Source organism: Amblyomma americanum, chromosome 1 (genome assembly GCF_052857255.1).
Source record: "Amblyomma americanum isolate KBUSLIRL-KWMA chromosome 1, ASM5285725v1, whole genome shotgun sequence".
Lineage (NCBI taxonomy): Eukaryota > Metazoa > Arthropoda > Arachnida > Ixodida > Ixodidae > Amblyomma > Amblyomma americanum.
The window spans coordinates 309848405-309920493 of record NC_135497.1 but is presented as its reverse complement, the minus strand read 5'-3'; the positions used below and the strand labels follow the sequence as shown (position 1 = coordinate 309920493).

The 72089-nt window shown below is 48.2% G+C and overlaps 1 long non-coding RNA gene and 1 pseudogene across 1 annotated transcript; one reads left to right on the top strand and one right to left on the bottom strand.

Annotated features, from left to right (window-relative positions):
• Positions 1-25404: 25404 nt before the first annotated feature.
• On the top strand, positions 25405-53620 carry LOC144120062 (uncharacterized; annotated as a pseudogene).
• LOC144115345 (uncharacterized) lies at positions 37275-46345 on the bottom strand. Its single transcript, XR_013311368.1, has 5 exons — positions 45875-46345; positions 45025-45118; positions 44433-44509; positions 42251-42380; positions 37275-37836 (listed from the first exon to the last, which is right to left on the bottom strand). It is a non-coding gene; the product is annotated as an uncharacterized LOC144115345 (long non-coding RNA).
• Positions 53621-72089: the final 18469 nt, after the last annotated feature.

Below are 72089 nucleotides of genomic sequence, written 5' to 3'. Positions count from 1 at the left end.
AAGCAACAAATGCACAGCGATACAATTGCGGAGCCAGCAGTGGGAGGCAAAGGAGATAATGGATGATAAAACTGCGCCCTCGTGTGCGGCCTGGCTGACTAACGGTAAACCGAAAAGCAAATGGTTCGGTAGTTTCGGGAAGGCGACTGCCAGCGCAAATGAGCCGGATAAATGGCGCATAATTCGTGCCCTCACCGCTCGCACCTTTTGCAACTGCACATAGCGACTCGGCCGTGCCGATCTTCCCAAGCCTGCATTGCACGCAATCACGTAGATGCTGGTGTTCTGGCGCAGCAGAGAGTGCAAGATATTCCTTTCAGGCGCTAATTAAATCTGGTGAAAGGAAAAATCATCTTTTGTATAGATGACCATCAGTTGACTAAGCAAAAGTGATGTGCAATTATGCAAAAATGTTCATATTTAAGCACATTTTATTCATGTTCACATTTGTGGACATAGCGCCTTAAACCTGATCCATGAACGTAAACACTGCTACATTTGCTTGCCTTTTCTAACTGATCGTTAGACATGAATAAATGTTTAGCTGTCAGAATATACACTTCTGGGAATTATTCTGTAGTTCATGTCTTATAAAACAGATAAAAGCAGTCATTCTGTGACGACAGGCAGAGGAAAATTCGGTATTTCGATCTCCGAACGTGGCTTTTAAATGTGCAGCCTTCACGTCGGCACCGTTGTCTAACATATTCAGAAGTTGGGGCCAAAAGTTGCTTTCATCATAAGTAGTGTTTCAAGTCCAGCTGCGTTGTTGAAGGGGCCTCGAGTGATCTGAGCACAGGTGGAAAGGGAGAGAGAGATAGCACCTTCTGGCCTGTTTTACATATGGTATTTACACAGATGAGCAGTGATCTTTGAAGGTCGTAGTTTGCTCAGTTTATGCCAGAGACCTGAAACAAACTGCCTCCTCGCTCTACCAAAGTGCTCATTGTTGTTCTGTAGCCTTGCAGCTGAGCGGCCAGTTCTGAACTGACCCTGGTGTGAGGGCGCGAGCTCCCCTTCTTCATTCCCCCTTGTGTAGTGCTGCCACGTACGGTAGGGTGCCTCGATGACCGCTCGCCTCCGCTTTCAGGGTGAGAACACTGCCCGCGACGGCAACATGTTGGGTCACACTCTCCCGTTCGGCTGCATAGAGCGCGATGCTGCGGCGGTCTGTTTGGAAGACAAAACTGCCACTACCGCGTGAAAATCCGTAAACCTGGTGTTCTAACAAGAAAGGGTGGTACCAGATATGTTTCAAACAGCGAACCTGAGTTAGTTAAACTAAAATATGTGATGTTTCGCAGCTCATCTGCTGAGAAATTCGGCCCCTTGCGAACATTCGTTACATTCTCACAGCGGTTGTAACATTTCCAGCGCTACCTGCACACCCGTATACTGTACATCTCGATTGCTTTTCCAACAGTCAGAATTGCTTATTTAGAGCTGGAGTTTCATAATCGCCAAACATTGCCACTCGGGCAGTTCTAATGAGAATATCAAGCTTTCCTGTCAACGACAGTTTCGAGGATGTTTGGGCATTAACTTCCTTCTCTGTTGCTCTGCGACAAAGCAGTGGCAGTATATAAGAGATAAATATATCAAAGCATAACAACTGTCATAAGATTTTGACATACACTGCTCACCTCGTGTTTGGGGTGTTGTTGAAACAGACCAGTGAACTGTGTAGGAGTCTCACTATTTAATGGTAGCACAAAATTGACTCACATTATTTTATAATTTGTCTTGCTTTCAAGAAATGTGTGAAAAGGTCACCTTTGTTGAATCTGCTACTGCGTGGTTTTCTTTCATAGTCTACAATTACCTTGTGCATGTGTATGATTCACTTTGCACAAGAGCATGATAGCCATAACCACTGCTTATTCGCCGTGAAATTTTGACTTCAGTTTTGGGTAGGTTCAAGGCAATGCCAGCTCGTAATGACCAGCCTGTCCACTTCAACAAAACCAAATTAAAAGATATATTTTGTGTGTCGCTACTCCAAGCCTCTGCACTTTTCGCCATCGGAATACGGCCGACATCCAATGCACTGACCATAGGAGTCGGTGTTGCTGAGTGAAACACAGCACGTAAATATCAGAACAGCAAAGAATAATCCATTTATTTACAATATACATGATACTGGAGGTACACATTCCTCTCTTTGTTCTAAAACAAAATGCAACTTGTATTCACTGAAAGCCTGCGCTTGCTACTGTTTTGGTTTCATAGGATCGATCAGGAAGTTCAGGTGTGTTCAGTCATTGTGCAAAAATATGAAGCCTAAGGGACACAAAACGGTCAACAAGTTTCTGGAAAATTTCTGAGTGCTGTGTGCACGAAACTTGTTGGAGGGCCACACTACTGATAATCATTTTTCGTAGCGTCTTCACTGGCTTTTGACACGACTAATATCTCTTGTTTCAGAAAAAAATGAAATTTCCTTTCGCACTGCCCATCAATTTTCAGATTTTAATGGCTTGCGTAAGTTAAATTTTTCCCACTTTGTAAAAATTCTTTCAGCTGAAAGAGTTTTTAATTTTTAATTCTTTCCAAGAAAAACCAATAAAAACGACAGATGTCTTGCAGAATAATCAGCAATTTGTCGCATAGTACTATCAATCAACGTCTATTCAGCACTATTCAGAGGGAAACTGACCATGTGCATAATTGTTTTGCGGAACAAGCCTTTAGCAAACGAGAAAATATGAACGTATTGTTTCAGGCATGTCCTCAGTTGTCCGCCCCAGAAGAGTGTGGCGACGGATCGTTTGGAACAGAAATTTCCTATTACTGCTTGGAATCCTTTACATATGGTGGTGTAATGAGACAAAGTCATCCCAGTTAATGTTGGACAAGCGGGTGTTAACCACGCAAAAAATAGTTATGTTCGGCAGATCATCCTCCACGCTGCTGGCGTACCTGAGAAACTTGGGATCTACTAAACAGTTTTTACGTTAGAACAGCAAATGTAGCATAATCCAACAGCATTCGGCGACCCTGATACTGTAAATTCTGACTACGAAGGAGGCGCCAATAACCACGGGCTCTTTTTCAGTGTAGCCAGTGAGTGGGGAACGCAGTGGCCAGTTATAACTTTTCGATCGGCGTGCATTCGCAGCGACAGCTTCATGTAAAAAAACGTTCAAAACTGGCAGAACATTGCTGCCACGAGCGAAACAACCATGCAGCGTGAATTTACAGTTTATTTGCATCATTGCAGTCGCCAGACAACCGCACAAAAACAACGCCACATGCATAGCGCGCAGTATACACGACCGGCGCGTGTGACCCAACATGCCGCCATGCCATCCCAATAAGAGTGGTAGAGGCGGAAGGAAAAAAATATTGTATGAAAATAATTAGAACCTGGAGAAGCAAAATAAATACATAAAAGTCTCAGCAAGCGAGACAAGCCATCTGCCCTCTGTCCTTTCACACCGTCGTGCTGCTTTTCTTTTTGACTCGGGCGTGATCTTTGATTTTCAGCTCGTCGGGCGAGTTTCTTGAAATTCGCTCAAGCAACTTGGTCAGATGGTGCACTTGCACGCCAGCTGAGCATGTAGTGCACATGCTAGTTAGTGTGCAAGGAATAGTTTCAGCTTTAAACGAAAATGAAAACGGACATCAGAATTGTTATTTTAAGACAGGCTCATTAAACGTATTCCGAGTTTGAACATGACCCTGACCTACACAGTGTTTTTCTATGGTAGAATTATTTCATTCGACGAATGAATCTTAGTTAATGTTGAGATGTATTTATATGTAATTGTGCTGTTATAATATATAGGGTGTTTCACCTAAGACTTTACGCAGTTTTTGAAAATGTTCTTTTTTGGTTAGAAAAGCGCTTTGGGGGGGAGGGGTGGATAACGTGGTCAGGGGTGTAGTACATCAGAGTGCAGCTAATACACGCTAACTAGCAAACTGGTGAACTAATTTTGAATAGTTAACTTTTCAACCATTACTGCTGGCTCTTTAATTATTGAGAGGCGTGTAGCGCACCGTAACTAATATTGCTACGTGACGGGTTGACTGTTGGCAGTGGGATGATTTAATGGCCGCTGGCCTAGCGCGAGCGCTCCGTCACATGCCACTGCCAGCTTCGTCTTCTCCGTCAAAATATATATATCAATTTTTAGAATTTGGAGAACGCGGTTATTCTCGGCGCTGTAGCCCAACAAATTTTGGCCATTTCGACGAGTTACTATCTTGGCGCACTGTAGCCAAAATTTGTTGACCACAGCGGCCGAGTAATTGGTTTTTGGGGAAAGGAAATGGCACAGTATCTCTCTCTCTCTCTCTATCTCTCTCTCTCTCTCTCATATATCGTTGGACACCTGAAGGGCTTTAAGGGAAGGGATAAAGGAGGGAGCGAAAGAAGAAAGGAAGAAAGAGGTGCCGTAGTGGAGGGCTGTAGTGGAGGGCTCCGGAATAATTTCGACCACCTGGGGATCTTTAACATGCACTGACACGGGCAGCACACGGGCACGGGCGCAGCACACGGGCAAACCACCACCTTAGTGGTTTGCCTCCATAAAAACGCAGCCACCGCAGTCGGGATCGAACCCGGGAACTCCGGATCAGTAGCCGAGAGCCCTAACCAGTGAGCCACCGCGGTGGGTATAGTGCCGAGGGTAACCACGTTTTGGAAATCCTAAAAAGCGATATGGATATTACCATAGTCCTTCGAAGGACTATCATATTACTTACGGCGGGCTACTCGCCTCTCAATAGTTAAGGGGCCTGACAGTAATAATTAAAAAGCTAACTGTTCAATATTAGTTAACTAGCCTGCTAGATAGCACATCTTAGCTGCATTCGGATGTACTACACCGCTGACAGTGTTATGCTGAAAAAAGCGCTGTTCTGAACTCAAAAAGCCTAATTTTTTTTAAATTGGGCAAAATCTTAGGTGAAACACCCTGTATTGTGTAGCTACAATCGCGTCATTGTGGAGTCTTATAGCCAACTGATATGGGGTAAGGGGAAGCTATTCGCTCTCATTGACTTACCAAGCACCTTAGACAATGTCGTGTGCGCAGCGGTACCTTTTTTCTGTCGCCAAAAACTGCTGGTAAAGCGCAACTTATAGCGCGTAAACGGACTCATGAAATAATCAGTGCGGAGTGCCTATAGCTGAGCATAGTACTAAAATTTAAATAATAGTGGCATACCTGTTAGGATTAACAGGTTTATTTTCGAGGGCGACGACTGCCAGTACTGCCGAAAAACATCATAGTTTAAGGAAGAGTAACAAATCAGGCATGATAAGGATGGCTTGGCATTAAATAAATAGGATCCTATTTGACTTACCAGTGCATGTCCGGCGCCTTCTGCATTGGCGGCTGGTGACTAGAACCTTGTGGCGCAATCTGGTCTGTGTACTACAAAAGGAAGTGACTATATGCTTGGGAACTTGACTGATGTTTGAGCCTGGTATGCGGTGTTGAGGATAAGCAACCTTCTGATGGTGGCGACCGGTTTTTGCGACATACTCACCGCTCCAAGGCGCAGAAGAGGGCAAAGGATGCTGGGAGTTGGCTACAGCACGACGCCAGCTCTGTCGGAGCTATGGCCGTGCTTGTGGCGAGGCGAACATGATGATTATATACTATCGGCGGCAATTGCAGCTTTGAATTGGGCGGTGAGAATGAGTTCGAAACGAATGCGAGTAACCGACACCGTGGAGTGCTGGCTTCCGTGATGCCATCTCACCAGCGCCAAAGTCAGCGCATCAAGTGTACGAGTCCCTGAGTAGGTAACCAGGGAAGCAGACGTTGACGACATCCATGCAGATTACAGGAGTGGCAAGAGTTTTCCGTGCGCCCTATTACCAGGTGTGACCATGTGGTCTAGAATTGTATTAACACGAGTAGTGATGTTAAGGTGGCAAAGTTTCCGACCGGTAGTCTCGAGCCGACACGCTACCGATCTGCCGCATTGGCTTTTAAAGCAGCTCTTGTGTAAATTTCCGGTATGTCGCCGCATCTCGAAGCCGGTTAGCATCGAGGCCTGTAGTCTGCCCCGTTGCGTAAATAAGGGAGGCACGCAAATGCAACCACGCGCTGAAGCTGTCCGTCCTATCGGGTGCTCACTCTCTGTGGACTGATCACTGTCAACACTTCACGCAAAGCTCCACACACGAAGGGATCTGAACTGTAGCAGAGCAGTTAAACTAGAATTGGAAGTAGAAGTTTTTACTCCATGTTTCCTCTTTTAGCAGAGGCTCTACTTGGCAATGGTGACACACATCTCATACGCGAGAAAATTGAAGGAACCGTATCGTGGTCCAGCCGTGCCTTTTTTACAGAAGCCCTAGAGATGGCATTAGGAACAAGCTCTGCATGCAGAGTGGCTGCCTCGAAGAAAGTGCCTCGGGCAGAGTGCGCTTGACTTGGTCGGCTTGAAATTCTCCCTGTTCACAGCAGCTACCCTCTGTGCTGCGAGCTTTTGATCTTGCGGGAAACAGTGGAAGACGACACAGTCGAGGTCGCAGTTGTTCGTGCACCCGAACGCAGAGCAGTACCTCGCGTTGAACCTGGTGCTCTAAACTCAGATGACGCGTTGTGTACAGTCCTGGCCATATTATTACAGATCACGCCAACCAAACCATTGTCATGTTTTACCTAAGAAAAGTTGGGAAGTACTTTATTTTCATGTTAGCACATGCCACTCGTGCACTCCCTCGTGAACCCAAGAAACCATCATATCTTCACTAAGGAACGCGTGAGAAATTTTCAAACGCTGAAGCGTGCTCTGTAATTCTTTGGTCACACCTGGACGTTTACAACGCACGCAGCACGGGAAACAACGCTTGCTGAAAGCTCGCTCTGGCGGCTGGAAGCATCCCCGGCTCTTCAACGTGATGTCACGTGGGCCGACAAGGACGAGGTTTCCCTCTCCGCTGTTGTCCTCCGCTGCGCTCACGCGGGACACGGGAGACTTAAACACTGCACTTTCAATTGGTGATTACGCCAGGTTTTAGCCAAAATCGTAAAAACAACTTCACAGAGGTGATCAGCAGAGTCTACTTCAAAACCCGAGGAGGTTAGCAGATTTAATAGCCTCCTCAGTATCTGTTAAGTCTAACGGACTGGGTTCCAAGAGGAGGCAAGCGTAGCAGTGGGGGGCAGAAAGTTAAGTGGACAGATGAAATTTAGAAGTTTGCGCGGATAGGGTGGCCGCAGCTGGCACAGGGGAAGGTTAATTGGAGATATGTGGGCAACGCCTTAGCCCTGCAGTGGGTGTGGTCAGGATGATGATGATGTTGACGAAGATGGTTATGATGATACTTCGTATTTCATGCGCAACCTCTGGAGGGTTCTCTGCTTATTTCTTTTCTTTCACCTCGCTAGTCGCTAGACCGACTGACAAGCTGGTCAGCTCTGGTCGCTCAGGGTTGCTTCTTGCTTCCGGTGCCTGCACTTCTACCAATTGCCGCCGTCTTCGAATGGATAGCTCGTGTCCCAATCTTTTCGTGTGATTTCGTCATGTGTTGTACGTGGGTCTCACTGTTAAAGTCAATTCTAGTCAATGACCACTTTATTAAAATTGAAAAAAAAACAAATTAAATTAGTGTACAGAGGAGTGTCACGAAGTTCTTATCGGTACCCTTGATTAAAGGTAACAAAAATTGTAGGTGATGGAGGTAAAAATTAAAATTGCTGGGATGAGATAAACGTAAGAGAATTAAACCATTAATTTAATGTACCTAAACGATAAAAAGTACAAACATTGAACATCACAGCAAACGTGTAGAGCACTTTAATGAACAGATGCAAACCCAAAAACCTTTCCCTACAAATTTGCGCCATCTCGCTCTGTTTAAAAGAAGGCTGTTAAAACAAGCTTTAAATGAAATTAACAACGCAAAAGGTCTAAAAGTATATCGCACGTTATTCCTGGGTTAAATCGCCTTGAAAGATGTCATTTTTTTATAATCGGCGCGGACAGTCGTTAAGAACAAACTGTTTTTAGTTGCAAAGCTGACACGATTGTCATTTTTCAAGTAAAAAGAACCTGTAATGGGACCCACAGGCGCAGCGCAGCGAAGAAGCGGACGAGTTCAAGCGGGACAACGAAGAAGCAGACGAAGTGCAGCTGGGTTTTTTTCGAACGACGCCTGTGAGTGTGCCCGTCGTGTCGCCGGTCAACCAAGACCAACCGACCTGTGCTTCAAATAAACGCCTTGACACTTGGTGGAGGTGCCTCGGTTCCCGTCCCGGTCCTCATCCTGGAACTTCGAAGTGGAACGCTCCTCGTCTCCGCCACCATGCCGGAAGGTCCGAGTGAACCATCGCAGCCCATCCCTGCCACCGTATTCTGTCACGGGGTGCAGCGCCAGCGTGACCCTGCTCCGTTTAGTGGCACCGATGACCAAGACGTCGACGATTGGCTGGCCTCCTATGAGCGCATCAGCACTTACAATCGGTGGGACGATTCCGTGAAACTTAGTAACGTCCTCTTCTATCTAACGGACGTTGCCAACCTATGGTTTCGCAACCATGAGGCCGATCTACCCACCTGGTCGTCCTTTAAAACGAGCTTCGCCGAAGTTTTCGGCCGCCCCGCCGTCCGGAAGCTTCGCGCCGAGCAACGTCTTCGTGCTCGATCTCAGCTCCCTTCCGAGACGTTCACAAGCTACATCGAGGACATTGTTGACCTGTGCAAGCGTGTCAACCCCTCCATGTCCGAAGGGGATAAAGTCAACCACATACTTAAAGGCATAGCCGATGACGCTTTCCAGATGCTGCTGGCGAAGAACCCCACCTCCGTCGCTACCGTCATCCAGCTGTGCCAAAGCTTCGACGAACTCCGCAAGCAACGCGCATCTACGCGGCAGTCCGGCGCGCCTGCGGGGGGTCTTGCTGGCTTGGCCCTTGGTGGCTCGTCTGCTGAGCAGTCCCTGTTCATGCAGCAGGTTAAAGACTTCATCCGCGAAGAGGTCGCTCGCCAGCTTTCTCTCCTGCATCACATTCCCGACCCCGTCTGCCCTCCGCACGACCTGGCGCCATCTCTCACGCCCACTATCCGTCGTGCTATTCAGGAGCAGGTCGCTGCAGTTCTGCCATCCTGTCCCCCACCTCCTCCAGTGGCAGCGCCGCTCACCTATGCTGAAGCAGTCACCGGTACACGGCGCTCGCCCACCTCTGCCGCCTACCCTAGCAGCCCGGCCTTTTATGCTCCACCGCCGTCTATACCCCCGCCGCAGGTCCCGGTTCGTCGTCCCCGCCGAAACCCTACGAACCCCTGGCGTACCGAGGACAATCGACCGATATGCTATTCCTGCGGTCTTCCGGGCCATGTCGCACGCTTTTGCCGTCAGCGATCTCCTCGTTCTGGCGATTTCATGCGCAATTTCCGCTACGATTCCGGGCCGCCCTTGCCTAATGTCTCTTCTGCCTCCTCTACACATCGCTCCCAGTACCCTACTCGCCGCTCGCCTTCCCCTCGTCGACGTTCCATTTCTCCGATGCTCCGCCGCCCGGACCCTCTCCCAGAGGAAAACTAACTGCCGCAGTTCAGGAGGCAAGAACTGCGTGTTTTGCCAACTTTTTAAGTCCTCCGTGTTCTCCTGCTAACGTGATTGAGGTGTCTGTTGAAGGCGTCCCCGTTCTCGCGCTCGTCGACACGGGTGCTGCAGTGTCAGTAATTAGTGATGCTCTTCGCCGCAAACTTCGTAAGGTGACAACGCCGCTGTCTGACTTTTCACTACGTACGGCCACCTCTCAGCGCATCCACCCCATCGCAGCCTGCACGGTCCGCGTTTCTATCAACGACGTCGCCTATACCATCGAGTTTGTTGTGCTGACCGCCTGCTCTCACGATGTCATCCTCGGCTGCGATTTCCTCTCGACCCACCGTGCAGTGATTGATTGTGCCCGTGCGGAACTTGAGCTTTCTCCCCTGTGTGATGTTTCGTTGTGTGACCTACCTGTGCGCTCCGCTAAGCTTCTTGTAGCTGCCGACACCGACATACCTCCCTCCTCTTCAGCCCTCGTTCCGCTCCGCCCCGACTCTTTCCTCAGCGGCCCTGTTCTTTTCACACCTACCGCAACAGCCACTCGCCATCAGCGCCTCCTCATTCCATTCGCCGTTGTCTCGATTTCCGATGGACACTGCGCCATCTATGTCACCAACCCATTTTCTTGCCCGTCGTTTGTTCTTCGCGGCGAATGCCTCGGCTCTATTGAAGAACTGGACCCTGCTCTAGCTTCCGAGTTCTCCGATACCCGTGCCTGCTCCCCAGTTACTGCCTTAGCCTGTTGTGCCACAGCGCCCGATCCGATTTCCATCGACGTCTTTCGTCGTAACATCGCTCCCGACCTTCCGTCCGCTTACCGTGACCAAATCTTGGAACTTCTCTGCCGCTTCCGCAACTCTTTCGACCTTTCCCAGCCCTCCTTGGGGCGCGCATTGGCCGTCTCTCACACAATTGACACTGGTACCCACGCTCCCTTGCGTCAGCGACCGTACCGAGTCTCGCCGAGCGAGCGCCGCGTCATCCGTGACAATGTTGACGACATGCTTCGGCGCGGCATAATACAGCCTTCTCACAGCCCTTGGGCCTCTCCTGTTGTCTTGGTGACGAAAAAAGATGGCTCCATCAGGTTCTGTGTGGACTACCGCCGTCTCAACAAGATCACACGCAAGGATGTTTATCCTCTACCCCGAATCGACGACGCACTGGATTGCTTGCAGGGAGCGGAGTATTTTTCATCCCTCGACTTACGCTCCGGCTACTGGCAGGTCCCGATGGCAGCGAACGACAGGCCGAAAACCGCTTTCGTCACCCCAGACGGCTTGTATGAGTTCAATGTGATGCCATTCCGCCTCTGCAATGCTCCAGCCACATTCGAAAGGATGATGGACACTATTCTCAGTGGCCTCAAATGGGAAACTTGTCTGTGTTACCTAGATGACATTGTCGTTTTTTCCAAAGATTTTCCTTCCCATCTGCACCGCCTTCAGCGCGTACTCACTTGCCTTACTGACGCCGGCCTCCAACTAAACTTGAAAAAATGTTACTTCGGTGCAACGCAGCTCAGAATATTAGGCCATGTCATCTCCAAAGAAGGCGTTCTTCCTGACCCTGCCAAACTTCGCGCCGTCGCTGACTTCCCCAAACCATCCACCTTAAAAGAACTTCGCAGTTTTATAGGCTTATGCTCATATTTTCGCCGCTTCATCCGAAATTTCGCCAGTATCATCGCCCCTTTAACGCAGCTTCTTGCCGGCAGCCCGAACCTTTCGTCTTGGTCCCCCGCCTGCGATACCGCGTTCAGCACTTTACGCTGCCTGCTGGTCTCTCCCCCCATCCTTCGCCATTTTGATCCCGCCTGTCCGACAGAAGTTCACACTGACGCGAGCGGTGTGGGCTTGGGCGCAGTTCTTGCCCAGCGAAAGCCTGGGTATCCGGAATACGTCGTCGCTTACGCCAGCCGCGCCCTCACCAAGGCGGAATCAAACTATTCTGTCACAGAAAAAGAATGTCTCGCCATCATTTGGGCAATTGCCAAGTTCCGCCCTTACATTTACGGCCGGCCCTTCTATGTCGTCACAGACCACCACGCCCTATGCTGGCTATCCTCCCTCAAAGATCCTTCTGGCCGACTCGCCCGCTGGGCTTTACGTCTCCAGGAGTTTGATATACACGTCATTTATCGCTCCGGCCGCAAGCACTTGGACGCCGACGCCCTTTCTCGTTCACCACTCCCATGCGAGTCAACCTCTGCCCTCGTCTGTGCCTACGAATTCTCTTCGTTCAACATTCCTGATATGCTCTCCGAACAACTGAAGGATCCTTGGATCACCTCGCTGCTAAACTTCCTGAACACGCCCTCGCCGCATCATTCGACCCGGACCCTTCGACGCCAATCCCACCACTTCGCCGTTCGTGATGGCCTCTTATACAGCCGTAATTACCTCCCCGACGGCCGGAAGTGGCTGTTGGTCATCCCTCGACACCTCCGTGCTACAATCTGTGCATCTTTTCACGCCGCTCCACAATGCGGCCACGCCGGTGTACTGAAAACATATACTCGCCTTCGTCAGCGATTCTACTGGCGAGGTATGTACCGCTACATACGTCAGCACATTCGGTCCTGCACCGCCTGCCAACGTCGCAAGAAACCCCCCCGCTCCGCCACCGCTCCTTTGCAGCCGTTACCTTGCCCTGGCCGTCCCTTTGACCGCGTCGGCATTGATCTTTATGGCCCGCTTCCAACTACTTCGGCTAATAATCGGTGGATCATCGTTGCCGTTGACCATCTCACCCGTTACGTCGAAACGTCGGCTCTCAAATCTGCTACCGCAAACGATGTCGCTCCCTTCATTTTACACAGTCTTGTTCTTCGTCACGGCGCCCCGAAAGAACTTCTAAGTGACCGCGGCCGTGTTTTTCTCTCGGACGCCGTCGAGGCCCTGCTCAAGCAATGCCAAATCGTTCATCGCTACACCAGCGCCTATCACCCCCAGACCAACGGCATGACTGAGCGGTTCAACCGCACTCTGAGTGACATGCTCGCCATGTACGTTGACACCGCCCACTCCAACTGGGATCAAGTGCTCCCGTTCGTCACGTACGCGTATAACACAGCTACTCAGACAACAACGGGGTTTTCTCCTTTCTTCCTCTTATATGGCCGCGAGCCTACATCTACCATGGACACCATCCTTCCTTATCACCCTGACCCTTCCGAGACCACCTTACTCTCCGAGGCTCACCGGTATGCCGAAGAATGCCGGCAACTTGCCCGCTCTTTCACCCCACAGCAACAGTGGGATCAGAAGCACCGTCGGGATTCCCCGGACACTCCAGCGTCATACCAATCTGGCGCCCTCGTTTGGCTCTGGGTGCCTTCCTCCACTCTCGGCCTCGCCACGAAACTACTGTCTCGCTTTCACGGACCTTACCGGGTTGTCCTCCAAACTTCTCCGGTGACTTATATCGTTGAGCCGCTCGTTCCCTCTTCGGACCACCGTCGCCGGGGGCGCGAAACTGTGCACGTTGAGCGCCTCAAGCCTTACTATGACCCGCCCATCCTCTCCTCTCCGTAAGTCGCCAGGATGGCTCCTTTTTCGGAGGGAGAGTAATTGTAATGGGACCGACAGGCGCAGCGCAGCGAAGAAGCGGACGAGTTCAAGCGGGACAACGAAGAAGCAGACGAAGTGCAGCTGGGTTTTTTTCGAACGACGCCTGTGAGTGTGCCCGTCGTGTCGCCGGTCAACCAAGACCAACCGACCTGTACTTCAAATAAACGCCTTGACAAACCAATAAAATTAAACTGAAGCTGATTTGTGAGCTGCCTAATCAGCATTTTACGTGATGATAAGCCTGATAAGTGCGATTTTCACAGATACTTTGCGGTCCATTTATCTAGATAATATAGGCTCGGTAAGTGCGATCAGCTGTGCTTTATAAAGCAAAGCTGATCACACATCTGCCCTATAGGGCAGATTCGTGTGCTGTCCAAGAAGAGTAGGCACTGCTTGCGCAAAGAGTTTCGGGACGATGACACGGGCGTGCTTTCCAGCATTTCTAGTCTTCGATTAGAGAACGCGCCGCGGCATAACCGGACACAGACTTTAGATCACTCGCTGAATTTGACGCATCGATACGTAATCAATCCACTTTAATCATACAGTCCTGAGGGGTGTCAGTATTTAGACAACGCTCTTCAGTCATACACATCGATGCACACGGGGATATAATCGTCCACGCACTGCTCTCGCATGCAGTATCATTTGTCAAGACGGAAATGATCCTCAAAGTTAGCTTTTCGGTCAGTCCCCGAACCATGCAAGGTAGCTGGCAGCTCCGTGTTGATATCCGTACACAGACCGATAACACACTTTCCCTGCATGTCGAGAGAATTCAGATGCGCTAATTATCCGATTTGCACGTTCACTACATGTCAGTCATATTGCTCGGACGGTGGCATTATTTCGGTCAGCGCCACGGCGTCAGCTAAATCTCAGGTGTCACGGTATCTTCTCAAACATATTCCTGTCAGCGTCTTCTAACACCCCGCCGCTACGTGCTAAACCCATTGTTTACCTGCTACCGTTCTCTGTATTCAAGTCACAGAGTAGCACGGAAAGTTGCCGAGAAAAAAAAATAACTGGCAGATTCTCACGAGACGGACAGAGAACTCGGTTCGCGCTTGCCGCGCAAAGCTGCCTCTCATACAGTTGAGTTTAATCCCCGCCTTCGCTATGATAAGCGCGAAATGTACGGCTACGGGTGTGCGCTGAACCTATATGCGGCGTGGGGGTCAGCGAGCTTGAGTTTTCCATTCATAGCCGTCGTCCACGCCTATCGCCTAAACAAGGAGCGCGCAAAGGGGTGCCGACACGTGCTTCCCATAGACCACCGGGCTGCATGCGAACGAAGAGCTGCGGTTGCGTCCTCCTGTTGAAGCGGTACGTATAGGATTTGCGTACAAAACCAAAATGACAAACAAGCAAACAAACGAACTGGACAAGACGGCGAGTCTAGCCCTCATTAAAATTTCGTCTCCGTGTGCTGCCTCCTTTGAATTTATGTCTCCTCGGTGTGAAATAAAATTCACAGATAAACTTGGAGTGACCGCAGAGGAATGCGCGTCTGAGAAACGATGTGAACAAGGAAGGAGAAGAAATTGGCCCCGTTTCGAAGAAAAAGGCGGAGGAAACGGGAGAGGGGGGCATGAATTTCAGACTCGCGGTATCGAAAGTTCAACTTGTGATCCCGCGTGCGCATGCACCAATTCGATTGATTTCTGAAGCACGTAATAATATCGTTGCCTCGCGAACCGAGCCGGTCCGGCAGGGGCCGGAGTGTTCCGAGGCCGGTGAGCAGCGTATGCCCGCTGCGCGAAAGACCGACTCGTATACACTAGCCGATCTTCGCTGGCTGGCTAGCACAGAGGGCGCGCGGAATCGACTAGCGGGAAGTGCGCTTTAAGTTTTCTCCTTTTTCCCCCTCCTATTTCCCATGGCTGCCGACACCAGTCTTTCTTTCGTTCTTTCTATACTTCTTTTCTCTCTTTGTGTTTGCCAGGTATCGGCGAGGGGTAGATGGACAGGGCCAGGTGGACCCCGCAAAGAGCTGCGCCCGTTTGTCGGCCGCTTATACCGACGCATTCATTATGAAGTCACCCCACGGACGCTAATTTGCGACATTAAAGGTTTGGAAAGAAGACACCCCACTCCCCCCACCCTTTCTCTTCCTTTCTTCTCCCATTGAGAGAACAAGCGGCAGAGCTGGAAAGAAGTGCTGCGCGAGAGAGGACCGTTACTTGCGTAGGTCCATTCGGCACGCGTTGTTGTTCAATTGTCTGTGCACTTGTCAGACCAGGATTGTTTATGGTAAACGTGCGCGTGCGTTCAGAAAGAGAGATGTCATCGATAAGAACGTACTGCGCGCATTTTTCTGACAACGTTATAACGGTATACCCGTGGCGGCAGTGTGACGTGCTGGTTTTCAAAAACAGTGGTTGGTTTTATCACTGCGACAGCCGCAGCAACGCTAACGCACTGCGTGCAATCAAGTTACGCGAGAATAAGTGGCGAAAACCGTCATATGCAACATATACACACAAAGCAAGGTTCACAAATTTACCGTGAAGCACAGTCCTGTACTCCGTAGCACTTTGCTCCATATAGTGTCAGCTGTGCTGTTTGTAGCAATATATATATATATATATATATATATATATATATATATATATATATATATATATATATATATATATATATATATATATATATATATATATATATATATATATATATATATATATATATATATATATATATATATATATATAGTCAAAACTCGATTTAAAGAAACCCGATTTAACGAAAATCTCGATTTAACGAAGGTATCCTAATTCCCCCTCAGACGCCCATAGGGTTCAATGCTTTGACTAACCCGAAATAACGAAACCGATTCCGTGATCTGTCCCGATTTAACGAACCTTTTATCGAGAAATAAAGGTGAAAAAGTGTTAATTTTTGGTCTATTTTGTAGACAGCACCCCAAAATTTATTGATTGCGAGTCAGCGGTAACAGCGCGGAGCATCTTCATCCCGTCGCTTTTTTCAAACTGCGCGGCGCAAAACGAGTTTTAATTTTGAGTCGAGCTCACGAGATGGCGCCAGCAGTAAAAAAGTTTCGTGCCACATTTCATAGATGGCGCTGTTGCAGTTCGCGTTTTTTTTGTGTGTTTGTGTGTTGTGCTCTGTGTTCGCTCTTGTGCGGATTTCCCCGTGCCTTTGAACGCACGTCTTTGTCAAGCTCAGCTTGTTAGGCCTCCATCAGTCTAGCCTTGCTATCGTGAACGCGGACGGGGTGTGTGCGAGCAAGCGCGCCGCTAACCCTCCTGACTAGCAGATGGAGCCCTGCAAGAAACGAAAAAGGCTTACCCTGGACAAGAAAGCGGACATAATTCGTGCTGTGACAAGTGGACAGAAGAAATGTGACGTGGCTGCATCACATGGCATTCCAGCGAGTACTCTCTCCACAATATTGAAAGGGAAAGATGAAATCCTCCGCGCCACTTCGTCGGGGAATCTCTCGCGCAAAAAAACGCTGAAGACCACTCCTCAAAGCAAAATGGAAGAGGCCCTCTTCGCCTGGTTTATGGATTTGCGGGCGAAGAATAGTACTCCCGTGAGTGGAGACCTGCTCCAACAAAAAGCTCGCTCTTTCGCGTGCTTGCTGGGCGACAACGAGTTCAAGGCAAGTCCCGGCTGGCTGTCGCGCTTCAAAGAACGACACGGCATCGTCGGGAAAGTGCTTAGCGGTGAAGCGAGCAGCGTAAGCATGGCTGTAGTCGGCGACTGGCAGTCTGAAAACGTGCCCGACATTCTGGGAAAATATGCCCCCAGCGACGTCTACAACGCCGACGAGAGCGGTCTATTCTACCAAATGCTGCCTAAAAAAACACTCGCCCTGAAGGGGCAGGCGTGCCACGGCGGCAAACACAGCAAACAAAGGCCGACTCTTTTGCTGTGCGTCAACATGGACGGCACCGACAAACGAGACCCGCTTGTCATCGGAAAGAGTGCGAGGCCGCGCTGTTTTAAAGGCACCAAAAAGCTTCCTGTGAAGTACGTTGCCAATTCAAAGGCGTGGATGTCGCGTGCCATTTTCGCTACATGGCTGAAGGAATTTGACAGCGACATGTGTCGCCAGAAAAGGAAAGTGTGCCTGTTGCTGGATAACTGCACGGCCCACTACGTTGCAGAGGTCGAGCTGACCAGCGTGGAGCTCCGCTACTTCCCCCCAAACGCAACGCCCGTGGTTCAGCCCCTGAATCAAGGGATAATTAATAGCGTGAATTGCGCATACAAGCGTCGAGTCGTCGACAGAGTTCTCCTCAACCTGGAGCTGAAGCGCGAGACGAAAATAGATATTTTTATGGCGGTTGAGATGGTGGCGGCGGCTTGGAGAGCATTGAGGCCGTCGATAATTGTCAACTGTTTCAGGACTGCCGGTTTCGGTACACTAGGCCCTGAAACTGCCGAAGCTGGTCCGGACTGCGCGAGCGCCGTGCACGAGGATGAAGATGCCTGGGAACACCTTCGCTCAGTGGATGAAGTGCCCACAGGCATAAGTTTCTCAGACTACGTGAACGCCGACGCAAACGCAGTCACAACGGAAGTTTTGACTGATGCCGATATGTTGCGGCTTGTAGGAAGCGTGGAGGGAGTGACGGCTGAAGACGCTGCCGACGACCCTGCAGGTGCCGAAGCTCCCGTGCCGACACCAGGTCAGGTGATGGATGCTCTCCATCTGCTGCGACATTTTGCCGGCGCACACGAGGGGACGGAAGACGCGCTGGACGCACTTCAGACCTACGAGAAATCGGTGCGGCCGTTGCTCACAAAGCGCACGCAGGTAAAGATCACCGACTTCTTTGGCGGAAAATAAATTTGTAGTCCCCTCGGGCCTTTCTTGTCGAGTAAGAATTTTTGTTGTTTCTTTTCATACGCGCTAGCGGCGCCGGTCGTGGTGTTGGCGCTATCCACTCGAAAGTAGTGCGGGGGGTCATGACGATGACCATACGGACCCCCAAAGATTGCGCTGGTTGTATGATTACCAACTTTGGCGCCAATTTGTCATTAGCTGTGTGGCTTGCCGTCCCGTCGGCGGTATTTAGGGAAGATTTTTGCGCCGCTAGCCGAACCGTCCTTTGGGTCGGTGCTACCGGCGTGTATTCGTCACGCGCGAGTGCGACGAAAAGTGAAAATGGTACGTGCTAACCGATACGACCGCGATAAGCTGGTACGGTTTATGCGGATGCAAAATGCATTATGTTCAATGGGTGCTCAGTCGGGGACTTGACTTTACTACTTTTAAAACGAAAGTACTGTTTAAGCGGGTACGTTTTAACGAGGTTTTACTGTAATCGAATGTACTGAATTATGTGCCCAAGAAATGCCTCATTCAATTTAACGAAGTTCTCGATTTAACGAAATAATTCACGGCTCCCCTCAACTTCGTTAAATCGAGTTTTAACTGTATATATATTATATTTCACAATTTAAAACGCAAAGCAATCCAAAGTGCTTAACACTTTTACATCATGATGCTGATGCAGTATTCTTGACGAAGTTCTTCTCACACCATTAAAAATATCTAATTTATGGACAAGCGCCCTGTCTTGACGTGCTGTCGCCTGTAAGGGGTGGGTCCTAAGAAACATTTTTTTCCCCAGCAGTTCACTCTAGAGAAGACAGAATCTGGCCAGGGAAAAGCGTGCACCCACTTGAAAACTGGTGGGTACCCGGCAGCACTGGCATTTGAACCCCGCGCTCCCTCATACAAAGTGAACGCTCTAACCACTTCGCCACCGCTGGGCACTTTGCGATACTCTCGCGTCACCCTTATGAACGTTTCGTTTGACGAAAAGAGTATTGTCTTCAAGGGAATAAACTCCAGGAGGATGAAATACATCTTCCCGCGCAGAATTCAATTTTGTGTGAAACCTTCTTAGCTAGGTTGAGGCTTACGACTCCTAGGCTGACCGTTCGAGCATGCGTACCCAGGCCATCTCCCAGGTATGTAGCAAAGCACCTACTTCATTTCGATCTCCGAGAGTATCAGCCAAAGTGCGCGCCGCGACGAACGAAGCTAGGTGCTGGTAAACCTCTCGCGTCTCTGGTTCGCGAGGCTGACAAAAACGCGGCGCAGTGCTGAGGGGCGCACTTGAATGCAAATTTTTCTATTTCGACGGCGCAGGCTCAACTCTCCTGCTGCTTGCAAGTCAATGCGTCTTTGGTACCGCCGGGAAAGCCTCTTTGGAAACGAAGGATACAGGCACTCGCATGTATACGCTGTGGACGCCTAAACATGAAGGCATTTGCTTTTCGCGCGTAGAAACTGTGAATAAGAAGCACAACTGGGAACTGTTGCGGCACGAAAGCGTGCCTCGCTTGTTTGACAAAAGACGCGCGGAGGAGTAACAATCCTGAAATTGGCAAGTTTCTAGCACCGGCCATGATTAGGAAAAAAAAAATGCCGCGCAGCACGAAGCGCTTCGTGATAAACAGGGTATGGCCTCCGAAGTCTACTAAGCTCCATCTACTTGCCTTACGCCTCAGTCTTTGCCGCGTGTGATGGCCACGGCGCCTTCTGGTCGCCTCATCGGATCCTGCGACCTCGTGAAAGGGCAGAAGAACTTCCGACTTAGTCGGTAAAAGCACCGGCGAGGCATTCGCATGGACCTTTCGTCGCTTATCCTTGCTTTATCCACTTTCTTAAGTCCCTAAGATTGGCGTATTCGGGGCTAAATCCGGCCCTGATTAGTGTGACGTCCTGCGAGGACTTGTTTTTTTTTGGGATGTTACTTTTGTGCGCAAAATAAAACGAAAAAAAAAAGCGTCCCAAAAAGGTCACATGAAGAAGTGGGATTGCTCAACTGAAAAAACAACATTCTTCGGATGCCTGCGTACCGCGACGACAAAGGCCATGTTGCTCTACATGCTTGACCAACAGTTCGGAAGTACAGGATCCACAAATTTAGAGTCGTGAACAAGGCTGAGTTGTGTTCCTCCGTTAAAAACATGAATTAGGTGTACAAATACTGCCTATGCACTGTTATATTCTCCCTGACAAGCGTGCACTATTCTTTTTACCGCCTTGAGACCTTTCTACAGGTATGTAATCCTTGCGGTAGACAGAAATATACCCATGAAACCTAAGACACTGCCGCTCTAGAGCAGGCATTTCATTTGAGCGATTTAGTGAACATATATTTGTGCGAGCGAGCCGATGCAAATTACCTGCCTGACAGATCCACTGCGCCCGTGCGTTTTTCGTGCTTCACTGCATCACGGGTCTCACTGAGGTGCTGCATTCTTTACAGGCAAGAAAATGCTAAAGGTCGTCGTGAATAAGTCGAGGTGCAGGCTGGCCCTTAATTAAGTTGTTTGCATTGAATACGCGGTGTAGTGAAGCCGAAAATACTTTATGCGATCGCTCAAAACTATGCTGGATGGGTAGCGCACATTATCGTCTTTATTTTTTTTTAAGATTCCGGTTTTCGGTTCGTTTATTTGGAGGGCTCGCGGCATGAACACTGCAAATGCGATTTTTAAATAAAGTTCAGGCGCGCAGTTTTTCTTCCTTGTGCAAGCCTCACACGCGTAGAACGTGACTAAGGGACTCTCAGGCGCGAGGTCAGGAGTCGTGAGCTGCACCTATGACTGCTGACCTCGAGCAAATGTCCTTCCGCTTCTAATCTTTTTGTATTTACGCAAAACCGCTTTCAAATTTGCTCTAGGGTGGTCCAAACAGGCAAACGACTCGTTTGAAGATTTTATCATAAACTGATTAAAAATGAATATCAGCATTCATTGGTTTCACAGAGGCTTCCTGACAGTGCCTCGGTATTTATTTATCACTCGTTTTCATGGCGGTTCCGGGGAAGAACGCTTGACCGGTTACTTATTTCAGCCATAAACCCGCCCGCTTCCAAAACAGTAGAAACCGCCAGATGAAAAGAGGAACACATTCCTTTCCCCTGGCTTCTTCTGATCCGTTGCATGAAGTAAGACATGCATCCACCACAGATAAAGTGAACGACAGTGGAATTCATATAAGGCGCACGGTTAAGGAAGGATCAACCACCGAGGTACCTGCTCAGTAGTAAGCCATGGAACCTCTCTCCCTTAGCTGCTCGCGGTGTCCGTTAATGTTACATGCGCTTGACGTTCGAGCTCGCCAGATGTGTGCTGCAACGCGAGCACGGCATAGAAGTCGCACAAAGGGCGTCCGAGGGGCGACGGTTTCATGCACACCTTATACTCTTCCCGTTGCTCATCATAAGATTTCTTACTCGTAACGTGTTGGTTGTGAGTGTGCGTTACACACGGAGAATCACTGCCGAACACGCTACGTGTACTTTCGCTACAGCAACACTTCCTCACTGACAGAACACGTCACCTTGGAAATGGTAAGTGGACCAGTTACGCAGGTGTGAAGAGTAACACTAAACACTCGTAAAAAAAGTACTTGGCGAGAGATTTATGTTTTTTTTTTCACTTTTCATCCTGACGGGCAATGAACCAACTGAAACTCGAACGTGACCACACTGGGCTGTTCGCAGGACACCTGCGCGATTCATAAAAGCTACTCGCGGTGATAGGTACCCGACGAAGTGCTGCGAACATGGTCCTCAAACTTTTCTGCATGTTACGCAGTAGCCCACTTCGGCAATAAAAACTCGAGAAACTCTCCGCCGCAAGCGGCGCTGCGCACGCTAAACCTTACGCGCAATGGCAGACCTTTTTATGCCATGAAAGTTTTTTTTTGCATAAATTTCCCAGAAGTCCTTTTTGCACGTGCGCATCTTCGGTGCTGCATAAGGATTTGTGCGCTCGGCGAGAATATTTGCCAGTTTTTATCCGTTCCGGGAAACGAACAGTTGGGCAGGAGCGCACTTTCGGCGCGCCTAGGCACATTATCGATATGCGGATGAGGCGACGAATGCTGCACATCCGCGTACCACGTTGCCCGGGGCTGTATCACTTCTGCCGGCACAGGATGTATTGATCGCGCAGTGGAAAGTACCTCGACTGAGGGACGAGACTGCTAGCCCTGGAGCCGGAGTTTGAACGCTGCGTCACCGGATAACTTTTTTCACCAGCCGCATTAAAGCCGTTTCGCAAGTGCATACACGGTGTTTCTCCGACAAATTGGCCGTTGTTTGGCTCGAGGGTATGTGTAGGGGTATCCCAACGAACATCGTACTTTCCCCGAGAAAAAGGAAGTTGCATTTGCAGCATAGAGTTGCAACTTTATTATACGATATTTGTGCACTCAGTGAGTGGCGTGCCGGGGATATTCGTGAATGCAAGCCTCCAAGTTTCCATGCCTTTGTATGTCAACTGCGAATTCCGAGCGTTGATGTGTAAGTGCGTGTGTGCTGGCGGGTGTGACCGAACAGTGGCGCCAAAACAATGGCCCTGCGTCGTGACTGCAATTATCAGTTGGCTGTAAGCTACAGAAATGACAAAAGCGCACTGAAGCCCATTGGTGCGGACTTCTGGAAACACGTCCAGAAGTAACGAGAGCGCCCGAGAATATTAATGTGCAAACGCATTTGAAAATTCTGAGATCAAGGTCAGAGAAAATTCGTTTACGTGCATCCCGCGCGAGCAGGTTGAGCCAGGAGTCAGGTTTAGAAAGCCCAGCCGACCACGTTTACGTGGCCTCGCTCGTGGCAGGCAAAGATCATTATGGTCCCTGGCGTCGAGGCGAAGCAAAAGTGCGCGCAAGAAACTTGCGATTTCTGCTGGGGGGACTGAGTACCCGAGCAACGCCGACCCTACCTTGTTTACACGGGCTTCGCCGAATGAGATCTTTCTTGGTCAGTCTATCTAGCACCGGCCATTTGACTTAGTCCGACCCGTCGAGCGTTCAGTTCGAATGGCTAGCGTTTACCTGAGCCCGACCGGTAAAGTTAATTCCAGCAAGCTGGCTCGTCCTGTTCTTGGGTTCACGTAAAAGCCTGGACAGCATCTTACTTCATCGGTACAAGGCAAAAGAAAAAAGAAAACAAGAGTTTGCGCAAGTAGACAGCACAACGTTACTCAAAACGTAATCTTGAAGAACGGACAAGAACAAAAGTTTTCAGTGCTTTACTTTTTTCTCACTCTTGCTCTCAGTGCTTTAAGAAGTGTCGCTGTGTTGAAATAGTCACCAGGGCCAACTCCGCCCAACAGACTCACTACCCTCTACGTCCGCCGTCAGGCAGCGACAACTCGAACTAGCGAAATCTTCATGCGCATCGTTGGTTGACCCATGCTTCATGTTTTTGCTCAAGTAGCGATGCAATGATGATGTAGAATATTTTTAGCGCAAGGGAGTAGCGAGTTCGATTAATTTCGGAGTCTACGGCGGCTGTACAAGTGCGACGGAAAAGGGCAAGGCTTTGGAAACCCTTCATTGCAAAAGATATAGGTGTTCGCTTCGAATAGTGTCGTTGCCTGTAACAGCGCCGCTGCTGCCAGTGAAGGGTGCTTGCGCTTTCAGCGAGTCTCGCTAATCTCTCTTTTCTCTACGTTTGCAGGAGCTGAGCGGCGTTTTTGAACCTGGACGGAAGAAATGTATCCCGCCCTTTCCCTCGTGCTCCTTTACGCCATCGCGACGAACAGTAAGTGGCTCCCGGACTGCTTCTAAGTGATAAAGACTGAACATGTTTTATGACACGAGTGTAATATGCTATAGATTTGAGCAAGAAAACGAATGACTGAAGACGGAACACGCCATCTTCGTAGTGAGCAACACTTCGCTTGCGCTAGTATATGCATCTAAGAGCCTACAAAGTTCTGCAAGCAAACAAAGCAAAGCCATCAGAAGAAAAAATCAAGAAACAAAGAATACCGAAAACTAACAACGAAAAAAAAACTCAGTCACTGCTGAAGGGGAGACAGGAACGCCTTGAGTTGAAAGTTTCCAGCTGCGTTCGTCGTCGCTCGCTTTCTCTATACGTAAGCTGAGACCCCCTTCTCTTTCTTTTTTTTTCTCCTCACCCTCTTTATAGGACACTCGAGAAAGTGTGCTTTAAGGGGGGACACGGGTCTTAGAGGTAAAAAAATTGCCAAAAAAATCGATTTTTTGAAAATGCTATTTCTGAAATCTGTTGCCTGTTCTTCTCCAGTCTGCGAAGTTTCATGCATCTAGGATCAGTAGTTTTCGCGCAGTACCAATTTTACCGCCGATATCCACTGAATCTGATCCGAAATTGACATCAAAACGGCACTTTTTCCGTGGCGCGCAGCTCCTATTCTATGCATGCTATCGGAGCCATATTGGTCTCGTTTGAGAGAGCGACCTTTCTTCTTCAATTTCCCGCCACCGATGTCTCCGTCCGCCCATTGGTTGCAGAAAAAAAATGCGCCAAAATAAAGGTCCTACGCGCAACTTCATTCGTTACTCAGGGCACGTGACACGTGTGCGCTAGCGGATTGGCTGAATCTGTCTCCGCCGTCTGCAAGACGCGCTGGCCGTTGTTGACGCTGCAGACCAAGTGCCATTTTGTTGTGCGTTGACTCCGGTGCAGTACGCAATGAATCGCAGGTCGTTAAAATTTCTTGCCAGGCACCAGCTCGGGAAGAAGGTGAAGCGTTCGTTGAGCGATAATTTCAAACCGCGCACCGCCTCACCGCAGTGTGCCCAAGGAGAAGAGCTTCACGCGCCCAGCGACGGGGCCGCCGGCACTGCCGCGCTAGGCCTAACGGACCCGACACCCGAAAGCGGTACCAACAGTGGCCGCGTACGCCACGACACGATATTTTTCCAGCCTTCTGAAGCGAAGAACGCAAAAAAATAGCAGCGGACTTGGTAGAGAGCCTTTCAGCAACGGCAGCAACAGATGGGAAGAAAGAGCTTCTTGCTGACAGCGACGACACCGCGGTTCAGCTGCACAATGGAACTTTGTTCACGATTGTGTGTTTGGATTCAGTGAACGCTCTGCTCGAGTTCGCGAAGTGCAGATCCTGCTCTGGAGTTTTTAAAATATTGAGAGATGAACGTGAATATAGCCTTGCGGTCAAGCTGCACATTGTGTGCATGATTGCGGCGACACGTCGTCGACATGGAGTTCGCCGCGCGTCGAAGGTACGCAGAAAGTGAATCCTTTCACCGTGAATGTCCTCACCACGCGTGCGATGCTGGCCACTGGCAATCGCCAAACGGCATTAAATGATATTTTTTCGGCAATGAATATCAGCCATCGGGCTCTGCACACAAAAACGTGGCAGTCGCATCTGAAAGGCAAGCTGATGCCTGCTGCTAGTCGCGCGGCACGAAAACTGACCAGTAAGTGCGCGCAGTCCGTTCGCGAACTTTACGCAGAACTGAACGTGAGTAATCCTGGCAACATCGCCGTTTCATACGACGGGTCGTGGATGACGCGCGGGCACACTTCCCACATTGGCGTCGGGGCAGTAATTGAACTGTTCAGTGGCTTGGTACTTGACTATGTCGTGCTGAGCAATTTCTGCGCCGGATGCGAGTCAGGCCCAAATGAGGACGACCCCTCATATGGATCATGGACAGCCAGCCATGTGTGCCAAAAGAACACGACGAAAAAGGCAGGAGAGATGGAAGTGGAGGCTGCCCTGATCCTGTTCAAGAGGTCCCTCGAGCGCCACAACCTGCGGTACACTACTGTACTTTGCGACGGTGACAGCAGGATCTACCTTGCGTTGGAAGAAGAGAAGGTGTATGGGTATATACCCATAAACAAAGAGGACTGCGTGAACCATGTGGAGAAACGCATGGGTACTGCTTAGCAGAATGCAGTAGCTGTGGCTCCAAAAGCCTCAGTGGAAGGGGCAACCTAATGGTAGATCTGATAAACAAAATGAGCTCCTAATATGGGTGGGCTCTGAAGACCCACAAAGATGTAGATTCCATGCAGAGGGCGGTGATGGCCACATTTCATCACATCACATCTAATGATGCAAAAAGCAACCATACATTTTGCCCAACGGGGCCGAGCTCCTGGTGCAAGCAAAATGCGGCAAAGGCCAGGGGTGAGCCAGCACCAAAGCATCCCAGGAACCTGCCCCCCCATGTTTGTGAGGCCCTGCTTCCCATATATCAGCGCCTCTCGGACAAGAAGCTGCTGGAGCGATGCCTGCGTGGCAAAACGCAGAACAATAATGAAAGCCTACATTCTATGGTATGGGCACTTGCTCCAAAGCACTCCCATGCATCACTGTTCGCGGTGGAGGCTGCTGTAGCTGAAGCCGTTCTCAAATTCAATGCTGGAAATGTAGCAGCATCAAGAGCGATCCTCAGCGAGCTGGGCTTGAATCCAAGCAACGAAAGTAAAAAGCGCATGCTGGAGAAGGACCTGCGCAGAAGGAAGGCATCAGCACGCAAGCATGCTGAGAACGCGAACATGCAACGGGCCCTAAGAAAGCGCCATGATGGTGGCAAAAGCCAATCAGGTTATATGCCTGGTGCCTATTAGCCCTTTTTGAATGTAAATATTTTTAGCTTTTCCTCATTAAATATTGTTCTGCTTGTTTTTTGCCATTTTCTCAAAACTGTGTTTTGTGTCAAGTTGGAAGTTTGCTCGAGGTGTATCTCAGCACTTAGAGCTGCTAGAGCTACAATGCTTTTTGTATTGTGCAGCTGGAAGCATAACGCATGCAACGCTGGGAACAGGTTTTTAATTTTTACCTTCCAATTTTTTTATTTTCTTGTTTTTTTTCACTCCAATGACCATGTTTCGAGCACCAAGTTCATTAGGCTGCTAAATCTATATCATTAGCTTAATTTGAAAACTGCTTCCAGCGTTGCATTCCTCACACATTGTAGTATCTACCCACGTATTAAAATTAAGTATCTGATTGCCCATTTTCTTCTATTGTTTGAGCAGACAATGGCATGATATATATTAATATCTCAAGAACTAATTGGCCTAGAAATAAACAAATTGCATATTTGAAATCAGCGAAAAAAACTGAATAAGTCTACAGTTTCATCAAATTTGGTCTGTAAATAAAAAAAGAAGCTCAAAGACCCATGTCCCCCCTTAAAAGCCGGTTTTCCTATCCAATTCAAACGCCGCTCTTCAATGGGACAAACTTTACGAGGGAGCAAAACTATCAAGCTTAAAAAGGTTTTCCCTAGAATCGAATAAATCTTTCCTTTTCGCATTACCTATTTACTGTTTTTTTTTTCATTTCCATCGCTCTCTCCTCACATCGCTTCTTGCACCCGCGCGCAGGCGCAGTTTAAGTTGCACCTGCTCTGATGCGGCCTCGATCCGTCCCCTTCGCGTTTCTCCCTATCTCTAACTCTTTCACCGAGCAGCAAAGATCCTTTATCCGTTTTTACGTCGCCCAAAATATTCATGAGTTCTGAGATTGAATTCTTGCGCATGCACTGACACGTGCTGCTACACAAAAGTACGGTCGCACTCGTGTTCGTCTTATTTGAGTTACTTTGGCTGAGTGCTGCCTCGACGGCGCCGCTGTCCAAGGCGCATTCGATTGGACTGCGCGACGGGCCGGTTCCTTAAAGCAGCTCCGCGACGAAGGGAGAGCAGCACGCACGCTGTTTCGTACACTGCCGTCGTCTTCCCCATTTGAGAACTTCGCCCCTTGTTAGTTTGTATGCTTGTTTATTTGGTTGTTATGGTAGTTGTTTTGCTTGCTTGTTTGTGCCTGGCTATGAGAATATACAGTGTAACGGCGAGTGGCATGGGGACGACACATTTCAGCCGGCGACAGAATAGTGTTCGCCGCGGCCTGGAACACACAGGTGAGGCGGCGAGGTGCTCGCAAAGAATGAGCGCACTTATTGCGCAATAATCCTTTGCTCAGTGCACCTGCAACGGGAAGGTTAAATTTTGAGACGACCGCGTCTTTCACGGGTGGCCCGGTGAAAAAGAAAGAGAACAAGCCCAAGTTGGCATATGTGGAATAATTTGGTAAACGTCGTTTCTTGCGTCGGAACATAAAACGATTGCAGCAGCAAATAGGGCACCTGATAGGTCACTTATCAGAAGACGCAAACTTCGTCCATGCTACCTTTTGTCCTTGTGCTGCCTAGGGAAAGGGGAAAGGCGGTGTAACTCTTGTACGCAGCCCTCTACACCTCTCTTCGCGCGGTCGCGCTTAGAGTCGCGAGAATTATATAGGATGCTATGCCGAGGGAAGGCGTGGTACTTTGCACGAATCGCAACCTGTGCACTCCGACACTGAAGCCCAGTGGCGCTTAGCAATCATGAGGAGAAGGAAGATATGAGAAGAAGAAAGGCGAATGCATTCCTGATTTACCCTCAACCAGCATTCGCGGATGTGGCCACAATTTTTTTCAGTTAGGACTGGAACAGAAAATTTGCTGGGTTTCAGTTGCGTCAGGCAGCCGTTGTCATCCAGAGTGCATACGCGGTAGGAATGGGCGCATTCTTAGCTGTGGGCAGGCTCACATGCAAGAAATATCGAACAGTGCCTGTTTCAATATGAGGTCAAGCGAACTTTAGAATTAGAAGCTACAATCGACAAGGCAAGTGCCGAATATGAGTGAACTATTCATAGGCTAACCAACAAACCAAACCTCTATAGTGTTATGGCGCTGCAGTCGGCACCGCAAACTTCAGCGCAAGTTCCCCATACGTATCAGTTTTTTTCAGTGACAAGCAGCAGAAAGAAATAATTCTGGTTTCTTACACTAAGCAGAACGCTGCGTCCGCGGGGAAACACCATTCCCTGGTTTCCGATGAGCATTGTAAGCATTGTGGCTATTTGCTCGAGATAGAAATGACGAAGGTGGCGACCCTGCTGTAGAACATAGCGAGATGGTAAACGGGCTGACGTGCATGACTACTCGTGACGAAGTGTTTTAAGCTGCCCACATCACAGTCCACTTTTCATAGTTTACGTCCACGCTAGCTGGGAATCCTATTTTTCTTTCGTTGTTGGCCCGACGTCATGTAAATAATCTCCTAAAATCTCCCTCTTTTTATTACGTCACATAAAAAAAAAACACTTGTGCTAGGAAACAGTTCGGACTCTATAGCGCCCCGCTGTACTGCTGACACAATATTCCCCATGCTGGTCCCCATTCCTATGGCATCAACTTTATAAGAGAAGTGCGGAGCAACGTCCAACGTCCGAGCCCGAGGGTGTAGGCAGGGTAGGTAGGTCGTGCCGTACGCATTCTATGCACTGTATCGCCTGGGGCGGGGTGGGAGAGCATGATATGAACGCAGTACACAAACGCTCTCATACTTTGCATAGCGGAGCACATGCGCGTTATGCAGGACGGCGAGTCGCTCAAATGGAATGAGCAAACGTCTGAAAATTAACGCTTATACAGAGGCGGTGTTTCAACTATAAAACCACTCGGAGCCAACGCTCAGCCGTTACACTAAGACCATTGCATAAACTTTGACCAGCTTTGCTTAACCCCTTAGTTCTTGGGCAAAAGAATAAATTATTCTGGATGCATGTGGCAAGACATTGTTTTTATGCGCATTTATAAGTTTCGTGACAGAAAACGAGGGAGCGCATGTCGCTCTGAGCAGGCAAGGCAGTCTAGCGAGTGGAAGGCTCACTCCTGTATAGCTTCAGAAAGCACGTCCTGCAGCCATTCACCTGTTCTCTGCTGCAGACACTGCCGACAGCACCTCGTGTCTGCTGCAGGTGATGATATGTGTGTGTGGCAGCGCAGCTCGCCGCCTTGTTGCGCAAACTAGACATTACGCGCGTCGACGGACGCCCAGTCTACGCGGGGCACCGTTTCTTGGGCGATGCTATGCCGTTCTTCCTTCGTATACATCAAGCCCAACAATGCTCCGCATTCTCAATGAAACGCAACGCAGCTGCACACACTGGGTCACAGAGCCTGTTGTCCGCAGTTTTGTTTGAAATTAGCAATACACCCAAAGACACGGTGCGCTCAATGCGCGCACTTTATTGCCCTCCCTTCTTGTGTACGGTGGGCCAGCCGGACATTATGCCTGCTTAATTAACCTCCCTGATTTCCTTTCTTTTATCTCGCGCGTGTAACTCGGGTTCAAGCCTGCCCAGTCGTAAAAGAGGGCGCTCACTCAGGAAAATGGCTGTGCTTAACAAAGATGAGGCCATCAAAATAATAGTGTGCTTCGAAGCACACTCACGGTGGCCCTGGCACACGTGCAGCGAGACACCCCACGATATAACCGTGCATGACGAGGTACTCTAGGAGATAAAATGAGTGCACGTAGTTATGTGAGACGGATTGAGACCTGTCTCCATCAACCGTTCGCTTGATACTGACCTCGCATTCTTCTCAGGAATAGGTTTCGATATTGTCTACCGCAGAGAAAGCCGGCTAAGTATACTGCACGTCATTCGCAATATCCCACTGCTTTTTAGCATAAAAAACATTGCATCACTGTGTGAACACGCGCAAGGCTCTATAGGCCTGTCTTCTCCCTGTATCCTTGTTTGTGTATTGTTGCTTAGCATGAAAGGAAGCACAAACTTGTCCAAACTGTCACCATAGTGAGGGGTCCAAATGGAAGCTGCGATCTCGAAACAACCTGTAAAAAAATCTGACAGGTTCGAGAAGGAAACGGACAGAGACTATTCAAGTGAAGGGGATTACATGTGACAGAAAGATTGCTTTAGGTTTGCGAAAAAAAAAATAAATGGCCACAGGAGCACAGTAATAGCTTTTCTTCTCCGTCTGCTACATGTAATGGCTATTTCTTTTCGTACGTGCAAATACTGAATATATTCATTGACATTAGTGTGCATTTGTGAAATTAGCAAAAAGCGAAGAATTCTGAGAAATTTTCTTGGAGAAAACAATGGAAATTTCAGATAAAAGCTCTGAACTTCTAGTATTTCGTCATCACTACATCCCTATGTCGTAGAAAACCAAGAAAAATCGTTTACTTATTGAGAATATATTATTGCTTTATAGCTGAAGTTACACTAATTTATACATGTCGAAGAACATAATGCTGCTCGCACATACTCAGGCACATGCATTAAGTCGATAGATAAATTAAAAAACATTCCGCCACATGCTGTTCCAGCATTATTCACGTTAAGACACCTTAGGTATTTTAGGATGCTCACTCACACTTTGATTTTGAGAAATACGGTGGGGGAATATGTCTTTTGTGATAGTATGAGAATATGATATTCTTCTGCGATCGTAAATGAGAACTACTGACATTTGTACACTGTGCCGTTGTGAACGAGCCTGGCATTGCAGGACAAAAGAAAACTGTAGAAGAGCCGAAATTTCACGCCCAAAATCTCGAAAACAGGTTCATATAACGCCGTATAACTTAAAAGGCAACCTAGTTACAGCAGTTTCAGTTAATGATCGTGTCGCATTCCTTGCGGCCCCCGGCACAGCACACCACTTTACAAAGGAGCAAGTATAACTTTTTAAAGCAGCGAAAACAGGAAACTGAAACCGAAACTCGGTTCGTGTCAAGAAACGATGCTTCTGTTGACGTATCTAATATAAGGCTAAAAATTTGTTCTCGTGGGGATTTAGCAACATTGTGCAGTTAATGTTTGTGGCGTTGCAAAAGCATTTTTCCAGGCTGAAATCGCCTGAACTGAGGCCACATAAACGGTAAACTTTAAAATATATTTGCGCCGGAATAAATTGCCGCACAGCTCCCAAGCTTGGTGGAAATGAACAGGACGAGGAGGAAAACCTGAAGTAAAAGTTTCGATACAATACGTGAATCTAAAAATACACCACAGCAGTGGCCTAGTGGTTTGAGCATCCGCCTTGAATGCGGGAGGTGCGAGATTCGATCCCCAGCGCCGCCGGGTACCCACTGGTGATACAATGGGTAGAAGCTTCCCCTGACATGGTGATCGGCTTCTTCAGGGTGAAATTTTTGGTAAATGGGTCAAAGGTCAAAGACCCATTTACCAAAACCCAGTACACAAACCAGTAGACAAAAACACCTTGTGCCATGGCCTTGTTTGGCCGCAGATGCTCTTCCTCCATAAAAATTCATCATCATCAATCTCGAAAAAAAAAGAAACCTTACTTGCCCTTTAAAAATAGACACTGAAATGCATGGCAGGCGAATCTTGTTCCGTGCGAAAATCAATCTCATGAATTTTTCTTGCTACACTGATATTTTTTCAGCAGTGAAACACGGATTTATTGCTGCGAAAATAAGATTTACAGAATAGAACATTCTCTTTCAGCACCGATTCAAGCTCGTGACGTAAAACCCGAAAGAGACTCCGTTATCACTGACTGAAAGTGAATGGGGGTGTAGCGTAGGCTCAGGGATCTGAGCAATAAAAACTGTCTTGACGTCATTACAGTGTGCTTCCAAAAAAACGGCCAGTGGCGGCGATACTTGCATTCCATATTTTAAAGTTTTCTACCTTATAAATTCTCCGTTTTCAGACACAGATAGTCGTCCCTTTGTCGTTAGAACTCAGTAGTCTACCGATACAGACCAACTTCAATCTACTTTCACTGTCCCTTCCAACAGGGGTACTCATGCCGCGCGATCAACATCGTAAGGTGTTTGTCATGTTTGTAGTATGGTTTATATATGTCTGAAATAGGTAAATAAAGATTGTTCGTTGCCACATGTCAGGAATTAGGCACAGTGGCATAAAAACTGTTGACGCGTGCTCTTAAAGTCATAAAATCCTAATCCCATTTTAGGTATACCGCTGCTATGTGTGTGTGTGTTTTTTTTAACGAGGTTTTTCTTGAGATCAACGGAAAACATAGCAGCGATGACAGGTACCGAAGGGACAAGCAGGGTGCTTGACTGGCAAACGGATGTTATCTGTTTTCCGTTTACCGTAACCCTTTGACACGCTGTGTGCACAACTGGGCGCAAAGCCAACACGCAGATTTTTTTTTCTTCCGAGAGTGGGCTGCACCTAGCAATGCATTGTGTTTCGGGTGAATTTAGCATCCGTCATGTTTCAGATAAGCCTTGTAGGAAACGCAATGAATATTATTTCGCAAAACAGTGAGCGGGGCAGCGCGTCGTCCGCATTTTTTTTTGCAAATATATTTTACCACCATTAGTAATATAATTTGTTAAAAGAAATCTCAAGAGTAACATGCACATTAGAAATATAAATTGTTTCAAGAATCCCTTGGAGGTTTACTTGATAAGATGCGGCATTTAAATTTAGAGATTTTCATCAATTGTGGCACTTTGTACGAAATTTTGTACATATATACAAAAACGTTAACGCTAGTATTCAGCGCTGGAAAATTAACAAATTGTCGTTCTTAAGGCCTGATTACACTATTGAGGCAGACAAATATTTATTTTCGATGTAAACAAGGAATGGCGTCTAAAACAGCAGCCTACACTTTTGCTCTGATGTAGTGTAGTCTAGTGTAAAACTTTTTTATATTTTAATATCGATGTCTTTATAACGTCGAAAGCTGAAAACTTTTCTATTAAAGATGAAAATATTACACTACAGCACTTTTTTGCAATTTTAATGGTGTTTAAATGGTTATCTGCTAGTACAAAAAAGGCGAACACAAAAAAAAGGCATCTGAAACAGAATAGTTGATCGTAAAACCGCGTTCAGTGAGTAACACCTGATTTAATGCGCCGAAAAGTATGTTCTTAGTACGATGCTGCTTGCCTCAGAATGCAAGCAAAATTGCGTTGCTATAACATTCCATTCTACGGTGCTAGTGCACAGTTCACAACATTTAGCAGAAGACGTGGGAAAGTTGCGTCACCACCCGTTGTAATCGCTGTCAACTTTCTGCGGCTGTGCAGTTGGCTTCCACTGTAGTGGAGTGTGCTGTTCTCAGGCGCCCAGGAGCTAATCACACAGCTCTGGAAGCTATCGCCTAGTGTACCACAGTGGCTCAGTGGTTATGGCGCCCGGCTGCTGGCCCGAAAGACGTGGGTTCGATCCCGGCCGCGGCGGTCTAATTTCGATGGAGGCGAACTTCTAGAGGCCCGTGTACTGTGCGATGTCAGTGCATGCTAAAGAACCCCAGGTGGTCGAAATTTCCGGAGTCCTTCAATGCGACGTCGCTCATAACCTGAGTCGCTTTGGGACGTTAAACCCCCATAAAACTAAACTAAAAACGAAAACCATCGCCTAGCGCTAGAGACTTCTACTGCGTCGTAAAAAAAAAATAGAGAAACCTTTCTATTCCCGGGTAGAGCCCCACGAATAATTCAGAGCTACGATCTTCAGGGTCTGCCAAACTGCACTCCACGAGTAGCTGATGAATTATTCGCTTCACTGCGGCTCACCGCGGCACTGTCGTCAACGCCAGCGATATTCAAGTCTCCGTTTGCAGTGCCTCGCTGTTAAATGTTCACGCATTGTTGCAGGCTCATTGAAATATACTGCGACACATTTTCAGCATTCCACACAAATGGTCAACACGCGAAGTATACAAGCTTACTTCGCAAAGAAGACAGGAATGCGCAATCCGTACAGACACGGACTCCCCGAAGATTTTTAAGTGTCATTTTTATATCACACGCATCCGTGATGACCGAAATTTGCGCGTCAGCTTACTCAAACATGTCCTATTTGCTCTCCCTTACAGCACTCAATGCCAGCAGGCTAGAAATCAATGGCTACGGGCTTCGATTCACTCTAGAACAAAGATGTGTTCAGAGAAGCGTACCGGATCGCGGACAATCAGAGCGGACCGCCTACCACGTGACGCAAATGTCACTCCTTTGAGTGACCTTGAGCGTGCTGCACTCCGTCGGACTCGGCACATCGAAACCCAACTTTAAGGAAAAATGGAAACACGAGCAAGTGTGAGCAAAAGTGGAGGGACCACGCCTCCAGCGGCAGGAGCGGCTGCGGGGCTGCACCGCGGCACTGCTATCTCGCGCCGCGCGCTCGCTGCGAGAGTGACCCGAGTGAGGGCAAACTTCGCCCTCGCTCTCACGCTGGTGCTTATCACGCCTGATAAATTTTTAGTGGGGCGTTCGGCTACTCGGTTGTTGACAATGCGACGAAGCGGTGCACTCTAGAACAAAGATGTGTTCAGAGAAGCGTACCGGATCGCGGACAATCAGAGCGGACCGCCTACCACGTGACGCAAACGTCACTCCTTTGAGTGACCTTGAGCGTGCTGCACTCCGTCGGACTCGGCACATCGAAACCCAACTTTAAGGAAAAATGGAAACACGAGCAAGTGTGGGCAAAAGTGGAATAACCACGCCTCCAGCGGCAGGAGCGGCTGCGGGGCTGCACCGCGGCACTGCTATCTCACGCCGCGCGCTCGCTGCGAGAGTGACCCGAGTGAGGGCAAACTTCGCCCTCGCTCTCACGCTGGTGCTTATCACGCCTGATAAATTTTTAGTGGGGCGTTCGGCTACTCGGTTGTTGACAATGCGACGAAGCGGTGCACTCTAGAACAAAGATGTGTTCAGAGAAGCGTACCGGATCGCGGACAATCAGAGCGGACCGCCTACCACGTGACGCAAACGTCACTCCTTTGAGTGACCTTGAGCGTGCTGCACTCCGTCGGACTCGGCACATCGAAACCCAACTTTAAGGAAAAATGGAAACACGAGCAAGTGTGAGCAAAAGTGGAGGGACCACGCCTCCAGCGGCAGGAGCGGCTGCGGGGCTGCACCGCGGCACTGCTATCTCGCGCCGCGCGCTCGCTGCGAGAGTGACCCGAGTGAGGGCAAACTTCGCCCTCGCTCTCACGCTGGTGCTTATCACGCCTGATAAATTTTTAGTGGGGCGTTCGGCTACTCGGTTGTTGACAATGCGACGAAGCGGTGCATTCTAGAACAAAGATGTGTTCAGAGAAGCGTACCGGATCGCGGACAATCAGAGCGGACCGCCTACCACGTGACGCAAACGTCACTCCTTTGAGTGACCTTGAGCGTGCTGCACTCCGTCGGACTCGGCACATCGAAACCCAACTTTAAGGAAAAATGGAAACACGAGCAAGTGTGGGCAAATTGGAATAACCACGCCTCCAGCGGCAGGAGCGGCTGCGGGGCTGCACCGCGGCACTGCTATCTCGCGCCGCGCGCTCGCTGCGAGAGTGACCCGAGTGAGGGCAAACTTCGCCCTCGCTCTCACGCTGGTGCTTATCACGCCTGATAAATTTTTAGTGGGGCGTTCGGCTACTCGGTTGTTGACAATGCGACGAAGCGGTGCAAACGAAGGAGCCCCAAACACGTCGCTGCGTCACAGTAGCAAATCAGAACTGAGGATGCCAATACAAAACGCCTCACGGAAAACGCATTTTCCTGTCTGTTTTCAGTCTGGAGCAGATACGAAACTTCCGCGAGACTAAGATCAAACCGGCCTTTACAACTCCGGAGTGCAATCATTTTTCAGTGTGCTGGCATCCGCCTGCTCCGCTTCTGCGCAACAGTGTCATATCCTGACACTTTGCAGTCCCCCCTCCTCCCTCCCATTCATCGCTACCATCGGCAGAAGATTAGCCGAACGCCACACAAGAAATTTTTCAAGCTTGATAAGTGCCTGAGTGATAGCGAGGGCGACGTTGGTCGTCGCTTGGGGTACTCTCGCATCGAGTGCAGTGCAAAAACCCGAGATAGCCGCGGCGCACTACGGCCCCGCAGCCGCGGTCTCCACTCTCGCTCACGCTCGTACTACGGGCCCTTGTGCGTTGTAAGCATACTTATTTGTCGCTATAGCATTATTCAGAAGCCTCCCAGACTTTTCACCCTCGTTGGAGTAAGGGAAAAGACACACACGGCTCCACGTGTGCCGTACACTGCGCTCGCATTCTCATCAGGGGGCGAAGTGAGGGCGGTAATAAAACGCGCATAATAAAGTCTTGGGTGGCGCTCACGCAGGGGCAGCCCGCAGCCTGGACTGCTTCAAGTGTGTGTCGCTGGACCGCGAGAACCCACAACAACTGCACGGCCGACCTGCTCGAGTCGCCATGCATGTCATCACGCAAGAACCGCAACGGCCTCTTCCCGGCCACCGCCTGCATCAAGCTGAATGGCGTGTACGGTGAGCGTCCCACGGACACGTCACGAACACGCGGCTAAGGACGCGAGCCACACATGACGAGGGCTAACTCGAGCGTGCGGTGTGTGTGGTTGCCTGGCGGAAAAGCGCACGAACAGAGTGTGACTTTCACCTTCATCGCTCGCTGTCTTGCCCGTAGGTTAGTCCTTTCCAGGAACGATGCGCTGAGCGGCACCCGTGTGAACGCTGGACTGTGGTCAGTGTGCACACCATCTGCGGTCACTCTGCGTTCTTCTGAACACTTGGAAACGCTGCCTAAATAAATAACTCCCAGTCAAAACGCACTATAGGATTCTAAGACAGAAAATTTCTGTAGTCTGTAGTCTTGTCGTATTTTGGGCATGTCTTGTGTAGTCTGTCTTGTCTTCTGTAGTCTGTCTTGTCTTTTGTAGTCCTGTCTTCTGTAGTCTGTCTTCTCTTTTATAGTCTGTCTTCTGTAGTTTGTCCTCTCTTTTGTAGTCTGTCTTGACTTCTGTAGTCTGTCTTGTCTTCTGTAGTCTGTCTTGTCTTCTGTAGTTTGCCTTGTCTTCTGTAGTGTGTCTTGTGTAGTGCTCATACACTGTGTAACAGTCGTTACTCTCACCTGTCAATTAACACAGGATTTGTGTTCTGGAGTAGGCTATGCACAAAAATGCACAGCTTGTTAATGGTTGCCTGTCAATTAACACAAGCTTTGTGCATTCCAGAGTAATTCGTGCACGAAACCACTAGAATTGAAACGAAAATGATCAATATTTATTTACTGTTTCGTGCTTTTTTTTCGAGCTTGCTGATGCATGCTGTCCAGCGTTCTCCTGGCCGCAGGTTCCTAGATGCATCGCCATGAGCGAAGAAAAATGGTTTTTGTCTTGGCTGAAAAAAACAAAAAATAGAGATCACCACTGCTACCTGCTCAAAAAAAATGTGAAAGCGTTGATGCTTCCTCGACACTGGTCGCCTTTGAAATTTGGCGCCATGGTTGTTTTCTCGTTGACTTGATTGGTTATCAATTAACTCTTATTTTACCCTCATTTCATCCCAGCAACGATTTCGAGTTTTCAAATTTCCCTCCACGGATCGTTCCTGCCCACTCACTGAATACCCGCCCAGTCTAATCACGCGTTCATTGCCTTTCCTTCTCAATAATTACCTAATTGCCTCTAATTTATCATTCTTTTTCCCATCTCCTGGTTAAGTTTAGGACACTTATCACTGGTCACGTGATTGCTCATTTCGAGTTTTCAAACTTGGCGCCAAGCTTTGGCTTTGTCCATACTTCCAGTTTTTCAAACTTGGCACTACGCTGTAGCTCCACCTACTTTCAGCGTTTTCAAATTTCGCGGCAATTTTTCTCTGGCCCAGCCACTTTTTGGACATTTTTGGCTGTAAATAATTATCCGATTATAAAATTTTCTTTTCGAGCAGCATCCTCACATCATTCTCTGCCAATTACACAACCAATCGTATGAGGCTATCTCTTCCGAGTTGCCCACAACTGCTACGGACACGATCCCCGGAAACATAGCCTAGTAAACTTCTCACTTTATTAAAAATGTTGTAATACTGAACAAGCCTTATGACTGGCCGAGTTGGTACTGACTCACCTTAAAACCAGCCAGAACACACAAGAAGACATGAGCTCAAGAGGCGGGACTAACAAAAATTTAATTTAAGATTTTGATTATTTGATTTGTGAGGGTTTAACGTCCCAAAGCGACTCGGGCTATGAGGGACGCCGTAGTGGAGGGCTCCAGAAATTTCGACCACCTGGGGTTCATTAGCGTGCACTGAAAACGCAGAGTACACGGGCCTCTAAAATTTCGCCTCCATTGAAATCTGACTGGTGCGGCCAGGATCGAACCTGCGTCTTTTGGGACAGCAGCCGTGCGCCATAACCACTGAGCCACTGCGGCGGCATCATTGAAGGAAAGCCGCAAAAGGAGACCCGCGAAAGATACAAGCGCACAATAACCCAAAGCAGTGGAAGGGCGAAGTGCAATTAAAGGTCACTGGCATACTAATGAATCATCTAAAAAAGCAAATTCCTTACGGTGAAGGTTTTCCGATGGCTTAGCCACACGTGTCCTTAGCCTTACCGATGTAGTAAGCCTCAACTATCTACCCACAGATTTATCCCTTCCATAAACCACTGATGTGTCATGGAAATTAGGCGTGCAAAGAGACATGTCATCCTCAGATTTGCATTCACAAGATTGAGCATACAGTGCCAGATTAGAATTTGCCTTCCCCCTATAGGGTGAAAGTGCTCAGTCAAGTGCAAATTCAAATATCTGCCTGTCTGCCCATATTAGTTGAAGCCATAAGGCAGTGGAACGCAATAATCTCGATTACTTTTGCAAGTGGTGAACCTTTTTTTGTGACACTGTCCATTGTGGACAAGTACCCAGTTTTATCAAGCCTCTTTAATGGCGGCGCAAAGGCCTCCTGTCTTGCACTTCGCTGTTAAGACAACAGCAGCATTACGCTTTCCCGCGACTTTCTTGAAACTGTGAAATACTGTGGAGGTAAGGTGTGTCAGCATCATCGGAGTATGTGCTGCTTACCCTCGAGCGAGGGAAAACATACTATGACAGGTTGTTGAGATGGGCAAGTGGGAACCCAGCTGCTTGGAAACCTGCTACAAGAATGAGTCCTCAGCAGTGATGGCATGACTTATGTAAAGCTCATGTCATGCATAGATTGCACACCCATCAAGTGTTTCCATCTTTACTGACCTTAACCAGCGACAAATACACCTCTTCACCATCCTTCCCCAGCAACGAGTGGTCCGAATCGCAGATAAAAAAAGCCTTCCCCGATCTTTAGCTGTAGCCCCGACAAACATATTCGTCCACAAAGCGCAGGTCTGCATCAAGAAACTGCTAACGGTTCTGCTTAGACAATTTTGGTGTAAAAGGCAGGCCTTGACCGCATGCGTTAAAGACTCCTAAAACATCTTGTGCCAACTTATCTCACCCTTCTATGTTCAGAAAAATTAGATAGTCATGAACATAGCGAATTGCTACTATTCCAAGGTCTTCCAAACAGGGCTCTAATGCCTTATCGACTTTAGACAAGAAAATGTTGCTGAGCAAAGGTACGACCTGCGTGTAAATACCGCCCTGCCAACTGACAAATGCAGATTTGCAGTAAAAGGAGAACAGCCCCATGAAGCCAGCAACCGAAATCACGCAATCATCTGTAAAAGCATGTTCATTGTTCACCGTGATGCAGTTTGCACATGCCTCAGAGGTCTATCATGTGACAATGAATACTGCAGGCCCTCCATGTCGATGCTCACTGCAGAGCACCTGCCCAGGTTGCTGTCCACAAGAAACTAGAACTCCACAGAACTCCACTTTTGTGAGTTGGCAAGGCGGTATTTACATCAGAAATCAGGCATATGCAGAGGGTCCCAGGTTGCACTGTTCCTCCGCGACATTCTTCTGTCCAGTCGATACCGCATCAAAGCCCTGTTTGGAAGACCTCGGCATAGTAGCATTTCGTTATGTTGATAGCTACCTAATTTTTTTGCACAAGGAGGGCTCAGATAAGTTGGCACAAGACGTTTTAGAAACCTTTAGGCATGTGGTCAAAGCCTATCTTTTATGTCTGAATTTCACTAAGCAAAACCGTTTGTAGCTTCTTGACTTAGACCTGCGCTTTGCGGACGACCACATATGTTGGCGCCACAGCCCAAGATCAGGAAGCCTCTTAGCTACGAGTTGAACCACTCGAGGCTGGTGAAGGACAGGTTGGCAATCGCATGCATCACGACCGCTTTATGGAAGTCATGCCATCACAGTGTTTAGAATGCATTCTCGGAGCAGGTTTCCAAGCCAATGGCACCTGGGTTCCCACTTGCCCATCTCGCGCACCTGTCAGAGTGTGTTTTTACTCTCTCGAGGGAACTGAACACCATTCACATGATGCTGACGTAGTTTAGCAGCACAAAAAGACAGGCTCTATACCTTACCTCCACGCCATTTCTCACCGTCCCAAGAAAGTTGCACCAAAGTATGATGTTGCTGTTGTCTTGACCGCTAAAAGTAAGCTAGGAGCCCTATGCTTCTTCGTTCAAACTAGGCTTGATACAACTACGGGTAATCGTCCGCTATGTACAGTGGCAAATAAAAAATGTTCACCACTTGCAAAAGTAAACGGGTTTTTTGCATTCCACTGCCTCGTAGCTGAAACTACTACGGGCAGACAAGCAGATATCTGAATGTGCGCCTGGCTGAGAGCACTTTCAATGTATAGAGCGGAATACGAATTTTTACCTGACACTGCACATTCAATCTCGTGAATGCAATCGGAGGACGACCTTTCTCTTTGCACGCCTGATTTCTGCGGCAGATTAGTGGTTTAGGGAAGTGATAAATCTGTCCTGATATAGTCGAGGCTTACTACATCAGTAAGGCTAAAAACAAGTGCCTGGCTAAACCGTCGGTGAACGTTCACTGTAAGGAATTAGTTTTTTAGATGATTTACTAGTACGTCAGTGCCTTTCGATTGTTTTTGCCCTCTCACTGCTTTTGGGTTTTGCGTGCTTGAATCTCTTTGCAGGTCTTTTGCCACTTTCCTTCAATAAAATTTCAGTTGTTAGACCAGCCTCATCATGTGCTCATCTCATCTCCTGCTTTGTGTCTTCCGGCTAGTTTTGAGATGTAATACTGAATGCCGGAAGACAGCCATTTTAGAGTCAAGTGCACTTCTAATGGCCAAAGCGATGAATGTTCATTTATTACAAAAAATAGTGCTTGCTTCATTAATTTATGCATGAAGTATATGACACTGCATCAAAATAAAGGACTAAACCTCTAACCCTCATGGCCAAACTGCAGTTACAGCAAACAAAAGGACACCATAAAGCTGCCCCACATGCAAAAGCTTGCACTTCAGGCCAATGCAGAAATAAGATCAGATTACTTCCCATACTGCATGACACTGCCACGCAAAGTGAAGATTGTGACAGGCAATAAAGGAGCAACAAAAAAGCGAACTGTAGGTAGCAGCCAATCTCATGCAGACAAGCTACAAGGTCAGGCCAACATAGACGTGGAAGAAATTTGAAAAAAAAAGCCACTACAAGCACATAATTTTTATGGTTTTCACAGCCCTTTAAATGGCAAATACTTTCCTGAAAAAACATAACAAAAGCAGCAATTTTTTTTTCGGCAATCAATTTTTTTCATGTACTTCGTTATTCTTGAAGCATGGGCGAGCATAGAGTAGTCAGATTAGTGCATGCGTTCCTAAGCAATGCCATGCCAAAAACTGTACTTACAGAAAAAGCTTGCCTTATTGAGTGAATACCACTGGCCATCCACTAATTTCCCAGGCTGTTCCAGGTCCCTGGCAAAAATCATACGCAACTTGGTGGCTTGCACACCTTCCATGCAACTCTTGGTTTTTAGCTGGAAAAAAATTGAGGGATCAGTGAGATATCAAATTTTACATGCATTGCTTTGTTTCAATGACCGACTAAGAAAAAACAGCGGTTTCTGTGAGCGCAACTAGTTTTTCACACTAGCTTTCTACAGTAAACAACGTTTAACCTGACCTATTTCACACTGACTTGCTGCACGGCCCCAGCACTACTACTCTATGGTTTCAAATGCTTGTTAGCTCTGAGCCCTTGTGCTTGCACTCGTTAATGCAGAAAACCTCGGAAAGGGCAATCAGAGCTTCGAGCTTTAAGCCATAGGTATTCAGAAGCTCAGTGGTCTGTGGGAGAACTTTTGGATGGGTGACACAGTAGCAAATGCTGCTCCAGCTACTTTCACTCCATTGCAAAAAACTCGCACAGCAGAGGCCTGTCCTCCATTTTGCATTGCAGAAACAATCACTGAAATTCAAAGCACGCATACTAAATGCACACCTACCTTCCAACACAGCTTCATAATAATGGGTATAATTATTGGAATGAAATACCAGTCAGTACATGTAGTTTTAAGTTTATCCAAAAATTATAAGCAACCGACAAACAATAAACAATAAAAGAGAAATAAAATAACCAAAATTGTTTAAAAATCTGTCAGAAGAATTATGTGACATCCACTACACTCCAGCAGTTCTTGGGCTTTGTGCACCTTCAAACCACACTTTCTTACAGGCACATTTGCACAGAAATTGCATTGAACCTAATCTTTAAGAATCTTTTTTGGTGCAACAGTAAGAAGAACCAGGTTTTACCCAAAAACGAAGCACCCTACACGTTGCATCACAAGCCCAGATGATGCACTTGAGTCGCCTCTTATGCTTATGCAAGAAACAGGAACAGAGATATCTTGACTAAATCAAAAAAAGAGGAAGTGCAATGCATGTGTAATGCAGAGAAGATATAAGCAATACCACACTAAAACACTGGGAGGATTCCAAGAGTAGGTGAATGCATGAATGGGTGGCAATCAGATGGCTAAATGAGATTAGGAAATTTGAGGAAAAAGGGTGGTAGCATGTGGCACAGGACACAGTTACCTAAAATGAACTAGAGAACCATTGTTCTGCACTAATTTTAACAGCACATTCACACGACAGACAAAAATCACTAACTCCAGGAACGAACTGCGCATCATGCAACTCAATGTCAATCACCATTGGAAATGGCACCAGCACCGCAGACTGCACATGAGGAAAAGTAGACATATTTTTGCTCTCAACTTTGAGCAGCAGTCAGCTGCGCTTTTAAGAGCAAAGCTCTAAAGTACGGCAACATTGGCACTTTGTTTTACTGACATGAGGGTGCTTGTGAGCGTGCAAGTCCCAGGTTTGTTTTGCACCAAATGTGTTAATTGCGAGGTATGTTTAACTAAAGAGGGGCATCTAACATGGGCATCAGCTCTTCATTACTTCGCTTCTATATCCCTCCCTTATATCACGGTTCAAGTGTCCACCAAAATGTGAGACAGTTACTGTTACATTTCCTTGAATTTTCCTTCAACTAATTTTAAATTTTTCAAGTATACAGCTTTAAGAAGGTAGAGGTACAAACTGTGCAGTATAACCATATACTATGGCAATAAACCAGCAATAAATCTGTGCTGATAGCAGCTTGCCCAGTGCATTGCAAGGATGCTATGGCATACAATTATTGGTGTCATCGTGCAATGATACATTACTGACTGATAGTTTGGTCTCTGCATCAGAAATACTGGTAAACCATCATTGTAGAGCACAATGTTTTTAAAGGAATAAATGAACATATAGGTCCTTTTCTAGGACACATATGCATACCAGGCAACAGGTGTGCAATGTCAAAGCACGTTTATGTTAACAGCAGCTGCATCAAGAGCTACATCAGCGACTATATTTTGTACAAGTCTACAGTTCCGGTAATTATAAGCTGAGGCACTGCTGTGAAGTGTATGTAGAGTTTCATGCATTTCTAAACCTAGCTGCAAGCCTATATGGAAAATATTTTTCTAAATAGGCAGCTATGATATGCATCACTGAAAAAGAATAACTACCATGAACAGATCAGGAGGGATGACACAGCCGAAGGCAGGAAGCACGCATGGCCCAATAGAATGCTAGCCACTGGCAACTGCAAATAAATACATCCAGAGCAACAGCTGTCAGTGGCTGTAGATATGTCATGAATGACAAGAGAGGAAATCGTCTACTGCTTTAAAAACTAAATTCAGACGTAATATAAGTAAATAAAAAAACAATGAGCTAGCCCATGACAAAACAAATGAACAGATTTTATGTATTGCACCCATATACATTCTTTGAGAAGAGTCACAATAACTGTTGTAACCACACTGAAAGATGAGCTGGCTGAAATATATGATGTGCAGGTTTTCATTAATTCCTATGATGCTGCCTTGCACCAATGTCTAGGTATTAAATTGAAAGTTGCAACCAGTCTGCCTTTGTTAAATGAGAAGAGAGAATGGAAAAAAGCATGCCTTCACTAGCAAGAAGCTTGATATCTCACAGCACAACTTAGCATCATAGAAAAATTGCTAGCGCATTTAACAAATCTGCATACAATTAAAAGCTGCACAAATTTGTCGACTGACAATGCAAGTAAGGGCAAGAGAAACAAAAAAATACCAAAGAACACTCGTGAGTGCGCCGAAGGGAGGTCTGTGGGTAGGATCCCGTGCCTGGGAAGAGTTCCGAGCTCGAAGAATCGCCGGCACCACAGCTGATGGCACGCAACCAAGAATAAATAACAAAGCGAAAATAAGTAACAAAGAAAAACATCGACAATGGCGAACGACTTGAATGCGGGCCGCAAAAGCGAGGGATATACCAAAAAGGTAGAAATCGTAAATAATTGTGCAGTTGCATCCCCGACAGCTCGCAGTGCTCAGAAGGAGAGGAAGCATCAACGTTTACAGCTCAGGAGACGCAAGATTGATCTAACTTTGACATACCACTGCCTCAAATCCTGTTCCACTGGGGAAGCACAGACAAGTTTACAAATGACAAGGCGATGAATTTGAACTAGCCTTTCGCATGCGATCACTGTCTCAGAATTTAGTATGACGCATATTAAGGCACAAGCACTAATCCGATGAGTACTAACCCTGAGCAAAATAGTGCGGTGTCTGATCGCAGCTAGCCTAGCGCGAGCGCTCCGCCGCGCGGCACTTCTCGCTCACCGTCTTCTACGCTGTGCAAATCCATGTTTTTTCACCGAGTGTCGAAGCGCTAGCAAGCGAACTCTGTTGTGATATCTGGTGCCATTTTTATTTACCACGGCACGCGAGTACTAAATGCACATAAAGACAATGAGAACAACACTTGTCATGCAGGATATAGGCCCTGCTTTTTTGCCGCCGCATTATAGCTGCGGCAACCGCAGGCGGATTGCCTCCACTCACATCCCTATATAGCCGCATACAAATAGCGCGTGTGAATACAGATCATTAGCAAAGAAACGCTGAGCGGGACTCACCGGCCATGCGATTCATCCAGGATTAGTAAAACGGCGCAGGAGTCTTCGTTCCCTTTAGAGATGACAAGACGTCCCAGCACTGTCTTTCTTCATGGCTTACCCGTTGAAACTCGCCAATGTTGACAGGCCGAAATCCTGGTCGTTGGCTTCCAAAACACACTACTGCTCACCTTCCCATTGAATGAGTTCTTCACACGTGTCCGCCGTACAAGTACTCAAGCAATGCTTCAAAGAGGCAAATAATACAAAACATGACGCGTCGGTTGCGCTGCAATGGCGCCGACGGCTGCGCTTCCGTGTCGGTGAAAAATTGAAACCGACAAAAAAATTTGTTTTTAAACCATGAATATTTATATTATCTTCACAACAAAGACACTGCATTTATTTTAAATTATTTTTAGATTATTTAAGAATACTAAAGCGCTTTCAGTTACTTTTTCTGGCATGTCGTTTGTAGAAGCTGCGATCCTGTGATCCCCTGAAGTGACCCGGATGCTCTAGCAGACGATGGAGCAGACGACAGAGCAGACGACGGTGCTGACAGAATGCAATTTCGTTTCATGCCAGATAAAATCACTAAGTTGCGACAAAAACAGCGAAGAAAAGCACCGTATCTCAAGCTGGCGAATATCGTGGATAAGTTGAACGCAATTGGCACGATGGAGAGTAGCTGCGATGCATTAATTTGCGCGACACTGGCACGCTCACCGGAGATAATGAAACTTAACAGCTAATCGGTGACCAGTACAAGCGGATTGCTTAGATATCAACTGCGTTACGTAACTACGTCGATACTTGCGTCTCACTTTAGCTAATATGCAACAGCGGCTAGCACTCGCCGCACCCTGATCGCGTGTAGTTTAACAAGCAAGAGCCCACTAGCGCATCGAAGCAGCCGTGTTTTCGAGTTCGTATCGTTACGATAAATACGAGCTGTTTCGGCACGTACTGGAATTGAAGTTCTCAGCCGGTATGTCACGGACGGTGACGATGGCGTCGAGGACGATCTTAACTAAGACTCGCCGCAACGCAGCCGATAACCCAAGCATATGGGCGTTAAAGGTTGTTCACCAGTACTGCAAACGTGGGCATAAAGTATCGCTCAGTCGCAGCGCCAGTCGCTCGCTTCTCGATTTTCCAGCCTTCCGAGTGAAGGTCGCAAGCTGTTGAGCCAATCAGTGAGCCAGCCGGAGTGAGCGAGGCGAACTTTCGGGAACGACGCCGCCCGCGGGCGCGCCGGGCAATGAACTACGCGCTACCCCCTGGCTGCCCTAGTCGTCGCTAAGCCTAGCCGGTTTCACATCGATGCAGCAGCTGAGTGCACTTCGAAACTGGCTAGCGCTGAGGTGCTGCTCTCGTCATCGTTTTACTGTGAACCTCGTCTCATAGTAAAACAAAGATATGCTCGGTTTCCGTGACACCTTCAGGAGCAGAGCCAGCTGAGGCCAGGAGAGCCGCGATTCAGCAGCAATTAAAGGCGCCGTGGGGAGACATTTGTTTGTATTCCTGTTATCGCTTCTACCAACGACTCGATATTGGACAACGATACTCCATCCGACGGCTTAGTATGGACTTGAACAAACATTACTGTCGCATGTTTCTGACGCTGGCGGCCGGTATTCAGGCTGGCATGCCGCGCCCGTACGTTATCATGTCGCTCAACTGTATGGCCGTGGTGCACATCAAAACCCCCAGACATCCTCCTTTTCTCTCAGATTGTCATAGCACACAGTCACACTGGGACAAGAGTAGTTTAGAGGACCGAGCGCGGGTGCACAGGAGCTAGACTGTGTCAAAGCAGGCGAAACTCTTTAAAGCGCGCGGTTGACGTCAGTCCCAAGACTTTATTCTCATTTCGACCGAGAATCAAATCGGTTCAAACTCGCCGGCCGCCGCATTTCACCTTCGGCTGCATACGCTGCTGTCTATATTTAGCGACATTTTCGTGTCGCCGTCATGAAATTTTCAGTGAAGGCAATGAACGACGTCGTAAAGTATTTTTTTTGCTATTTTATGATAAGCACCACGTCAGTGCCGCTAAAAAAAATTCTCCGCCAACACTGCATCAGCGTTGGACTTAAGAGCGTTAGCTACGAGAGCTTTAAGTGTTTAGATCGGGGTGCTCAGCAAACGTGGAGATGACAAAATACAAACATCTGAGGGCGTTTCGTTTCGGAAACATTCGTTCTAAGATACAAGCAGCGTCGTCTACTTCAAAGATTTTGCACTACTATTGCGATTTACAGCCACGTTCGCTAAATCAGGTATGTTTCCTCCTTATATATCAGTTAACGAATTTTATAAACGTGTGCATTACAACAAGACGAATTGTTTGACCGCAACGGGAACCCTCTGCGACAAACGATTAGGCCATATGGCTGTCTGGAAGTCCCCAAAATACACGGTTTGGGTGCGAGAAGGTCGTCGGTGCGAATCCTCCACATATTTTGGGCTTCATCTAAATATTTATTTTATCCTCAGGAACATGACAAGTCAAATGACACCACTTCGATCGTTATGCGTCAAACGGGCGGCCCCCAAATTTGATGCAAATGAGGGTCCCCGGGGTTCCACTTCGATAGCCGCTATACTGGCATATGTAAAACGGATCGAAGGTATCTGTGAAAACTGAGGCTCTACGCACCCGCTGTTGCTTTGTGATATAGTGTGGTAACTGTCTTGGCCAATTTGACCTTCCCTGCAGACAGACGTGTCCTTGACAAACGTAAGTGGTAAGAGCTGACGCTCTTAAAACTGAAACGCGGAAAAATAATATCGGGGTTGCTTTGAACATTTATACAGAGAACTGCGTGCATGTACACACATGCTGCCTTTGTGTAGCCGGTTGGTCATCGCGAGTAATTTTCCCTGATTGACGATTAACGACATTCTTTTCCGCGACACACAGAAGTGTCCTTGGCCTTTTCTGCGCATGTAGTAGTAGCGGTACATTATGTTACATGGCTTGAACATGTCACAGAAGCCAAGAGGACACTGACTTTCAGTAGCGCCATTCGACTTCCGCACACCGATTGGTGTGCAGGCGCTGTCGTGGCTGCAGCTACATGCCGCCACCGCAAGCGCATGCGGATACGCAGGCACCGCTGGCTTCGTCCCTTGTGCATTACAGCTCTTTGGGCTTTCAAAGCCGCATTATACTCTTGAGCATGCACTATTTTCGTCACATTGTCATGTGTGAACAGAAGGGAATTAGTTGAGTGCTCGAGCAGTGCCTCTCCTCTAAGCCAATTCTCGTTCGGTGAGAGAGCCAGGTCGCGGGAAGCGAGTTGAAAACTCGATTCGCCAATGTGAATGAGCACTTCATTTCGCTCGGTGCCCGTCACCAACAGACCAGAGCACCTCGCATCCTCTTCGCGACTCGCCACAGTGAACGCGCTTTGAAGCATCTTTGGTTAATTTGATCATATCGCTGTCACACGACAGCACGACAGTATTTCTACAGTTCTGCAGTAAAACAACTACCCTCACCAGGAATCTGTCGTATGACACATCCCACGATAGGTATCTATCGCGCGGCACAATCCACGACAGGTATCTGTCGCGTGACTCATCCCACGACAGGTATCTGTCGCGCGGCATATCCCACGACAAGCTGTTGTGTCGCGCGACAGGCCGCACGACAGGTACTTTTGTCGCGTGAAAAGAGGCGCGATAGAAATCTGTCGCGCTACTGAACCCACGACAGGCAGCTTTGCTGAGGCACGCAATCTCTGTCGCGCGGCACGACTCCCTCTGTCGCGCGACAGTACCTGCGACAAAAACCTGTCGCGCGACAAATGCTGCGACAGGGACCTTCTTCGCACGACAAAATGCAGGAAAGATGTCTATCGTGCGGCAGAACCTACTACAAACAACTTTGTCGCGCGAAAGAACCCACGACACGAAGCTTGTCGCACGACAGAAGGCACGACAAGACAGCTTGTCTTGCGACACAAAATTGTGTCGCGCGACAGATGCGCGACAAAAAATTCTGTCGTGCGTTTTGATCGGGCTGAATAATCCATTTCTACATTTGAGTCCATTATTCAGGTCTCGGGAGCTTTTCCGCGCTCAGTGTCTGCGTGGCAGCTTCAAAATGCGAGTCGCGTAAAATTCATGTTTTTACCTTCAGTATAAAATCCATGTACTTCATTATTATGAACGCGCTTACTACGCTTTCATAAAATATGCGCTTAATTTTTGCAGCTTGTAATACCTGCACGTTTCCTATTTCTGTAAAATACGCATACTGAAAACAACATTGTTTGAAAATCGCAATTGCTTTATCACGTTGTCGCAGAACTGTACTTGAAAAATGCTTTTCTTCTCGTTCCAAAACGCCACAGTTTGCCCACGCCTCACGCTTTGCACAAGTTTTTAGAGGTGCGGAGTGGACGGATTTCTGAAGATAACTGGACAAGCTTGCGAAGTAATACAGGCTGTGCTTCAATATGAAGGAGAAGTTACTGCGCCGGGCGATATTTTTTTACACAGTCGAAGCAAAGAAATCCGGCTGATTGTAAAAACCAGCCCGAGAGATAGCCACATTTCTTTGAAGGCAGAACTGCTCATGAAAAGATGTTTTTGAGATTAAGAGGCAATGGTTGGGGGGGGGGGGGGGGTGTTGGCACACATCATTTACTATGGGTGATGTAAGGCATCGACAGCTTGTTCTCAGCCAAATATAGAACGCTGCATACGTCAATCCTTGGCACATCTCGGCCATCTGCTCCAGAGCGAGCGGTAACGCCTGCTCGCAACGCAGCCAGGGCTGCTCTCAGCAGGTTTTCTTCGCTTAAGCAGGCAGTGGTCTGCAAGGAGCGGTTCTCGATTCCCGTTTTCAGTTACGTTAGCTTAGCTATCTTTCTTAATTAATTGCACACAAAAAATGCGAAAAATATTGCAATCAAAAGGCCGAATCATCCCCTGCAGCATTTAAGTGTATGAAGAAAATTTTCTCGGGTGCTATCAACACGCACGCATGAACCCTTCTGTTGTAAGCTGTAGTAACAGTTCTTATTCCCGTCCGTCTGTGTCGGCCGAAGTAACAAACAGTTCGCGTTTCGGCCTTAACTCAATTGCTTCGGTAGAAGTCGGACCAGCGGCGTTTTCCTGCCGAGAACCTGCGCTATAGGAGCTGCAGCTGCCGCGGTGGTTCATTCATTATGGCGTTCTGATGCTGAGCTCGATCCCGGCCGCGGCGGTCGCATTTCGATGCAAACGTAATGCTAGAAATTCTCCCATAGAGAAATTTCGGTGGACGCAAAAACATCTCTCTCCTGTGGTCGAAATTAATCCGAGCTCTTCACTATACAGCATTCCTCATAGTCGAGGCACATGCTTTGACACGTTAATTAGTCCAATTAATAAATTCCCTACAATAGTGTAAAGTATACAGTCGCCGTGTTCAAGTTCTGCCACCAGTTGCCGTTGAACCGGTGGTTGAGGCACGAAGGACATATATAATGCCGTTTAATATTGCAGCCGACTGAGCAACTGTACTATGGGGTAAGAAATAACCCGTGGGCCACTAGAGGCGAAGCAACGGGAAAATAAGCTGTATGTAATCAATTGCAATGGGTGCAGCCAATGAGTGACAGGTGGAAGCTGTATATTTGCGTCCGCCAGACATCAGTTATCGCTGCAAGGCTGAAATGCAAGAAAGTTCAGTTGTATCACAGCTCCGATGGCGCGTAAGGTCTGTTTTCGTTTATTCAACTCCACCTTCCTTGGATATCGCTTTTAATTGTGAGGAAACTGTGCAGTATTGTAAGATACTGTTATGAATATATTAATGGAAATGATCTAACCTTCCGATGCGTAGGAAAATCTTTTGCTTTTAAAGTTTCTCCCACGCTCGCACCGAGCAGTTAATACTGTCATAGAAAACTAATGGGGTGCGTTTTTGAGAATAAATAGCAGAAAACTACGAGTGTCGCTCGTGTATAGCATACTCCTGTACACCGCCCCGATTTTAATGCTACCCAAAACACGAACTCGAAAACTCAAATCTTCACTCAACACCCTTCATCACAAGGCCGCTCTGGATTTACTCAAACACACCTCAAATCAGCGACTTCAGCAGCACACTGGCCTCTTTCACACTCTTTCCGAACTAACACAACAGTGCAGAGACAGGCAAGTAGAGTGCTTGTCTGGTACGAAGCAGGGGCACGACATCCTGAAACGAGCAGAGATTACCCCCATCAACCTGACACCTGTTAGCCAGGGCCCTACGCTACACCTCATCTCCAAAGATACAAAAAAAACATGACGTCACACCTCCACGACGGTCAACATCAAGCACAAGCACATCACCGCAGACAGGACATGCATGTTCACAGACATGCACCTGGAGAGACAGCACTGATCACCCACACAACTGTTCCATTTTCAAACCATCCCAACGTAACCACTCTACAAACTCCCGCGATAATGTATGCAATACAAGAAACATCTCTAATGACTAAACACCTGACCGCTAACACCAACATTTATACCAACTCCAGCAAGGCCATGCGCAGAGTACCAGAAACCTACCTACATGACATCTAACAGCGTCCTATAACCGCAATCCGAACATTACAGTCACCCTGCGTTGGATCATGATGGGATCGAGGGAAAGAAGTTGGTTCATCAAAGGGCCTGCGAAATCAACATCCGGGCGCCTTCGATCCCCTGGCCAAATCCAACGTCAGCTGAAGACGCCACAACACGCAAAGAGGTGAACCGTACCACAACACAAGAAAAAACCGCATAATTTTGCACAACCTCACGCGTCACTCAACATGGAACAAGCACACGTGTTTCACAGAGTTCAAGCTAACACTCTCCTCACTCAACTAATGCTCCGCAACTTAAGATGACGTGACCCAGCTGCCTGTCCCAGCTGTCCGGAGATGACAGCAGAGACAGAACATATTATCTAGTCGTGTAGCACTGCCATTACCTCTCCTAATTTTCCTTATCCTCCCCCTCTTTTCTGGAGGGCTTGGCTTCACTCAGGCTCAGCAGATTATCAGCGGGCCTTATCAGAACAAGCGCTGTCTTTTACGCGGCCTTATAGTGCTGGCCTTCAATCAAGTTTTTTCCTTTTCCTCCTCCTCCCGTGGAGGGATCTGCGAATATATTGATTTTTATAGCGCAATCTTATGACACGTGAAGAAATTGCGCACATAAACAACTTCTCGTTGAAAAACTGCGCTCGCCCAGAATTTCAGCCTCTACTTGCCATAGAGTGGCGGTGCATGCCGTTAAGGATCGAAACTTTAAAGGTGATGCCTCCCATGTTCATTCCGCATGTTGCACACAGTTGTTCCTAAATGTGTCCCCGTTTCTTATTTCTCTTTCCACTTCCCTCTTCCCAGCTGCCCCACAGCGGAGACAAGCCAGACAATGGTGCTGCGTAGCTGCGCCCTGGACAGCGGCACGCTGACCATCGACACGGAGATTGTGCACATGAGCCACTGCGGGGGCTTCTACTTCGAGGACCGCTACGTGCGCGGTTGTCTGCAGAGCTGCTTCGAGGACGCCTGCAACGCGGCCTCCCGGCCGCCGCGCAGCCATCCACTGCTGCTGCTGCTGCTGCCGCTGGCACCCTTCCTCGCTGCCAGCGCCGTCCTCCCGCTCGCTCGCTGAGGGCTGGTGGCCGAGGGACGACCCGGTCTCGCACCTCGCGTCTAGCGGAGTGCTGCCGACTGCGGGTGTGTGCACCAGTGTGTGTGTGAATTGAGCCATGCACGTGAGTCGGTGGCTTAATGTAAGGGACCAGCAAAGAGCACGTCACGCAGTTAAGTGTGGATCTCACAGTGCACGCGAGAAAATCTGAGGGTAATGAGCGGGTTTACGTTTGGCAACCACGAGTCGCTTTGTTTCTGTTTTCCACATACGTTGGTTCCGCTCCGGCTCCAGAGACGCTGCAACCGCTTCGCGAGATGCAGGCGGCCGCAATGGTGTCTTATGTTTGTCATCGTGTCCAATTTTAATCACGCGAGCGCCACGCGCACGCATAATCTTCACCGACGGAGTCGGGAGCGGGCATCACAAATGTCCTGAAGATTATGAACGTGTTGTACGGCGCGGTCGTCAACTCAATTCATTCATGTATACATATCACATTTGTAACTATAACGCCACATATCAGAGTGACTTCACGTTCGCTTTAGCAGTAACCCCGCAGCAGAGATCGGAGAGGCGACGTTTTATGCTTACATGCGACTTCCTTTGCCACATGCGTCAAAAGTACGCCTCGTGTGACGATTCCACGAAACCGAGCTTTTCTTGCGAGAAGAAATAGACAACCGCTGTTGGAAGAAAGGTGCTCGGTCATGTGTGAGGTTGTGAGATCGTTCAAGCTCTCAACCTCACACTCGTTCGAGTGTGAGGTTGAGAGCTTGGCCTCGCATTTCTGCTGTGCATTCGTTTCCGCACTTGATGGTACCCATCCGCGAAACTATTCGCTGCACAACCTAACTGCAAAGGTTATTATATAATGAACTAAGGTCTTTCTTACCTTCAGAATAGTTCGCAATATAGTTCGCAAAAAAGAAACGAAGTGATTTCTGTCACTTCAAATGTATGCAGTCATTCGCGTGTTTTCTCGGAGCGTTAATATGGCCTCGCTCAAAAAGGTAGGAGGAAGGGTGTCAGGCCGCTGGTGGGAGTGTTTTCTTAAACGGGGACGTTGAGATGTCACCTGTTGCAACGATTCGGAATAAATACTTTCCGTGGCTTATTAGCAGTGCTGTTGCGGGAAATGCGTGAGCATGAGGGCAAGCAAGAATTTCTGAGGCTAAATAAAACTTTTGAATGTAACATACATGCGCTCGCATGAAGGAGGCGGATATATAGAAAGCGATAATGACCCCTGAATATATCGATGAGCAGAGGAAATTTATACACGCGGCGCTAAACAAAATGGCAGCTCTAGGAACGCGCTACGGTGAATGCCGGAAAATCGCAAACATCTCCACGTCGCACATACGTTTCAGGACGCCACGCTCCCACCACGCGCGACGGGATACTCGCCGTTTGCCGCATTGGCAGAAAGGACTAGTTAGCGAAAACCACAAGCGCTGACAGCACACGGCTTGGCACTAGTTTGATGCGGTACTTGCTGCAAAAAAAAACACATTGTAAGGTATACAATTCTCGAAAAACACTATTCGCTCTGCAGGCGCAGTTCCAATGCATCCGAATGAAATTTCGTTCTCACAGTAATCTTACGTCTAGCACTCAAAGCATCCGATGGAACGCAGCTCACAAAACGGTCAAGCCGACAGAGGCCTGAACGCAGCAAAAGCGAGCGGTGGATCGCACTGTACAATAATGCACCCCGTCAGACCAGTTTCAGGCACTCTTTACATGACGCTATGGCCGTTTCATGCGGACAAGAGGTTCAGAAGTCTGCTACTTCCCGAGGTGGGAACTAAATCTGCCGCTTGATGGCGCACTTTGCAGTGGTGTCGGCTCCCTTCGAGACAGCTACGCTAAGATTGTGTTAAGACGCTGCAGACTCGACCACAGAAAAACAGCTCACGCCCTGGACAAACAGTCAGATGCACCTTTAAGACGACACTTTAGTCAAATCAAGTATAGTTCTGCTACAGGGTATAACTGAAAGACATCGTTTCACGATATCGAGTATAGTTGAAAAGACTGGAGCAGGTTCATGCTGTCTAGGAACGATATGCTCCAGCGGCACCGTGATGGTTGTGCGGTGCATGCTTTTAGACTGGCGCTTGCGCAGTAAAAAGAATGCCTGTCAAATAATGAGCTATTAAAGCGATCTTGCGACGCAGCTTCAGAGGGCCTTTGGACCAGTTTTTTGACGCCGAGTACAAGGGATGCTTGCGCCTGCGTGAAGGTCATTGAGGGCTCTTTGTCATGACCCGCTTGAACGCTATTGTAGTGAAGAGCGATCGGCAGGGTCTTTACCCGTGTCACGTTATAGCTATAGAATAATTTTTCTACCGGTCCATACGACGCACAATTTACATCCGTTTGCGGGGCCACCACGTCACGTTCCACGCACAGTTGCCGACTTCTCTCAGGCCGATCTCCACGTAGGTGCGTAATCATGGGAACAACATTGAATGCGGAGACGTCGTTTGCACTGTCCACTTACTGCTCACGGTGTAATGTTTCTGTGACCTTTCACATTAAACGCTGCGCCGCTGTCACGGCAGCGATCTCTCCTGTGCACTTGTAAGCGCTGGCGTTAACATATATATATATATATATATATATATATATATATATATATATATATATATATATATATATATATATAACGCTCATGTGCAGCGCGCAGCCTAAAGGTTACACTCAAGTAATGTAATGCATAGGCAATCTGCAGCAGATATGTCATGAAAGCGTGCAGAGATGCAGCGGCTGTTTATGTTTTTCCACCTTTAATGTAAACGCCACTTTAGGAGCCCCAGCTAGTAGGAAAGCACGCATCTTGTAGCGTCTGAATTTACGACCTCACAACGCTCGCCGCCCGAGATAGACGGAGTGAAGCGTAGTGCGAGCAACCGTTGTGGAGCAATTACAGCTGACCGCAACCGGATCTCGAGTATCTCGGTTTGCTTAAAGTTTCTATATCTATGGGTGTGCTCCATAGGATGATGTAACTTGGCCGTGCGCTCCATGCACACTAGCGAAACCGTGGAAGTACGCCCATCGCCTCATTAAAGGAAAAAAGCAGGCAAGCTTCGGCTGAACCCAATATTTCGTTTCAGTCAGCTTTGGATAGCACTGCACACGCTCTTTCTTTTGGGATGGAGACTAGTCGCAGCGCCCGTCGAATGGAGAAGAAATTTTTGCTCGTCAGCTTGTTTCCACACTGTGGCTCTTTGACATCTGTTTGGTGTTCATTGGTGAAGACTCTAAACAAATCGGACTTGCGCGTCATATCTTTTAAGTTTCACATCACGTAACTCAAATCGACGGACTCAAGTTGAAGCCGAAGCAGTTAACCAGTGAGGTAGCTTAAGCACAACAGCTTAAGCATTACCTGTCGTTTTTCTCGAGTCTGTAACAGTGACTCATTGAAAGCTCGACGCAAAGAGCAAAACCAGTGCGAATTAAGCAGCAGATACCCCTCAAAGGAGTCCCTCCAACCAATGGCGCTGACTTAGCGTCATGGCATCGCGCTGAAGCGTCATTCACCTGCCAGCCACCTGCGATGCCACGCCAGCAGATGCAATACATTTACCGCTGCGTCATGATAATAGGTCAAAGACATTAGTTGGAGGAGCTTCTTTGAGAAATATTTGCCGCTTCACTCTTGAGTTGTACCCGACTTAGCAGAAGGGAACCTGCAGCGGATTAGTTCTGCCTCTCTCCGTTACTGCGTTACTCTCCTCAATATATCGAGCGGTGGCCTATTAATGTTTTATTGGCTGAACGTATGCACCAAGTTACAGCTGTGCGTGACTCTGAGGTGAAAAGCCTATTGAGGGTATACTCACCTCTTGCCGTATTTCTCCGCAGCAAAAAAGAACTAAGAAAAAACGTCCTACGCCATCGACTTATTGTGCGAGCTTGGAGTACGCTACCTGGACAATTTGTCATAAACCCAGTGATCGCCTTCTGTCTATTTTCAAGCAATCAGCGACGCCAGAGCACACCGACAAACTTATCTCAGTTGCTTGTCCTCCCCTTTTCAAAGCATTCATTCGGCGCGCGCATTCTGTTATGAAAAGCAAATTGAAACACAGTCGAGCGGAGGGCAACGCACACCTTTTATCACAGACAATCGACAGCTGGAGGCGCCTCAAGAACGTAACAAAACAAATACAGTGAAACCCGCTCATCACGAACTGCAAGACGGACAAAGGGTAAAGATTTGCTCAATGCATATCCAGTAGTTCGATACAGTCGAAAAGAAAGGGTTGCCTTTGTTAGGAGCGCATGCCCTGAAGGGGTGCACGTCTGCTCCGAAACCACCCGAACACTCGGGAACTGCCCAGTTGCGCATTTGTTACATTCCAGGGTGCAGTAGAAGTTGCTACACAGGGCGCGAACAACTCTTGCAACTCTGAACAACTCTTACAAAGTTTAATTGGCACGGCATGCATGTGAAGGGCGAGGCACATGCCCAGACTTGAAGTGCCGCTGGTTCGAGATGGAAAAGGCTGCACACCTCGTTTGCACGAGAGTTACGAGAGCTCGAAAGGGTGTTCCACGATGCAAATGTTTACGTCTTTTTTTTTTAGGGAGCGTTTCCTACATGTTGCGTTGCTGATTATAAAAAAAAAATGGGGCACCCAAATGTAAATGCTTCACAAAGGGCTCCCTGTCAAGGCAACAAGGATGCGAGGAATACAGTTGTCTCCGGAAGCTTCCTGCATTTTTCCAAAATGGGCACTGAAGCGAGGGTCGCATCCGCCATGATTACGCATGCGAATAAAGTGATCTGTTACTGACCACGCCACGCAGAGCTTACCAAGTATTCGGTTTAATCGCCGACTTACTGCCTATCATTTGAGCGTGCGCTGTTGCAACGAGTGGCAATTGACGGCTCTTTCACGAAGAATTGTTAAAGCGTATTGTTACATCCAAGTTTTGCAGCGACTACATACTTTCTTCATACTTATTCTACAAAGCTCTTGCGTGCAACAGTGAATAAACCGTTGTTTCCTTCAGTGATGTCTGAAAATTTATTTTCCAAGCACATGCTATGTGGCCCGGCGTGCTCTTCAAGCAACCGCACGCCATTAATCCCTGGGAAAGGGCGTGAAATCGCCGCATGAGCCACGCTCCACGACGCTCACACTAAGCACTCCTCACACACATTCAGGACAAACAGGTGCCGCCAGAGTTCTCACTCACAACGAGAGATGGGAAGGCTCAATTACATCAGCGCAGACTGAGTCATACACTCTCACCAGAAAGGAGTAAAAAGGCAGTAAGCTGTCCTCTAGCGCACTGCCTTTAATGAAAGGGAGTGGATTACTCCCTTTTACTCCCATGTAGTTGTATTCGCGTTTAGAGTGTACCTGCAAATAACTGATGACGGTTTTTTTATGGTACAAGGGGCACTTTTGCCAAAGAGCGCCACTCTGCCTAATTAGCGCCGTATTAAGACAGCTATGAAAGGTGTGCCCTTTGTGAAAAATATGCAGGTCACCGCATTCGATGCTGCACCACATAGTGAGGCTTTTTGTACCATCCTGGAACTCCTAAACTCTGCATGGTTGAGGACCACATTTCCCCCTCAGCCTGGGGAAACGTGGATCGCTGGTGATGGAGATACGCAAAGCTGCCACACTATATGGCCCAGAAGCGTTCCTGGCGGCCTCTACTTTTGATAAAGGCTATGTACAACCCGGATGATAGCTTTCACGTTTCTCTGCGTGGACTGTAGCTGCGACTTGTTTCACCTGTAGGGCTGGGCAACATTATTTTTCTTTCTTTTTCTCTGCCCACACTAACATATGTAGGTTAGGGACAGCCTGTTGTACGTCAGTGGTGCACGCAGGGGCTGATTATTTTTCATTCTTTTTAGGTGGCCCCAACCTAACAAATGTAGGTTAGGGACGACTGCACTGCTCCACTTGATCTGCTGCTTCGTTGCATCCATGCTTTCCTGGTCTCGTACATGTGCAAACATTTCAATTCCACGCGCGTTTTCGGCACATATCTGAAATGAAATCCTGTCTCGGTAAGGCACCCGGTAGTGTATTTGCAAAGCTCGAACAGCGTATATGACCTCGAGGCACGCAGATGAGCATATATATTAGTCACGAGTTGACCTAAATTTTACTTGGCACCCATAAAAACGCGTAAATAAAGTATAACGTAACAGAGTATAATGAGAGGGCGGAGAAATAAAATACTTGTATGGCTGCATGCCCACAAAGATAAAATACATGCAGGACGATCATAAAACTCATCAGACAAAGCTGCGGTAGTAGATGGATTTTCCCTCGATGATTACTGTGATGCCTTTACTCTAAGCCGAGTCTTCACACACGCGACGGGATTTTTCTGGAGGGTGTAGGTGGGTGGGGGTAGGTGGAGTTTTCGGAGGGTCGAAGTGGGAGGGTGGGAAGCCTCCTAGCTGGATTGAGAGGTGAATGGTGCTTTTTGAAGGCAACTGACTTTCCCTCTGCGTCTTTGAATTCGATTTTGTCGCTTTTTCGTTTCGTGGCTGCTTGGGCTTCTAGTGGGTGGAGACCTTGTGGAAGGTGGCGCTTCTGGTGGACGGAGGCTTCGGTGCCGAGGCTTCCCACAGACGACGCCGGCATTTTCGCCAAGTGCCACTGGTAGGGCTATCACAGTAAAAGTTGCCGCGAATCAATGCGCTGCCATCGAACGGCCGTGGTGTACGGTGTAGTTGCTGTGGTATCGTCTGCTGCGCTGGATGAAATCTCCGGCAGGCACGATCTGTGCGACTGCTTCGACGTTTGTACCATACGATATATTACAACGGGCGTGTAGTTGAATTCGATTGATTTGAATTATATAGTTTGAGTTGGGTTCAGCATAACTGCTGACAGATTTCCAAGGGTAGAAATCGGCACATAAAAATCTGTGCACAAAAATCCGCGGTAAAAAATGCGTCAGAGTAGCCGTATAAAGGCATACCCTCCATAAAATTATGGGCACTTCCTCTATCATATAGCGTTTATGACAGCAAAACCTGTCGATATCATCGCGCAGTCATCGGTGTGGAAAAAAAAATCGTAAGGGCTTAACGTAGTAAACCGGGTAGACGTGCGAAAGCAAGCGTTCATTCTTCAATTGGAAGGGGCACTTAAGCTCTGCCTTAAGGTTTGGTTTGGTTTATGGGGGTTTAACGTCCCAAAGCAACTCAGGCTATATGAGACGCCGTAGTGAAGGGCTCCGGAAATTTCGACCACCTGGGGTTCTTTAATGTGCACGGACATCGTAGAGCACACGGGCCTCTAGAATTCCGCCCCCATCGAAATTCGACCGCCGCGACCGGGATCGAACCCGCGTCTTTCGGGGCCAGCAGCCGAGTGCCATAACCACTCAGCCACCGCGGCGGCTTCCCCCGCCTTAAGGGTATGACGTGATATCCTTTGTGAGTTAATGCCAATATATGCAAATTGGTCATTCTCTAATTAACATTCATATAGATGGCGGCGAGTCCTCATACCACAACCAGCTCAGTGGCGCAGCTGTTAAGAGATGCTCACTGCACTGGCAGGTGGCTGTCTCCATCACAACCAACGGTAGGAATTGTGCAACCCATGTTGCTCTTCCACAGCAACCTCACGCGCAGCTGGCGCGGCGCTCCTTTTAACTTACTTGGGCTGACCCAAGTTACTTAGGTAAGATAGGGTAGTAAATCGGGTTGCTAGGCAACAGCAGAACATCGTACGTATGTACAGCCCCTCAAAAGTATACAGCCCAAGGGGTTTGCATCTAAGTTGTTTCGAGATACTCCCTAGCACCTGTAGCAGTCCAAAGCTTGGGAGAATTGAGGACGCGAAGCCATTCCTCTCTCGAGGGGAACTATAGATGCTAGTGAGGAGGGCATCAGATTTTTATAAGTATTGTGCTTAGCAAATTTATGCGTTACACATCCACTTTTGAGCGGATATAACCGGATAGTGAAAGTTATAGGAAAGTGATCACTAGATGTACCGAATCCTCTGTCGATCAATCAGTCACCTCTAGCCCGCCTGCTGATAGCTTTAAGTCAATGGCTGAGTGAGCAACCCCTCGCATAAAGGTGATTTCTCTGGAATTGCAGCAGTGTACAGCATTTGCAGACAGCCACCACCAGAGAAGCTGGCCGCAGGAATCAGTACCACTTCCCCAGTCACTATAGTGAGAATTAAAATCTCCTGCGTTGTCTGCGCTGCTTGTGTCAGTCACCAAGCTGTCTAAACAGTCTTTTCTGTGTGCACCTAAAGGAAAATAGACATTAGCAGTTGTAATATCGGCACATTGCAGAAATGTAATTTTGTTCGCTAAAAGCTCACAGTCAGCGAGAAGAATTTTCTGTGAGATAGATGCCTGATGACATAAATGTTTAGATAGCATGGTTACCAATCCACCTCCCCTGGCAACATTTCGATCTGATCTGAAAATTCGAAACTTTCTCATTGCAAATGATTTATAAAGCGATAACCACGTTTCTTGTAAAAGCACAATATCAAGTTTATGTTTGTGAATAAGTATTTCTAGATATGGAATAGAAGACAATACGGAGCGGCAATTCCACTCTAACACTTTGATACCTGCCATGATTATTTACCAATTGAAGAGGCAGAAACGCCTCTTTAAGGATATCAACATGGGGAAGAAGTTTGGGTGGTCCTTTTTTAGCTTTTACCTGCGGATAACTATAATTTGATGGTGACAAGGAAGCACGGCGTTTCTGCGTAGGGCACGACATTTCGACATCTGTTGTGCAGATGTCAGTGCGACATGCACTGCTAGGAACAGAGATGTTAGGTTGGACCGGGGGGCATCAGGAGGTGATATTGAGTGGCTAGCACTAGCTGCACAAGCTGAAACAGATGGAGACGTTGCTGCCGGAGCGTATGTTGATGGTGACAAAACAGATTGAACTGCAGCAAACATAGCCAATGCCTCTGATTTTAAAAGTGTTTAGCATTCGCTCAACTACATTATTGAGGGCTTTTTCTACTGTGGCCACAATTGACGCAGTAAACTTGGACTCAATGTCCCCAACAGAAGCGTGCACACGACTACAATATCAGTCTTTTTTCCTGTTAAGAACAGTGTAAGCATCGGCTCTTGAGCACCGCTTTTCTTCGATAATCTCCAACAAGCTACACTCTTCACTACGTTTTGCGTAGTCGGCATCATCAGCTGAGTGGATGTTGCTGCAGAGACAACAATGAGGCTGCACTGAGGTGCAGTTGTCAGTAGAATGACCTTCTCCACTTAAACGACAGCAGGTCTACGACTTGCGTGCTTTGCTGCTATGCCCGAACTGCCAGCAGTTGGTGCATTGAAGAGGGCGGGGTTCAAAAGCGTCCACACGGTATACAATTGGCCAGATTTTTAGTTTAGCAGGACAGCAAGAGGCAGCAAAAGTTATTACAGACTCAGTAGCAACCCGCGAGCCGTTGACATCTCTACTGCAGCGGTATACTGAAAGGACACCAACTCCTGCATCCTGAAATTCTAGAATTTCTTGCGAGGACGATGCTGGGTCGACACTGCATACGATACCCTTGACGCATGCAAGCTGTTCGGGAATGAATGTTTTCACTGGCAGTGAGCTGAAAATCTTGCACTGAAGCAAGTCTGCAACACAAGCGATGTCTTAGGACTTGCACACAATGCCTCTACCGCTAAATGGAAGCACTTCAGAGATCTGCATATAGTGCGGAGTCAAAAATCTTAGCTGCTGTTGAATTAGTTTGGGGGTTTTCATTTTGATCGCACCCTCACTGATTGGGACGAGAGCCACGGGAATTGCATCAATGCCATTTTTTTGGAAAGACTCAAGCGGCAGGCTTTGGGCTGGGAAGCTTACAAACCAAGCTGCCAACCCTCCACCTGCGGAGGTCAACGACATTTCTCAGCAAAACGCTCCCTCAGGTTTACGTGAACTGCGTCTTAACCTATGCCTTGGTCAAGACCACCAACGTAGTACGGGCTCACTAGTGATGAACAAGCCGGAACCACCAGGAGTAGCAGAGAACTGCAGCAGCCAGCAAGAACACGTCAGTGAACCTTGACTCGCACGAACTTTGAACATATCAAAATATAGCGGGCAGGCGTGCGGGCGGGCGGGCGGGCGGGCGAGCGGGCGTGCGGGCGGGCGGGCAGGCAGGCAGGCAGGCAGGCAGCCTCCCCTTTGCGCGTCGGGGTGGTGGCAAGTGTCACTTAGCTATTAACTATTCTCTTGACTTTCTCCACCGAAACTGTAGAGATTCGTGGATTCCTGCGGCGGCATTGTGCGCTGATGGTTGCAGGGCCTTACACTGGATAGGTATATACGCTACTGTTCACTTGTCTAGCATGCAACAACGGCAAACATCATCCATGGTGTCAAATTTTTGTCTGTAACACATCGTCCTCAAGCTCCAGCTTTGGACTCGAAAAGTGAACCACTAGTTCCCTTTGCAATTTTCAAAAATCTTTTTCCTTTTAATCTTAGATTTAGCCACCCCACAGAGCTGCAACGTCTGCTTATCCAGCACTTTCTTTTGCAAGTGAATATTTTATGAGGATCGCACTCTCTGTTTCAAGGTTGTCTTACTATCAGTTTCTTCCCTTTGAGATTTTTATTTATTAGCAAGCCATCTAGTTCTTCGCCTCCATGTAGTACCAATACTGCGTCGGTACCAAGCAGCTGAAATTTTTTCCTACCTATCGCTTCTCATTCATATACCTCAACCGTTCTTCATACTGCGCCTTACTTGTTGCTTCACGCGCTTCGACTGTTGACAACCCCATATCCCCCTGAACTGCTTCTTTAGTAGCGTTTCCATGTGTCCCTGAGGGAAGCCTACCGACTGTCTTTTGTTTCAAGTCCCGAATTCGTGACAGATCAAAAGCAGAGCACAGCGTTTGCAAACGCCAAGCCCAGTACCATTGCGTCCTTTCAGATTCCTCGAATAGCTTCATATTTGTGATATCGATATCACCAGAGCGGGCGATTCTTAGACAGCTGCGCATCTCTTTTGGATATTCAAACTAGCTCCACCTGTCGGCCGTTAGTAGCGAGCACCGTGTAATTGAATGAGGATATTTTTATGTGTGATTTTCAGAAAGCCACAGGAAATTCACGTCAATATCACACCTTTGAATATCTCCAGAAAGCCATGTTTTTACTACAAAAAGCACATTTTTGAAAGTCTTCCCCAAAACAAAGAGGGACGCAAGGAGGATCCAAACACAACCGGAGGAGCCCTGCGCTTCCAACTGAAAATTTATTGTACAAAAACAATGCCATATATTCGACTGCCAGGTCTAAATCAAGCGCAAAAGAATGCTGATTCATTATCATGTAGTAACAGTAACAGTAAAAACAGTAATGGTGTGGCGACACATTGACTGCCTGTTTTTTTTCCCTCCTTTCCTTTTCCTTTTTATTAAGTCCTCAAAGGCCCCATTTAAGGGGTATTACATGAGGGGTGGGCGGGGAGTACGGCAGTTATGACAAAAAAAAATGATTTTCGATGGCAGTCTTGAATTGTTGAAGATCTTCAAGGGAAGCGATATGGCCGGGAAGATCGTTCCAGTCCAGGGCAGTACGGAGGAAATATGATTTTTGGAACGTTGTGGTATGGGCGCGCTGGAGGTAGACTGCTTTGTAGATGGCTGTGACGAGATAAACGATGGGCTGGGCGGATGAGTGCGTTGTTCGGTGGCAGGCTGTGAAAAAATGTATGATAAAGAGAAAGGCGAGCTAGTTGACGACGGGATGCTAGGGTACGAAGTTCCCTCAAGGGAATCTCTCTTTCCATGGGGTCTTTTCCACCCCCAGAAACTTGGCTTTTCGAAAGAAGGGTTTGCATTCGCACTCTCGACAGTGGACGGCAAAACATCCGCATAATAATGAGGCGGCATTTGTGGAGTACTTTGACACTGCCGTGACAGTCGTGGCAGCTGCACTTAGGCGTTCCAATAACTTTTCAGTTGCAAGTGCAGCACTCGTCTTGTCGTGTTTGTACCCTCTGTACTTCCCTGTTTTTATGGCACTGCCAACATTTTTACCACGGATCGAAAGCAAGTGGCCCAATCATCGGCACTTTTCCTTGATCCCGTACTTGTGTTGCCAAGCAATAAAAATAATAATAGTTTTTTTTAGGGGGGGAGGAAATGACACAGAATCTGTCTCATATATTGTGTCAATGTGAGTGAGGACAATGTGCCGTCTAAACTCTTGGTTGAGGATTAAATTGATGGTGCCAATCGTCTTGTCGGGTATGACTAGTTTCATTGTCTAATAGAGGTATGGATGGCACGGTAAGGTACGGTATGTGTCATGTCTTAAGCTGCAGCTGGGCTATGAGAGACGCCGTAGCGGCAGGCTTCAGATTAATTTCGACCACCTGGAGATCTGTAGCATGCACAGCATCACAACGCCCAACCACAGCGGTACCGGGAAGGGTAAATCGTCAGATAAAGTGACCATCGTCTTAGCATTCGTCTTCGATGACGTCACACCGTGCCAGCTGCGCCTCTGATTTCAGTGAGCGCAGCTGCGACACGCCTCTTTATTCATGTGGAATTACAGACCGCTAAAAGACTGAGAGACACTGCCAAGCCTGGTCTACAGCTCGCGGACACACATCGTTCTAAACATTAGGGAGTTATAGCGTAGTGTGATCCGCTTCCGCGAGGCTCCACTGCGTACGCGATTGTTCCGATGCGGTAGGCGCGCACGCAGCTGACAGACGTGGCGCCATCTGCCCCCCCCCCCCCCCCCACACATGGTGTTCTGCGCACGCGCAGTGGCACCTGACGTTAGATGATCACGGTAGCGGATCGCGGATTGCACTCTCTGTTTTCTGCCGGGAATGACCACGTGGTGTTCCAGCCTAACTCAAGCAAGCCCGTCGATCCGTTTAATGGCTGCGCCCAGAAGCACCGCAGTCATTCTCGGCCGAGCATCTTGAGGAAGGCTGCCAGAGTGGAAGGCAGGCACTACTCCCAGCGCACGCAGCAGCCGTAGCGGCTCCGGTACAGGCCCGGCTTGCAGAAGCACCCGGTGCGGCAGTCCTCGGTGCAGGCTGGCGGGACGCTCTGGCGACCGCACTTTAGTTCAACGCAGGAGACACTAGCGCGCTTCTTGAACACCATGCCCGGTCCGCACGGCATTGTCCAGTTCATCCACTCGTCGGGCACCGCGACAACGCGCCCCATACGGAAAGTGAAAATTGGCATTGAGGAAACGAAAGGCTCAGCACTTTCTTGCTGACCTCCAGCATCTTGTACTATGCACTTAATTCTTTTATTTAGAGGGTTCAACATCCGAAAGCGATTGAGGCTAAGAATGACGCCGTAGTGAATGGCTCCGGATAATTTCGACTACCTGTCGCTGAAGAACCTGCACATGAAGTCTACCAGTGGAAGCGACTCGTAGAATGCTGTTGCTGACATGTCGACGTTAAGCATGGGCTTCCATTGGGCGGGTCGAACACTCGTGTAGTTGCCAAACCACACCTCCCGCCCTCCTCCGAGGTCATTGTGCTCGTTGGGTCCCGGCGGTCTGAAGAACAAGCGTCCAACCGGCGCAAAGTTGATCGAGGGGCTGTGCCTCAAGACGATGTCGATGGCCTGGAGGACTTCCTGGGGCACAGTTTGTACGCGCTTTGGGAAGACGCCATGCAGGGCATCCAGGTTCACGGTGGCTGCATACTGGATCTTGATGATAAACTTCTGGCTTCTCTGGTCTTCCTCGAGGTCGACTGTGAATGTCCGCTCGCGGAAGTTGAGCTGGCGGCGCGTGTACAGGTTCTTGCGGCCATCAAAAGCCGGGATGCAGTTGGCCAGGTCTTGCCGGTACTTCTTTACTAGGAGCTCGATGACTATCCTGTTGATCTTTGTACTGAGGCATCGGTAGTTTTTCTGCTCAGGAACCTTGGTCTCCTTGGCAGTCTCCGAGAAGATGTCGACGTCGTAGTGGTAGACGTTGCCGGTCGGTATCTCAATGCTGGATTGGTTGGCAAGAAGTTGTATGGTCTGGCCCAGCTGGCCGTAGGCGGGCTGCCGCGGAAAGTGAGAGGGCAGGGTTCGCTCGAGCTCCTGCGCCGTGATTGGTGGTAATTAGAGCAGGTCATGAAGTAAGTATGCACGCACTGTTTCGTGTGTTGAGCGTCACATAAGTTTGACCGCATGGTTTTCGACCTACACTACAGTGCAGGACCGGTTCCGGTGAGTCTTAATAGAAAAAGCCTCCTGCACCCCGTGCGTTTAGCGAGCCCATTAAAGGACGGCGCTTGAACATGAATATCCTCCAGTGAGAATGTTTTAAATGTTTTGTACAAGCGAAGTTATCTGCAGTGAAAATTTAAATTTCAGCGTCTTCGAGCCTTTCTATCTCCTTTCAACACTCTTTTCATGCTCACAGGTCGGCGCTCTTCAGCCAGCCCTACCCAGTCGGCCCCACCGCCGGCTGCCGATGCGTTCGGGAATTTCCCCTGGTGGGGGGGTGGGGGGGGGGTAGGCCGAAGCGACGCTTATTACTGCCAGCGGCCATATCAGCTCCATACTTTTGAATCTAACCGACAGACACGTCTGAACAAAAATACGCAGGAGCGTGAGGCGGAGAAATGCGCGGGCGTGAAACAGTCGCTGGAAAGAGCTCGTCAACCTTCGCTCGGGATTGTGGGTTCTGTGCTCAATGTAGAAATATTCGGTTCAGGAGTTTATGACGAGAGAACGTAGTGATTGAGCGAGCTTAAGTACACGGTTGGTCAAAAGTTCCGGAGCCAGATGACTTGCTTCTTTCATCTGTATATCGTGGCATTTAAGATGCGAATAAAGCTATCAAGGTTCACAGAGTATAGAACGATACCTCTTCCGCTTTCTACGGATATTTTGAGTTTTTGGTGGTGTCATGTCTGCCTGATTACACAGCTCAAAAGGACACCCTTTGGCCTGGGAACTTTTGACCGACCCTGTACTTTCCTCGGAATATATTTCAGAGCCTTTCGCTATCTTGAGCGTATATGAGAGGGACGATCGGGACGGTTGCCAAATCAAGGAACCGCACTGCGTAGTCGGGGTGTTCATCAAAAGCGAGACAGTAATTACTTGTTCCTTCTGTGCCTTAAATTATTTATTCAGGGAACCAAGGCCATGATGGCGCCACAGCTGTAGAAGCATTTCTTGCAACGTTTCTGAACCACTCAATGGCAAAATGTGGGATATTTTGAATATGTTTAGACGTGGTATTGTGTTCTCATTCGCATCACATTTCTTAAGAGTCTTTTCTCTGTGCCTCAAAAGCCGTTTTTCAGAATCCTGAGTAGAAGCCCTTTAAAACTGCAGAAACAAAGAACGTCGAAACCAAAATTGGGTTTCTCCCAAAGTATGACGTCAAGACAGAAGCTTGTCGTCATCCATACTGTCACAGAACCTCTCGGCGCGTTGACTGACTAAACTGGAGACAATAAGTGACAGACCACTGTTAGTGTGAAATGACCAAAAATCAAAGGTCTTATTTTTTCTTCTTGACCAAACTCCGAGCAAATATCGAGGGGCATACAGCTGGTGACGTCACACGTCCAAGGTCGCCCGCAGAAATCGTCCCGATTGGGGCGACAAAATTGGAAAAATTTAATTATTCGTACTAAAGAAACTGGCGCCCGGCGGCGAAACTCGGCACAAGGAACTACCGTGGAAATTTCGGCATTTGTGGAGCTCGAAAAGACGCCGCAGCCACTCATTAACAGCGAAAGATGAACAACATACGGGAATCTTTGTGTGAAATGAGAATGTGCAGACGCGTAATTTAGAATAATCAACAGCTACAGCCCAAGGAAACATCAGTTTGCCAGAGTGGATGGTTGGGCTCGATGGTGCAGCATTTCGTTTCGAGTAAAATCGCATTTAACGCGTGATTACAAAAGACAGGACACTCACCACGGTGGCTCAGTGCTTAGGGCGCTCGGCTGCTGACCCGGTGTTCGCAGGATCGAACCCGACCGCGGCGGCTGCGTTTCGATGGAGGCGAAACGCTAAGGCGCCCGTGTGCTGTTGATGTCAGTACCGTTAAAGATCCCCAGGTGGTCGAAATTATTCCGCAGCCCTCCACTGCAGCACTACTTCATTTTTTCTTTCACTCCCCCCCCCCTTGTCCCATCCCCCTTGTCCCATCCCGGTAGAGGTGTCTGCCGATATGTGAGACACGTACTGCGCCATTTCCTCCCCACAAAAAAATTAATGGGGATTAGCCCATCAATAAAAATAATATGAATACTGATAATAATTGGTTTTTCGGGGAAAAGAAATGACGCAGCATCTGTCTCATATATCGTTGCACACCTCAACTACGCCGTAAAGGAAGTGATAAAGGAGGGATTGAAAGAAGAAAGTTGCCGTAGTGGAGGACTCCGGAATAATTTCGACCACCTGAGGATATTCAATGTGCACGAACATCGCCCAGCACACGGGCACCTTAGCGTTTTGACTCCATAAAACGCAGCCGCCGCGGTCGGGTTCGAACCCGGGAACTCCGGATCAGCAGCCGAGCGCGCTAACCACTGAGCCTCCGCGGCGGGTTGGATTAGCGTAGCTAATTCAGGATATACAAAGCGGAAGCGAGATTGAGCTCTTCACTAACCCACGGACCCGGTTGTGCGCCTTTGGTTTCGTGAAAGTGCACGGTCTTTGCAAAGTAGTCAACTCCAATAAACTCAATGAACGCCTTCGGCTAACTTGTTTTGTTTGGTTTTTGAGGAAAGCAAATGGCACAGTAACCGTCTCACATATATCGGTGGAGACCCGAACCGCGCCTTGAAAGAAAGGATAACGGAGGGAGAGAAAGAAGAGAAAACAAAATTGAAAGTTGGCTTTTGAGGAAAGGCGCGGCGGGGCGCAGCGGTGGAACACCTGTGGCTCGGTGCTACTATATAGTGGCCCATGCGCAGTAGTAAGAAGGGAGGGAGAGAGAAATGCGCCGTGTGGTCACTGCTCCTCGTGCATGCCCAACACGGCTTTGCAGGAATCACGCGAAACTGCTCAACCTGCGGGCAATGAAGCTTTCGCTTTAAAAATATTTCACACTCTGGCAACACAACACTCGGCCGCAGGCATATAAGTACTGTTCCCAAAGGCTAAACCTGACGACGCACCAATTGCTTGAGCACCATTTATCCAGGCGACGACTGAGGCCCTGAACCTCACAGAAGAAACTGTGAATATTGAAAATTGGTTTTCGGGGAAAGGAAATGGCGCTGTATCTTCCTCACATATCGGCGGACGCATGAAGTGCACTATAAGGGAAGGGAAAAAGGGGGAGTGAAAGAGGAGGAATAAAGAGGTGCCGTAGTGGAGGACTCCGGAATAATTTCGACCACCTGGGGATCTTCAATGTACACTGACATCGCACAGCACACGTGTGCCTTAGCGCTTCGCCTCCATCGAAACGCAGCCGCCACGGACGGGTTCGAACCACTCATTTAAATGCGGTCGTTACGTCACAAACTTCGATTTTAAATTTCACCCACTCGCCTTGTCCTCCTCATTGTTGTCCAACGAACCCGTAGCGGTTTCGAAACGCTGTTCTTGATCTTAACTTTGTCAGCGGCTAAATCTTATATTTCGCTTCCAGCGCCCTATACGTCATGCACTACAACGATGCCTGCTACTCACAGCACTTTCCAGTACTAAAACCTAAGCCCAGCATAGTCGGCTGCAACTCCAGAAAGAAGCGACTGATGCCCTACAAAGGACGCCTTGCAGCCATCGGCGTCGGCCGGTTCTCCGGACGCCGCTGTCAAACTGATTAGACGTTGGTTCATGTCTTTTCATCTGCCACTCCTTGAGATGTCAAGAGGACAGGTTCAAGAGGATTGACTAACCATGACGTTATGGGAACCAGTTGACGCCATTGGCTGGAGGGCCTCTTTCGAGAGGCACATGCCGCTTGTTTCTTGCATTGTATTATACCGGAGTTCTGTTCTCGTACCGTCCGTTTAAGTCGGATGTTTTGGAGAGGAGAGGTTTCCTCTTGCCTTGAAGCTAACAGTTCAACCGCTTTGTAACGGAGCGGTTTATAACGAAACAACTGATATAACGAAGGAGCTATGATTGCACGTGAAAGCTTGTCCCACAGGGGCTATAACGAATCTACAGCTATAACGAAATAATCGCCGGAAACCTTCAACTTCGTTGTAAAGAGGTTGAACTGTATTTGGACCGCTGGCACAACGAGCTGCACAGCATGGTTTATAAGATATAATAGATATGTCGAAGGAATTACGATTACCCTCGGATGCTCGATCAACACTGCATATAGCGTAGTAACAGCCGGGAACGAACTTTTTACTTCGTTATAACGAGGTTAAACGAGCTACATGGCATGGCTCAAGGTGAAGTCCTTCTCAGCAAATAGTAAGCACCTTGATCTGGACATGGTCGCCTGGAGTGGCCTGGTCGCCAGCTTCGGGATTTGCTCTGCCACCGCAACGGGCGGCGTGCATGGCGGCGACGGTGGTAGGGCAGCTGCCGCCGGCTGACTGCTACTCACGGCGGCTGCAGGCCGGGGGCTGCTGGCCGCTAATTTGGCGGCACCTGTGGC